General features: G+C 49.2%; 4 protein-coding genes across 4 annotated transcripts; 1 reads left to right on the forward strand and 3 right to left on the reverse strand.

Moving 5' to 3' along the window:
- Positions 1–9,711: 9,711 nt before the first annotated feature.
- On the reverse strand, positions 9,712–28,972 carry SLC16A4 (solute carrier family 16 member 4). Its single transcript, XM_058819462.1, has 9 exons — positions 28,670–28,972; positions 27,987–28,168; positions 26,743–26,875; positions 25,703–25,846; positions 23,855–24,016; positions 21,954–22,484; positions 19,060–19,271; positions 16,157–16,250; positions 9,712–9,943 (listed from the first exon to the last, which is right to left on the reverse strand). Exons 1-9 carry the CDS (start codon positions 28,677–28,679, stop codon positions 9,801–9,803), a joined length of 1,611 nt encoding a protein of 536 aa, XP_058675445.1. The 5' UTR covers positions 28,680–28,972; the 3' UTR covers positions 9,712–9,800.
- A 3,356-nt stretch (positions 28,973–32,328) lies between these two features.
- Positions 32,329–36,790, reverse strand: LAMTOR5 (late endosomal/lysosomal adaptor, MAPK and MTOR activator 5). The gene is made up of 4 exons (XM_058819562.1): positions 36,641–36,790; positions 35,182–35,243; positions 33,882–33,999; positions 32,329–32,608 (listed from the first exon to the last, which is right to left on the reverse strand). The coding sequence occupies exons 1-4, from the start codon at positions 36,673–36,675 to the stop codon at positions 32,548–32,550; spliced, it is 276 nt and encodes a 91-aa protein (XP_058675545.1). The 5' UTR covers positions 36,676–36,790; the 3' UTR covers positions 32,329–32,547.
- A 3,463-nt stretch (positions 36,791–40,253) lies between these two features.
- LOC131567764 (embryonic pepsinogen-like) lies at positions 40,254–47,311 on the forward strand. The gene is made up of 9 exons (XM_058819500.1): positions 40,254–40,309; positions 40,637–40,799; positions 41,445–41,562; positions 41,944–42,062; positions 43,628–43,827; positions 45,271–45,384; positions 46,145–46,289; positions 46,822–46,920; positions 47,137–47,311. Exons 1-9 carry the CDS (start codon positions 40,254–40,256, stop codon positions 47,272–47,274), a joined length of 1,152 nt encoding a protein of 383 aa, XP_058675483.1. The 3' UTR covers positions 47,275–47,311.
- A 4,848-nt stretch (positions 47,312–52,159) lies between these two features.
- KCNA10 (potassium voltage-gated channel subfamily A member 10) lies at positions 52,160–53,710 on the reverse strand. Its single transcript, XM_058819460.1, has one exon. It carries the CDS (start codon positions 53,708–53,710, stop codon positions 52,160–52,162), a length of 1,551 nt encoding a protein of 516 aa, XP_058675443.1.
- Between the last annotated feature and the right edge of the window lie 16,064 nt (positions 53,711–69,774).

Below are 69,774 nucleotides of genomic sequence, written 5' to 3' on the forward strand. Positions count from 1 at the left end.
CTGTGAATGAGGACCAGGAGGGATTCTTCATCAGGAACTGGACTGGCAGGACAAGGGGGAATGGATTCAACTGAAAAAGGGGAAATTTGGGGTTGATATTGGAAGAAATCCTTCCTTGTGAGTGGGGGGCAGGCCCTGGCACAGAGCAGCTGTGCCTGCCCCAACCCTGGAAGTGTCCACAGCCAGGTTGGACAGGGCTTGGAGCACCCTGGAACAGGAACAAGATAAGATTCAAGGTTCTTTCCAACCCAAACTATTCCAGAGCTCTGTGATTCCAAGACCTTGTGTTTCAGCTGTGCCAGCCCAGCTTTCCCCTCTGGCCCTGAGGCACAGCCTGTTCTGAGCTCTCAGCTATCTCAGGGTGCCTTGGGTTCCTCGTGGCTCTCAGAGCTGCACCCAAGAGCAGCTTGAGGCTGGGAGAGCCCAGTCCCAAAAACCTTGTGCTGCCAGGGTGGCTGTGACTCCTTCCCAGCTTGTCCCAAGGCTTGAGGGGCTGGAGCTCAGTTTATTGGTGTTCTATTTGTCCCTGGGGTGTTGTAAAAACACCCTTTGCCTCTTCCTTCCAGAGTACAGTCCTGGCTCTATCTTGTCCACGTGAGGGATATCTATAGGGGAAAGTTTTGCAAAGATTGGTCGTGGCTTCAGAGGCAAAGTCTGCTTTGGAAGAGAGACTTTGACCCATGAATTACTTCTGGAATTGTCCATGGCCATGAGCAAGAGCTCCCATCCCCTTTGTGGTTTCTGCAGGCTGGAAAGTTTTCCCATGAGGATCTCAGCTAAAGCTCAAACTTGTGGGTTTTCAACATCTGCTTTAATTTTTGTTCATTAGAGTCGCTGATAAATTCCCATGAACTTCAGTGAGAGCCATCATGGTATCTTTAAACATTTTTATTTTTATTTTCCAAACAACTCCCACCTCCTATGAAGGCTTCCAGCTCCTCAGAAATGAAACTTTTTAATTCAGGCTCTGGTGAAATGCAGCTTAATAAGGCTCTGCATCATAAACACAGCTGCAGGACATGTTCCAGGCCAGGGGGAAACCAGCACCAAAAAAATAGTAAAAGAGTGTTCCTGTTATCAGTGTGTGTGAGGGCAAGTAAACAGCCCAGACCACGAGGGATCTGCCAAACAGGGGAGGGAGGAACAGCCACATTTCCTGTTGCTGGAAGGCCCTGGTGTCACATCCTTAATCAGCTATTTTAAATTGCTTTTGGCTTTCTTTATGTGGCTTAAGGTGAACACAGGAACCCCAGCAGTGTTGGTGGCTGAAGCACCTTGTCTGGGGTGGTTTTTGTGCTGTGGAAAAGCCTCTTGTTCTCCTTTAAAATGGGAATTTTGGAGATTTCCCCCTGTGGTTAATGAATGTGCTGGGAGCGGTGCAGAGGAGCAGCTTTGCTGTAAATTTGGGTTCAGACAAGCCCTGGAAAGGGTCAGAAGGAGATCCCAGGGATGGGGTTAAACCCATAGCTGTCACCCCTCACCCTGCTGTCAGGAAAATTAACCCACAAACATCAGAGGTTTGTGTCCAAAAAGGAGACAGAGGAGTCCTTTGGCTTTATTCCAGTAAAGGCAGAGGCCATGGGGCATTTCCCTGGGGTCTCTCACATTTTTGGAGGATGCAGCCTCCTTTTTATCCCAATTTCCCTTCTCTCTTTCCCCATTTCTGAGGTACTTGAGAGGTACAAACTTCCCAAAACACCTGATACTGAAGATTTCTCAAAGATTCCCATATAATGTATAACCCTTCCTTTTAATTTTTAATTCTTAAGGAATTTAGGGGTTTCCCCCATTGTTTCTTTCATCTTTCAATGTTTAATTTCATTTATCAGCAAACCTAAAGTTTATTTGTAAAAGCAAATATCTTTTTCCATTCATCAATCAGTGGAATCCTTCCCATTGTTTCTTTTATCTCCCAGTGCTGGTTTTACCTACCAGCAGACCCACAGATTGTTTGTGAAGACAAATCTGCTATTCCTCTCAATGCTCTCAGGCAGCTGCGAGGTGTGGGATTCCCAAGGAGATCCCAGGGATGGGGTTAAACCCAAAGCTGTCAGGAAAATTAACCCACAAACACCAGAGGTTTATGCCCAAAAAGGAGACAGAGGAGTCCTTTAGCTTTATTCCAATAAAGGGAGAGGCCATGGGGCATTCCCCTGGGATCTCTCCCATTTTTGGAGGATGCAGCCTCCTTTTAATCCCAATTTCCCAATCACATTTCCCTTCTCTCTTTCCCCATTTCTGAGGTACTTGGGAGGTACAAGCTTCCCAAAACACCTGATAGCAGAGATTTCCCAAAGATTCCCCTCTAATGCACAACCTTCCCTTTTAATTTTTAATTCTTACAGAAGTTAGGGTTTTTTTATCAAGAGCAGAGCCTGACCACAGAGAGTGTGGGGCAGGGAGAGGTTTTTTTTGTGTATTTGAAATGCCTAAATCCATGTTCTAGCAGCTGTATCCTGCCTTTCAATGAGGCAGAATACAGAACAGGGAAGGGAAACCTGCAGCTGGTAGCCAGGACACTCAGGGGTGTACAATGTATAAATTATAAATATATAAATAATATATTTATTATTTATAAATGTATATATAAATATATAAAATATATTTATAAATAATGTAAAATAATAGAAGTATAATAATATGTATGAATAAATATATATATTATTATATATAAATATATAGACATTTTTATAAAATAATATAATATATAAATAATATGTAGAAATAATTAATTATATATAAAACAGATAAAATTTATATAAAATAATGTAAAATATGAGTAATATGTAGAAATAAAGTAAATAATCATATATTAATATATAAAAGTTTATATGGAATAATATAAAATATAAATAAAATGTATAGATAAATTAAATAATTATATATAGAATGTATTTAAAATCTATAAAATAATATAGAATATAAGTAATATGTATAAATAAATTAAATTATTATATATTAATATACAAACGTTTATATGGAATAATATAAAATATAAATATGTATGAATAAAATAATTATATATAAATATATATGAAAATTTATATAAAATAATATAAAATATTATTAATGTATATAAATAAATATGCATATACAGATATGTAAAATTTATCCTAAAATAATATTACATAGAAATAATGTGTATAAAAAGAAAATATCTATATATAGCTATACAAAGCTTATATAAAACTATATATACTATAAATAATATGTATAAAAATTAAAATAATGTATAAATAATATAAAATAATTCCAATGAGTATGGGGCATGCAGTGTGCTTCCTGCTGTGATCTCTGTTTGCACTGACTTTGCTTTGATAGACCTGAGCTGAGTCTTAGCAGCTTTTTATCCTGGCATGTGGAACATCCCTTGAAGCAGGTTTAAGACCCAGCAGGTGCCCACCCCATAAATCAATCCTTCCAAGGGGCCTGGCAGGCACTGGGAGCAGCTCCTGGAGGCTGCCCAGGCTCCTCCTTCAGGGTTACACCTGGGAGTAAATCCCTGGTAGTAATGGAGAAGCGTTTCCTTCCCAGGGATGGCACCCTGCAGCCCAGCTCTGGATGGCACAACCCAGGGGTGATCCTTGTCTTGTTGGAGAAGCCAATTCCATATTTTCTTCTTCTTTTCTTAATCCTGTGGTGCTAAAATTCATCAGGATTCGGTGTATCAATCCTCTACCTGTCAGTGCTCAAAAAAAAAAAAAAAAATTAAATGAAGTTGTTGAGTTTTTTTCCCCAAAGGGACTCAGGTGTTTGTTGGGGTACAGTGAAAATTGGAGGCTGTTCTGGGGTTCCTTTGGTCACTCAGATTCCTTCCAGCCAGCTCTGGTTCCCTGCAGGTCTCTGGATCTTTGGAGAATTCCTGAGTGTTGGGTTTCTCTGCACCATGATTTTTAGAAATTTTTAAACCAATGAATCCTGGTTAAAGTGCTTCCAAATGCGATTTTCCATCAGGATCCAGCTGGCCATGGCAGATTATCCCATGTGCATGGGCAGGAAAATGTCCCCCAGGTGACTCAGGGCACAGTGCTGAGCCTGGCATTGCTTTTCCAAGGGGTTTGATTTATTGTCAGTGAAATCTTGGAAAAATCCAGGAGGTTTTTGGTGATTTTTTTTTTTCCCAGATGCTGCCTGTGAGGTGCAGGAGGGATCCAGTTCTCCACTGCCTGCCCAGGAGCAGGAGGGATGGTTGGGAGGGCACCACCCTTGCACAAAGCATTTTTCATGCTCAGGATCATTTTTAGACATTGCTGCTGATTTTTTCTGCTGCAGATGGGTAAGGGGAGAATTTCCTTTGGAGGGGAAAAATTAAGGGAATGTAAGGGAGATGAAGGAATTCAAGGGAAATGTAAGGAAATATAGGGAATATAAGGGAAATGTAAGGGAAATTGAGGGGTTGTAAGGGAAATGTGAGGAATCTAAGGGAAATAAAGGGAATGTAAGGGAAATTTAAGGAAATGTAAGGGAAGTGTTAGGAATGTAAGGAAAATAAAGGGAATGTAAGGGAAATGTAATGAATGTAGGGGAAATGTAAGGAAAATTAAGAGAATATGAGGGAAATGTAAGGAGTGTGAGGGAAATGTAAGGGAAATGTAAGGAAAATTAAGGAAGTGTAAGGGAAATGTAAGGAAAATTAAGGGAATGTAAGGGAAATGTAGGGAAAATTAAGGGAATGTAAAGAAAATGGAATGTAAGGAAAATTAAGGGAGTATAAGGGAAATGGAATGTAAGGGAAATGTAAGGAAAATTAAGGGAATGTAAGTAAATGTAAATGAATGTAAGGGAAATGTAAGACTCGTCAGGGAAATGGAATGTAAGGAAAATTAAGGAAATGTAAGGGGAATGTAAGGAAAATTAAGGAAATGTAAGGGAAATTAGGGAAATGTAAGGGAAATGTAAGGAAAATTAAGAAAATGTAAGGGAAATTAAGGAATGTAAGGGAAATGTAAGGAAAATTAAGGGAATGTAAGGAAAATTAAGGGAATGTAAGGGAAATTAAGGAAATGTAAGGGAAATGTAAGGAAAATCAAGGAAATGTAAGGGAAATTAAGGGAATGTAAGGGAAATTAAAGAAATGTAAGGGAAATTAAGGAAATGTAAGGGAAATGTAAGGAAAATCAAGGAAATATAAGGGAAATGTAAGGAAAATTAGGGGAATGTGAGGAAAATTAAGGGAATGTCAGGGAATTTTAAGGAAATGTAAGGGGAAATTTTTCAGGATTTCTAATTTCCCCATGGAAAGCGTGCTCAGGCCTTGGCAGGGGCTGCCCAGGGAGGTTTGGAGTGCCAATCCCTGGAGGTGGCACTCGGTGCTCTGGGCTGGGGACATGGTGGGGACCAGGCACAGCTGGGATTTGACAATCCAGGAGGGTTTTTCTAACCTTAAAAATTCTGGGATTCTGTGAAGGGAGCAGGGCCAAAAGGGATTTTCTAGTCCCCCTCAGATTGCAGATTTTAACCTCATTTGTGTCCTGTCCACCCCTGCTCTTGCATTTCCCCACACATGAACACCCTGTTATGCAAAAACACCTTTAGGAAGTGATTTATTTGCACCATGGCTTCAGTGGGATGGAAAATCCTTCCTGGGGCAGGTGTTGCCATCCTCACTGCTGCTTTCTCCCATGCACATGTTGTATCCTGCATTTAGTAAATAAATGAATTTGGTTTTCAGAGCTGCCAGGGGAACTGAACCATCTGTTCTGTGCTTGCCTTCCCAGCCCCAGGTGTGAGCAGAGGAGTGTTTGACCACCAGCCTGAAAAAACAAAGGTTTGAAGACTCTTCATCCCCTCCCAGCCCACTGGAGGATGGTGCAGGAGTTTCTCATTATGGGAACTGATTTCCTCAACACTTTTGGATAGACAAGAGGTAATTTTGGCTGGAGGAAGGTGCTTTAATAATCAGTAATTAATAATAATCCTGTGCAGGATTATTCTGGGGGTAAATAAAGGCTGGTGGTGCCCATCCATGGGCTGGGATGTGGGAAATGGGAGCTCCTGAGCCCCAGGTGTGAGCAGAGGAGTGTTTGACCACCAGCCTGAAAAAACAAAGGTTTGAAGACTCTTCATCCCCTCCCAGCCCACTGGAGGATGGTGCAGGAGTTTCTCACTGTGGGAACTGATTTCCTCAACACTTTTGGATAGACAAGAGGTAATTTTGGCTGGAGGAAGGTGCTTTAATAATCAGTAATTAATAATAATCCTGTGCAGGATTATTCTGGGGGTAAATAAGGGCTGGTGGTGCCCATCCATGGGCTGGGATGTGGGAAATGGGAGCTCCTGGGCTGTTTGCTCCTCTGCAGAACAAAAGAGGGGGGAATAAGAACTCCAGTTTTGCTAAATGAGAGTAAGGAATTAGTGACATTGGGGGGATAAGAACTCCAATTTTGCTAAATAAGGGTAAGGAATTGGTGACATTGCTCTGATGGAGAGAGGGCAGGACTCTCCTTAAGATCCTGCAGGTTTGGAGGGAACTTTGTTGGAGCAGATGGGAAAGTCACAGCCTTGGTTTTCAGTAAATTATTATTTTTATCAAGGGCAGAGCCTGACCACAGAGTGTGGGGCAGGGAGAGGTTTATTTTGGGTACTTTGAAATGCCTAAATCCATGTTCTAGCAGCTGTATCCTGCCTTTCAGTAAGGCAGAATACAGAACAGGGAAGGGAAACCTGCAGCTGGTAGCCAGGACACTCAGGGGTGTACAATTTATAAATTATAAATAAAAATATATAAATAATATATGATTATTTATAAATCTATAAATAGAGAAAATATATTTATAAATAATATAAAATATACATAATATGTATAAATAAATTAAATAATATATATAAAATATATAAAAAAATCTGTAAAATAATATAAAATATACATAATATGTATAAATAAATAATTATATAGAAAATGTATTTAAAATTCTATAAAATTATATAAAATATAAGTAATATGTATAGATAAATAAAATAATTATATATTAATATATAAACGTTTTTATGGAATTATATAAAATATAAGTAATATGTATAAATAAATAAATATTAAGTATATTAAAACACTATAAAATTATATAAATTAAAAGTAATATGTATAAATAAATAATTATATATCAATATATAAACGTTTGTATGGAATAATATGAAATATAAATAATATTTATTGAAATATTTTAAATTATATAAAATAACACAAAATTTAAATAATATATATAAATTAATTAAAATAACGTATAAATAATATAAAACAATTCCAGTGGGTGTGGATGGGGTGGGAGGTGTGGACACCACATCCTGCTGAGTTGTTTCTTGGTGGTAAAAGAGGTGAAAATACCACAGGGCTTGTGTTGAAAGGAGGAAGGTGTTGAGCAGAGGCTTCATTTACAGGGAGAGAGCAGAGCATAAAAGGTGTTGGAATTGTGTAGAGTGGGAGCAGCTGGGGTGGCTCCTTCCATCCCCACAGAGCTTTGGTCCCACTCTGTTAAAAGCCAGAAAAAACCCTAAAATCCTAAAATGCCTTCCAGAAAGAAATGCTAAAATCCTAAAGCTTCAGGATTGGAAATCCTCCCACATGGTTCCTGTTAGAGCAGCAAAGCTGCTGGTATTTTTGAGTTGGTGAGAGTGAGGAACTTTATTGTTTCACAAGGTGAAAACTCAAATTTTTTATAATGAAAGCTTCATCCCTGCTGCAGAAGGGCTTGGCTGAGGCCTCAGTGCAGGATTGGCTGAGTTTGGTTCATCCCCCTGCAACTCCCAGTGCCTTAAACACCTCAGAAATAATCATTTTATCCAGAAATCCTGGTGCCTTGGAAAATGCCCCACTGGGGATCCTGTCCTGGGTCAGATATTCTCTGCTCCATCCCAACCCCAGGGTGGTGGGTGCTGAGGTTTCAGGTGTAAATTGAGGATGGTTCCAGTGAAAAGGACAATTCCCAAAGCATTTTGTGCCTGCAGATTCCTAGGAAAAGCTGTCAAACAGCATATGAAAAATGATCTGGTTTATAGCACTGATTCCCCATTCCATGAAATTTTTCCCTGTTTTAAGCACAGTTTTCTTGGCACTGTGTAATTGTGTAAGCGCTGGATTTGGTCCATCATCTGTTGAGGAATTTTCTTACCTGTGACAGTGTTGGAGCTCCTTGAAACTGTTACAGCATTCTGTAGCTTTTTATTAAATATAAACCATCTCATTTTGGGCTTGAAATAACCTGTTTCACAGTTTAAAGGAGTGTTTCTATAGGGGAAACCACTCTCTTGCTGCCTTAATATTAAAAAAAAAGGGATGAGGAATAAAAGGGGTGAGAAAAAAATAGGATAATTAAATCTCCTTAATAATTAATAGGAAAATATATAATATAATATAATATAATATAATATAATATAATATAATATAATATAATATAATATAATATATATTATTTGATAATAAAGGAAATGTAATAATATAAATATTATTAATATTTATTATTATTAATAAATAATATCATTATCTCCTTAATAATAAAAAAGGAAAGGTAAAGAGAAGGATACCATTGGCTGGAATGAATATCCCAGTTTGACATGATAATTTCAAATACCGAACTTTTTACCATAATAATTTCAGATACCAATTTTTTACCATCAAAATTTCAAATACCAAATTTTTTACAATAATAATTTTAAATAGCAGATTTTAAAAAATGGGACTTTCACTACTGGAAAGAAATTCCAGGCTGCTGTGTTGTGTCTTATCCATCCAAATTAAATCTGTGGGATGCTGGTTGGATCCAGGCTCAGCACTGGAGCTGCCTCTGGAATGGGATCCCTGGGAGTGTTTGCAGGGTCCCAGGAGGAGGGAAGAGATGAGAGTCTTGACTCCATGTTTCAGAAGGCTGATTTATTATTTTATTATATATATTGTATTAAAAGAAAATGATCTACTAAAACTATACTAAGGAATAGAAGAAAGGATTTCATCAGAAGGCTTGAAAGGAATAGAAAGGAATGAAATGATAATAAAATCTTGTGACTGACCAGAGTCTGAGCCAGCTGACTGTGATTGGCCATTAATTAAAAACAACCACACAAGACCAATCAAGGATTCACCTGTTGCATTCCACAGCAGCAGATAATTATTGTTTTTCTTTTCCTCTGAGGCTTCTCAGGAGAAAAGATCCTAGTAAAAGGATTTTTCATAAAATATGTCCATGACAGGAGTCTCTGGAGGGTTGGGAAGCTGGGGAGGGTGGGTTTGGTCTCTGACTTTGCTGTGTTGTGGTTTATATTATATTATTATATTATTTATATTATCTGGCTTTAATTCAAACTGGTTTTTCCCCCAGGTCTTGTGTGCTGTGGCAGTGGCTGTGCTGGGATGTGGAGTGGCCCCACTGCAGCATCCTTGCCCCAGAGAGAGGAGCCCCTGCAGGATCCTCATGGAAGGAAGGATCTCCCTGCCCTCCCTGTCCCTGCCCTCGTCCCTCCCCAGGGCCAGTGAGCAGAAATGAGCTGCAATCTCTGGCACTGGGAGCTGCTCATGCCACCAGGTGAGTGAGTCAGGACAGAGCTGAGGATTCAATCTGAGAGGCACAAAAACCCAGCTCAGGAGCAGAGGCACCACCATGGGCTGCATTCCCCCCATACACTTCACACTGTGCATTTCTCAGCTGGCTTTAATCAGCACAAATATCCAGCTATCCAAACTGAATCTGACATCCAAAAATTACAATTCTTTTGGAATATTCTGGTATTTTCAGTGTTGCTGCTGTTGATCCTTCCCAGTTCAGGCAATGGCTTTCCCACGTAGATATGATCAAAGCCCAGCCTTTAAAACTTCAGTTTTTGTTCAAATTGGCTTTTTTTAGCTTCCATTTTTGGGCTGCAGGCTCGAAGAAGAAGGAAAGGGGTGAGATGAGAGCACAGGCTCCAGCAAAGAGGAAGGAGCAGGCGTAGGTCTGGGTGTAGTCATAGAGCCACCCTGCAGGAGAGAAGGTTGTTATTAAAGCTGGAGGATTTTTCTCAGGGAAAAAAATAATTCAGGGAGGTGGGTGGGAGGCAAAGGATGTGTGTTCTCATCTAAGAATTGCTCAGATATTTTCCTTAAATTATTTTAACTCTTCCTGGGCAGCATTTCCTGTAAGGAAATGACATGCAGGTCATTTTTCCCAGAGCCAACTTTGATCCTTGTAGTTGGACATGGTGTTTAATTTAATGTGAATTTAATCCCTGATTTTTATTTTTTTTCCTGTTTAAGTAAGTGGGCCAAAAGTGGCTGATGGAAGATTCTCTTGGATTGAAGGGATGACTTGCACATGTTGGTATTTGCAACATCTGGGCTGCAAACCAGATGTTCTCCAGCCTTGTCTTCTGTGAGCAGACCCACTTTCATGTCCTTTGTCTAACAGGAGACACCCCAGGCCAGGAGCTGGAAGTGAACTTGATAAAAGTAGCTCTGGGAGGACTTAAAAGGAAAAGCTGAATTCCACTGAGCCTCAGGAATGTCTGGAGGGTTCAGGTCACCTTTTAAAGTGACCTCCAAGTGTTGGGTTTGGTCCTGGCAAATCATCTGGGCTCTGGGCAGAACTTTGAAAGGTGGAGAGTTCCTCTCTTTGAGTCTAAAATCTGCAAAGTTTTAGATTCTGCTAAATTAGATTCTTCTGGGAGATGCTGCTGCTGCACATAAAACCCCTAATCCAGTCCCAAATGTGGGGTGGGGTGGGTGGCTGTGGGGCAGCAGCTGAGCCAGATCTGCTGCTAGTGTGAAATGCAATTCCTCTGGAGACATCCATGGAATCCAGACATCCATGGAATCCAGACATCCATGGGCTTCCCTGAGTTTACAAACAGCAGATCTGGCTCAGAATTTGGCTTCTTAACCCAGGAAGGGACAGGATGCAGTCCCTGAGGTCCAGAAACAGCAGATCTGGCCCAAACCTGGCTTCTTAACCCCAGGAAGGGACAGGATACAGTCCTGAGTTCCACAAACAGCAGGTCTGACCCAGAACTGGGCTTCTCAAACCCAGGAGGGGACAGGATACAGACCCTGAGTTCCACAAACAGCAGATCTGGCCCAGAATTTGGCTTCTCAAACCCAGGAAGGGACAGGATGCAGTCCCTGAGGTCCTGGGCTCAGGGAGGGTGCCAGTGAGGTTTGGGATCTGTGCTGGAGCAGAGGCACTGACATTCCCTGCCGTGGATTTCCACAGAAGGGTTTATAAAGCACAGCTCAGCTGCTTTTGCCCAGTTTCAGTTTGTCCTGGCTCACTGCTGTCTCAGGGGGAGTCCCTGTGTGTGTTTGCTCCTCAGGGATGGCCTGGGAGCCACGTGCTGGAGGAGCTGCAGCTGGAGAAGAGGATCCATCCCATGGTGGGATCTGTCCTGTGGTGGTACGCAGCCCCTGCTGGGATCCATCCCCTGGAGAGATCCATCTCATGTTGGGATCTCTGTCATCCATCTCTGCCCTTTGGCAGTGGTGGGATCCATGCCCTGCTGGGATCCACCTGGTAGGATCTATCCCATGGTGGGTTCCATCTCCTGCTGGGATCCACCTCATGGTGGGATCCATCCCTGCTGGGATCAGTCCTGTGGTGGGATCCATCTCCTGGTAGGATCCATCCTCTCCTTGAATCCATCCCTTGATGGGATCCATCCTGTAGTCGGATCCATCCCCTGGTGGGATCCACCCTTTGGTGGGACCCATCCCATGGTGGTACCCATCCCCTGGTGGGATCTATCCCGTGGTGGGATCCATCCCTTGCTGGGATCTGTCCTGTGGTGGGATCCATCTCATGGTGGGGTCCATCACCTGGAGAGATCTATCTCATGATGGGATCTCTCCCATCCATCCCTGCCCTTTGGCAGTGGTGAGATCCATTCCCTCCTGGGATCCACCCCTTGGTGGGATCTATGCCCTGGTGGGATCCATCCCCTGCTGAGATCCATCCCATGTTGGGATCCATCAATCCATCCCACAGTGGGATCTCTCCTGTGGTGGGATCCACCTCTTGGTGGGATCCATGCCTTGCTGGGATCCATGCCCTGTTGGGATCCACCTCTTCATGGAATCCATGCCCTGCTGGGATCCATCCCCTCATGAGATCCATCCCATGTTGGGATCCATCCTGTGGTGGGATCCATCTCCTCCTTGGATCCACCCTTTGGTGGAATCCATCCCCTGTTTCCCATCCCCTGTGGGATCCATCCCCTCCTGGGATCCATGCCCTGCTGCTGCACTGGGGGCCTCTCCCCTGACCCTGGGGTTCATTCCCAGGAGTTTCTGTTCCTGCTGCCTGGAAGTCTCTGGGATTTGGAAAGAAATGCTGACGTAGTTATTTGTGAGAGGAACAGAGTGCTCCAGTAGAGCTCTGATTCATTGCAATTCTTAAAATATCCTTCAGGATATTTCTTTCTTTTTTTTTTTTTTTTTTTTTTTTTTATTTTTTATTATTTTCCTGGGTTTTTTTGGTGCTGGATGGGATTTAGGTGCAGTGGGATTTACCAGCATTGCCTCACTGGCAGCACAGCCACCAACTCCATCACACCCCAACCTTCTGAAGCAACTCCAGTCTCTGTGCCCCAAATTAATTTCCAAAACAAAACAATAATCACTCCTGCTGCAGAAAGCTGAATTAGGAGCTTGTGGTGTTCAAACCCCAGCAAAGCAGCAGTTTTTTGAGGAATGCTGGTAAATCCCAGCAATGTAATCCAAACTAAACATTCCCAGCACTGCTGCTGCTACCAGCTGGCTCAGGCTGTTCAAATGGCACTGCTGATCTTTAATCAGAATTTTTATTTATTCTTGATGCCCTGAGGAGTAAAATTCAGTGGAAGGAGAAGGTAAAATTTAGCAAACATCTAAATACGTGTGGCAGCAGAGCTTTTGATGACTCCATCCTCTCCCTTTTCACCACCCAAATTTCTTGGGACTGTAGTTTGTCCTCTGGTGGCTGGAATATTTTCTAGAATTTTCATTACATGCTTTGGTTCAGCTCTTTTGCATTTTGAGTCAGTGATTTGTACTGCTTGTGAAAATAAACTGTGCCCTTCTCTCCTCAGCTTGCTCCAGGCTGCCAAAATTATGTTTATTCTGCTTTGGGCTGGGTTATTTCAGCATCCAGAGGTGCCAGTGCATGGGGAGCTCTGAGGGAGACTCCAGACTTTCCCTTTGGGTCCTGCCCTGGATTTCAGGGCTTTCAGCTGAACAGATTTGCAGGTAAGTCACCTTTTCCTTGTGTTGGGCTTTGGTCTAATATGTAAATTAGGCAGTTTTAACCTTTGCAGTTCTCATTGTCCATCATCATTATTTCCACTGTATAAAAGCATTTGAGTTTGATGAAATTGTAATACTGAACTCAAATTTTTCGGGAGGTGAGAGCACCAAATCCCAGGGTCTCACAGAATATTTAAATCCTGCATTCTGCAAGGAGCAGATGGTTTTGGACACTTCATCAGGAGTTTTTGGTCTCACTCATTTTTCACACTTAAAACTGCATTGCAAGAGAAAATTGCAGAATTTATCCTGGATCCTGAGCTCTGGATTGTTTCAGGTAAGTCACCTTTTCCTTGCATTAGGCTTTGGTCTAATATGTAAATTAGGCAGTTTTAACCTTTGCAGTTCTCATTATCCATCATCATTATTTCTACTGTGCAAAAACACTTGAGTTTGATGAAATTGTAATTCTAAACTCAAGGTTTCTAGGAGGTGAGAGCACCAAATCCAGAGCATTTAAATCCTGCTTTCTGCAAGGAGCAGATGGCTTTGGACATTTCATTAGGAGTTTTTGATCTCACTCAGTTTTCACACTTAAAACTGCATTGCAAGAGAAAATTGTAGAATTTATCTTGGATCCTTGAGCTCTGGATTGTTTCCATCTTGCTCTGCCTGTAATGAGATGGATCAGGAATTGTTTTGCTCCTTGGCTTTATTTGGCCTTTATTTATCCCACCTGCCTTAAGCCTGATTTCTGTGCAAAGCTTTTTGCAGGAAACCTGCTTTACAAACCCACTGCAGAGAGCAAAAAGCTTCCCATTAGTGCAGAAATATTGCAGCTGGATGGAAATTTAACTTTTTTAACTGCAATGTGAGTGTGGATAAGTGACAGCCAGGGTGTTTAGCCCCTGCTGTGTCTGTGCCAGGGGATTCGGGGAACTGAGGGATTGTTTTGTGCTCAGTGCACACCTTGTGCAGCAGCAGGGATCTGCAATCCAGGCTGTGCATCACCCTGACACCGGGGAGCTCCTGGTCAATGAAATGTTTTGGCTCCTTGAAATTGCATCCAGAGGCAGGGCAGAACCAGCCCAGGGATGTTGATTGGGAATATTAATTTTTTTCCTGTGCTTGGAGCTGGAATTTACAGAACCCTTGGCAGCCTTGAGCTGGGTGCCTCTGCAGGCTGGGGGCGGCTGATTTGGAGGGCAAGGAATGAAAACTGATGGTTTGGGTTGGAAAGAACCCTAAAGTTCTTCTCATTCCACCCCCTGCCATGGCAGGGACACCTTCCATTGTCCCAGGCTGCTCCAAACCCATCCAGCCTGGCCTTGGACACTTCCAGGGATCCAGGGGCACCCACAGGGAACTGAGGGATTGTTTTGTGCTCAGTGCACACCTTGTGCAGCAGCAGGGATCTGCAATCCAGGCTGTGCATCACCCTGACACCGGGGAGCTTCTGGTCAATGAAATGTTTTGGCTCCTTGAAATTGCATCCAGAGGCAGGGCAGAACCCAGGGATGTTGATTGGGAATATTAATTTTTATAGAAAGAATAGAATTTTTATAGAAAGAAAGTTGCTGAAACTTTGCATGGAGCTGGAATTTACAGAACCCTTGGCAGCTTCCAGCCAGGCACCTCTGTGGGCTGGGGGCAGCTGATTTGGAGGGCAAGGAATGAAAAATGATGGTTTGGGTTGGAAAGAACCCTAAAGTTCTTCCCATTCCACCCCTGCCATGGGCAGGGACACCTTCACTGTCCCAGGCTGCTCCAAGCCCCATCCAGCCTGGCCTTGGACACTGCCAGGGATCCACAGCTGCTCTGGGCACCCTGTGCCAGGGCCTCCTCACCCTCACAGGCAACAATTCCTTCCCAATATCCCATCTAACCCTGCCCTCTGCCAGCAGAAGCCATTCTCTGTGTCCTGTCACTGTCATATTTTATGAAAAATCCCTTCACCAGGATGTTTCATAAAATATGACAGTGACACTGTCCCTCCTTCCCTTGTCCCAAATCCCTGTCCAGCTCTCCCCGATCCTCTTTAGGCTCTGAGCTCTCCCTGGAGCCTTCTCCTCTCCAGGTGAGCGCTCCAGCTCTCCCAGCCTGGCTCCAGCCCTTGGAGATCTCCATGGGCTCCTCTTATCTCCAGCAGCTCCAAGTCCTCCTGATGTTCCCCAGGGTTGGAGCAGCTCTGAATGGGGCAGAGGGGCAGAATCCCCCCTCAAATGCTGCCCAGGGCTGCAGGGAAGGGAAAGCTTTGTCCTGGCCAAGCTGTTTGGATGAGAACAATTCCTCTGCTCCTTAGAGATGCTGGACACTCATTTCTAAGCACTTGAAATCTCCCAAATCCTCCCAGCTGCCTTGGTTTCCTGGCAGAGGGAGAAGAGCAAAGGCTTTTCATGCTCCTTATCTCAGGGCCCAGAGCTGTGGCGGCTGAGCTGTGTAATCTCTGTCAAAACAAGAGATTACTGAGCCTTCTCCTGGTGTGTCAGTGCCTCTGCCTGGTGGGAACCTTGCTCAGTCTGTCCTTTCTTCCCCTCCAGTCCCTCCAGTCCAAGTTCAGTGTTATTTTAGCACCACTGGGAGTAAAATCCATGGAAATGTGCTTGTTACCCTGCTGTGCTCAGGGCTGAACTCTGCACATGGAGCTTCACTGCATTTTCCAAATATTTCGGGCATCATTTTTCAGATATTCCAGGCAGCATCTTGTAAATATTCCAGGCATCATTTTCCAAATACTCCAGGCATCATTTTCCAAATACTTCAGGCAGCATTTTCCAAGCTGCTGGTTGGATTTTGCAAATTCCCAACCAAAATGTTGCCTGTCTATACAAATACATTTCTGAAATAGGATTTTTTGTTTTCTCTCTCTCTGTTTGAACAGAAAACCCATCCTGGGATGAATCCCTGTAGGAGAGTGAAGCAGCAGCATGGTTTATCCCTGGATTTCTGGGGTGGGTGAGGGTTTTATAAATCATCACTCACCTGCCAGAGGGGGTCCTCCCATGGCTGCTATCCCTGCAAAGAAAGCAGCAAAGCCCAGGTTGCTGTGGAGCTTCTCCACACCCACCAGATCCACCTGTTTGGAAACCAAAATGGATAATTAGTGACTGGCTTCATAGGAATGCATTGCACAAGAGATTAATTGATTTTTTTTTTTTTTTAAGCACAAGAGATTATTTAATTCTTTTTTCCTGAGGAATTTCCTCTCCAGCTGCAGCTTTGGAAGGACTTTGCCCCTGTAGGGCTGATCCAGACTGGAACCTGTTTGCCTCCCTAAGGCAGCTGTGGGAATGGCTGGGATGGGAGAGGCTTCTCTGCCTTCAGAGGAAGGAGTTTGAAACTCTGGATGCCTTGCAGAGAGAAATTCCAAATTATAATGGTGCCTCCCTGCCTGGATCAGGGAATCCTGGGTATCCAGAGATATCCTGGGAGAATGGTTTGGGTTGGAAGGGACCTCAAAGCCCATCCATTCCACCCTTGCCATGGACACCTTCCACTGTCCCAGGTGGGTCCCAGCCCCCTCCAGCCTGGCCTTGGGCACTGCCAGGGATTCAGGGACAGCCACAGCTGCTCTGGGCACCTGTGCCAGGGCCTCAGCACCCTCAAGAGAAGGATTTTTTCCTAAAATCTAATCTAAACCAGCTATATTTCATTATTTGGGAGAGTTATTTCATATCTCTTTTATTATTTGAGGTTTCAGAGGATTTTCTTTGGCTGGGCCCACACGGGAGGGAGCAGGAGCAGTGGCCAGGCCCCAAATTCTGCTCCCCTCACTCAGGTGTGAATCCTTCAGCTGCCCCTTCAGTGTGAGGGTGCTCAGTGCTGGTGCTGAGCCCAGGGACACTCGGGGAGCCCAGAGCCAGCCCTGGGCTCAGGGGACACCACAGCCCTGGGCACAGCAGTTCCCCTGCCAGGGGAGCCCAGGAGCAGCCCTGGCCTGATGGGCTGAGCTGGGGGCAGCCAGCTCTGAGATGTTGCAGATTTTTGCATTTATTATAGAATGGTTTGGCTTGGAAGGGACCTTCAAGCCCTTCTCATTCCACCCCACCATGGTGGGTACACTTCCACTGCCCCAGGCTGCTCCACGCCCTGTCCAGCCTGGCCTTGGGCACTGCCAGGGTATCCAGAGATATCCTGGGAGAATGGTTTGGGTTGGAAGGGACCTCAAAGCCCATCCATTCCACCCTTGCCATGGACACCTTCCACTGTCCCAGGTTGGTCCCAGCCCCATCCAGCCTGGCCTTGGGCACTGCCAGGGATCCAGGGGCAGCCACAGCTGCTCTGGGCACCTGTGCCAGGGCCTGCCACCCTCACAGGGAACAATTCCTGCCCAATATCCCATCCATCCCTGCCCTCTGGCAGTGGGAAGCCATTCCCTCTCATCCTGTCCCTCCATCCCTTGTCCCCAGGCCCTCTGCAGCTCTCCTGGAGCCCCTTTAGCTCTGGAAGGGGTTCCAATGGGATCTGGATCCCATTTAGGCTCTGGAAGGGCCTCTAAGGGAATCTCCTGGATCCCTTCTGGGCATTGAAAGGGGCTCCAAGGGGATCTCCTGAAACCCCTTTAACTCTGGAAGGGCTCTGAGCTCTCCCTGGAGCCCCTTAAGGCTCTGGAAGGGGCACCAAGGGAATCTCCTGGATCCCCTTTAGGTCCTGGCAGGGGCTCTGAGCTCTCCCTGGAGCCTTCTCCTCTCCAGGCTGAGCACTCCCAGCTCTCCAGGCTGGCTCCAGCCCTGGGAGCATCCGCGTGGTGTCCAGGGGAGCCCTGCTGCAGGTCTGGGTGTCCCTGATGATTTTGGGGTGTTCTGGGACACCCAGGATGATTTTGGGATGGTTCTGGTGTCCCAGGTGATTTTGGGATGGTTCTGGGTGTTCCAGGTGATTTTGGGATGGTTCTGGTTCTGGGTGTCCCTCTCAGGTGATTCTGGAATGGTTTTGGGTGTCCCAGGTAATTTTGGGATGGTTCTTGGTGTCCCAGGTGATTCTGGGATGGTTCTGGTTGTGGTTCTGGAATGGTTCTGGGTGTCCCAGGTGATTCTGGAATGGTTCTGGGTGTCCCAGGTGATTTTGGGATCGTTCTGGGTGTTCCAGGTGATTTTGGGATGGTTCTGGTTCTGGGTGTCCCTCTCAGTTGGTTCTGGAATGGTTCTTGGTGTCCCAGGTGGTTCTGGGTGTCCCAGGTGATTCTGGGATGGTTCTGGGTGTCCCAAGTGATTTTGGGATGGTTCTGGGTTTACCAGGTGATTCTGGGATGGTTCTGGGTGTCCCAGGTGATTTTGGGATGGTTCTGGGTTTACCAGGTGATTCTGGAATGGTTCTGGTTCTGGGTGTCCCTCTCAGGTGATTCTGGAATGGTTCTGGTTCTGGGATGGTTTGGGTGTCCCAGGTGATTCTGGGATGGCTCTGGATGTCCCAGGATGGTTTTGGGATGGTTCTGGTGTCGCAGGTGATTCTGGAATGGTTCTGGGTGTCCCTCCCTGGTGATTTTGGGATGGTTCTGGGTGCCCCAGGTGATTCTGGGACAGTTCTGGTTCTCGTTCTGGGTGTTCTAGGTCAATCTAGGCTGGTTCTGGGTGTCTTAGGATGACTTTGGGATGGTTCTGGTTTATGGGTGTTCTAGGTGATTCTGGGATAGTTCTGGGTGTCCCTCCCAGGTGATTTTGGGATGGTTCTGGTTCTGGGTGTCCCTCCCAGGTGATTTTGGGATGGTTCTGGTTCTGGGTGTCCCTCCCTGGTGATTTTGGGATGGTTCTGGTTCTGGTTCTGGGTGTCCCTCCCAGGTGATTTGGGATGGTTCTGGTTCTGGTTGTCCCAGGATGGTTTTGGGATGGTTCTGATTTTGGGACAGGATCAGCACCCCCAGCCCTGTTGGGCCCATCAGCACTCACCAGCACGGGCAGCACCAGGGCCATGAAGCCCCCGCAGAAGGTGGCCAGGGCCACGGTGTAGGCCAGCAGCAGGTGGAAGGAGGTGGCCAGCGGCCCCAGCAGGTTGGTGGCCCCGCTCAGGAGCAGGTAGGTGACATGGAAATGGTACTTCTTGGTCCAGTTGTGGTCGGCCACCCAGCCCGAGAGCAGCTGGCTCAGCATCTCCGTGATGCCTGAGGGAACAGGAGCGCTCAGAGACTTCGTGTCATCTTTAAATTCTGTTATTTCTAGGTATTTTTATAAATTATTTATAAATTATTATTTCTAGGTATTTCTATCAATTATATTTATTTTTATAAATTATTATTGTTTTATAAACTATTTTATAAATTATTATAAACTTGTTTATAAAATTATTATTTAATAAATTATTTATAATTGATTATTATAAATTCTTTTTATACATTATTAGATATTTTTACAAATTATTTTTATGAATTATTATTTTTACAAATTATTTTAAACTTCATATAGATTTATTACATATCATAAATTTAGCTGGATTTTACAGTATTTTATATGATTATATTTATTATTGGTAGTATATGTAATAACTTAAGACTTGACTTTGTGCAATATTGAAATTCTGTTGTTTCTAGGTATTTTTATATGTTATTGCTTCATATAAATTCATTAGATATTATAAATCTAGCTGTATTTTATAGTATTTTATATAATTATTTTTATTATTTATAGTATATGTAATATATTGAGACTTGACTTTGCGTAATATGGAAATTCTATTATTTCTAGATTTTTAATAAATTATTGCTTCATATACATTTATTAGATATTATAATTTTAGCTCTATTTTATAGTATTTTATAGTATTTTATTTATTATTTGTAATATATGTAATATATTGATACTTTGTGTAATATAGAAATTCTATTATTTATAGATATTTTGTATATTATTATTTCATATACATTTATTAGATATAAATTTAGCTATATTTTATAGTATTTTATTTATTATTTGTAGTATATGTAATATATTGACTTTGTGTAAGGTTGAAATAGTATCATTTCTAGATATTTTTAGATATTATTGCTTCATATAAATTTATTAGATATTATAAATTTATCTATTTTATATTTTATATTATTCATAATGTTCTGTATTATTCCAATTATAGTTTATTATCAGTAATATAATTAATATAATATACATGTATGATATTATATTATATTTTTTCTACTATATTACTATATTAACTTCTATAAGTGTATTTCATATAGGTAAATAATACTTTCACATTACTGTATTTATTATTTAGTATTTGCATATTTTTAATATTTTTCTATTTTTACTATACATTATAATACAATATTACATATTATATTTTCTAATATAGTTCTATTTTACAGTATTTTATAATATATTATTTATATTATTTTTATACATTATTTGTGTTACACTTGAATATTTATACTAACCCTAATATTTTATTTTCTATTTATTTTATAATCATTTAAATTCTTAAATTTAATTTTTCTAAAACCCCAGGCGTTTTATAGAAACCCAGACATTTTAGAGGCTCAGCAGCCTTTTAGTTGTTGGGGTTTTGAGAGTCTGGGTTTTCAGAGTTGGACTTTTGAGAGTTGTTTTTTACATTTCTTGTTACATTTTTATGAAGCAAAGATCAAGAGCTCTTGAATGAGCTCATGTCCCACTGAGCCCTGTGTCCCTCCCACTCCTAATCCCAAATATCCCAGTAATTCTTGGGGATCCTAACACCTCCACAACCCCACACTGCTGAATATTCCCCAACACTGCAGAAATAAAAGTTTTGTATTTTTGTACAATAAAATATTTGCTGCTGACTCAGGCTGGAGCCACTTTCTTACCCCACGATGGCTTTAGTGTTAATCCTGGCTTAAAACCAGGCAGGGGTTTGGGTTTTGGGGAGTGTGCCTTAAAACCAGGCATGGGTTTAGGTTTTTGAGGAATGTGCCTTAAAACCATGCATGGGTTTGGTTTTTGGGAGTGTCCCTTGTTTTAACCCCACTTTGAGGTAGATATTCCAAATCCAAATACCTGGATCTGGGCATGGGTTTGGGTTTTGGGGAGTGTGCCTTAAAACCAAGCATGGGTTTGGGTTTGGGAACTGTTCTTTATAACCAGGCATGGGTTTGGGTTTTGGGGAATCTGCCTTAAAACCAGGCTTGGGTTTGATTTTTGGGGAGTGTGCCTTAAACCAAGCATGAATTTGATTTTTGGGGTTTGTGTTTTGGGAAGTGTGCCTTAAAACCATGCATGGATTTGATTTTTGAGGACTGTGCCTTGTTTTCCCCCAATTTGAGGAGGATATTCCAAATCCAAATGCCTGGATCTGGGCATGGGTTTGGGTTTTGGGGAGTGTGCCTTAAAACCAAGCATGGGTTTGGGTTTTGGGGTTTGGTTTTTAGGGAGTGTGCCTTAAACCCAAGCATGAATTTAATTTTTGGGGTTTGGGTTTTGGGGGATGTGCCTTAAAGCCAGGCATGGGTTTGGGTTTTGGAGATTGTGCCTTCTCTTTTCCCCACTTGGAGTTTGGGATGTGCCAGTCCAAATGCCTGGATCCTCATTAATGTGGGAGGTTTTCCCCCACTATTGAATTTCTCCCTTTTGGGTCAAACTGGAGGGTTTTGGATGCTTCTCTGGCCTGTGGGTTTAAGCCCAGCAGGGACTGTGGTGGGCCCAGAGCACCTTTTAAGGGAAGATTTGGGATTTTTGGGAGCAGGGAGGATGTGGGATCATGGCCCTGGGAGAAGCACCCAGGAGGATCCATCTCAGGACATATCTGGGGCCACTTTGGGGCAGAATTGGGGTGTTTTCCTGTGAGCTGGGGGTGTGGAGGTCCCTGTGCCTACCAGCCACGGCGATGAGGTAGGAGCCATCCCTGCTGCTCAAGCCCAGGGTCCTGGCTCTGGCCACCAGGTGGAAGAAGGGCACGAAATAGGCCAGGTGGCTGAAGAGGAAGGACCAGGTGAAGATGTAGAAAACGGGATCCTTCAGCGGGGAGAAGTCCAGCAGAGGCTGAGGAGGTTCCTTTGTGGTGGCTGCAGGGGTTTGGTGGCTTCTCCTGGCCTTGGTGAGGGTTTCTGAGCAGGAGCTCTCCAGGCTGGGTTTCTGCAGATCTCCCAAGGCAGATGGATCTGCTGGCTCTGAGACATCTCTGCCATGGGGCACCACCAGTCTCTCCTGTGCATGGAGAAGCTGAAATTCCCTCTGGGTGCTTCCATCTGAACACCCACCAGGAGTTTCTGGATCCTTCTCTGCCCCTGGAGACCCCTGGTGATGATTTTTGGCAGATTTCTGAGGCAGATGGGGGCTGGCAGGCCACAGCAGCATGCTGGAGGGCACCAGGTTCAGCATGATACCTCCAAAAATCAGCAGAGTACCTGAGGGGAGGAAAAAGGGGGGTTGTTCTTGGGTTGGAAGTGGGGAGCAGCAGGAAATGGCATTTTAGAACAGGGTGTGATTTTCACTGGCCATGGAGAAAACTCTGTTTGCCTTCTTCTGCAGGAATTAACAAAACAGGGATTTTATTCCTGCTTTTCTAACTGGAAGTTCATTTTGCTGTGATGCACAGAACAAATCCACAGCTACCTCTGGGCTCTGTTTTGCTTCTCCTCATTCCTCATGATGGACCTTCAAGATGGTCTTGAAACACTACAGTAAAATTAGGGATTTCTGGTTTTGATTTCTGAGATCTGTGCTTTGACTCTGATTTTAATGAGGGATTTCTGGTTTTGATTTCTGGGATCTGTGCTTTGACTCTGATTTTAATGAGGGATTTCTGGGTTTGATTTCTGAGATCTGTGTTTTGACTCTGATTTTAATGACTGATTAAGTGTTTAATTATTACCAAGATGTCCCCAGACTATCCTAGAAGAGGGAGAATCATTCCTTGGTGTGTTGAATTTTAAGAAGAGCCTCTTAGAGCCTGCAGATCTCCCCAAATTCCCTGTCAGAGCTGATGAATTGGAAGGAACAGGATCCAGCTGCAGCTTTGGAAGGACTTTGCCCCTGTAGGGCTGATCCAGACTGGAACCTGTTTGCCTCCCTAAGGCAGCTGTGGGAATGGTTGGGATGGGAGAGGCTTCTCTGCCTTCAGAGGAAGGAGTTTGAAACTCTGGATGCCTTCCAGAGAGAAATTCCAGATTATAATGGTGCCAAATTACAATCAGAGAATCCTGGGTATTCAGAGATATCCTGGGAGAATGGTTTGGGTTGGGAGGACCTCAAAGCCCATCCATTCCACCCTTGCCATGTGCAGGGACACCTTCACTACCCCAAATTGCTCCAACCTGGCCTTGGACACTTCCAGGGATCCAGGGGCAGCCACAGGGGACTCAGGGATTGTTTTGTGCTCAGTGAGAAGCAAGGTTCTGTACAGCAGCAGGGATCTGCAATCCAGGCTGTGCATCACCCTGACGCTGGCAAGCTCCTTGTCAATGAAATGTTTTGGCTCCTTGAAATTAATTTATATATTATATATTAATTTTTTCCTGTGCATAGAGCTGGAATTTACAGAACCCTTGGCAGCTTTGAGCTGGGTGCCTCTGCAGGCTGGGGGCAGCTGATTTGGAAGGCAGGGAACAAAAAAAATTATGGTTTGGGTTGGAAAGGGCCCTCAAGCTGCTTCCATCCCACCCCCTGTCATGGCAGGGACATCTTCCACTGTGCCAGGCTGCTCCAAACCCATCCAGCCTGGCCTTGGGCACTGCCAGGGACCCACAGCTGCTGTGGGCAGCCTGTGCCCTCTCACCTTGCCATCCATAGGCCTCGATGAGCAGCTGGGTGAAGGGGGCCATGAGGAAGGTCAGCCCCATGCCCGAGCGGGCCAGGGCATTGCTGAGCCCCAGGCGAGCCTGGCAGCGCTTGGCTGTGACCACTGCAGCTGCCTGGTACAGACAGGCAAAGCCCAGCCCTGGGAAAGGGGGAAAATGAGAATTAGGGGCTTCCACCACACAGAAACTCCCACCAGGCAAAGCCCAACCCTGGGGAAAGGGGGAAATGAGAGTGAGAGACTCCCACCCCAGAGAAACTGCATCCCTGAGGGAAGGGGGAAAATCAGAATTGGGTTCCCACCGCAGAGAAACTCCCATCAGGCAAACCGTGTCCCTGAGGGAAGGGGGAAAATGAGAGTAAGAAACTCCCACCCCAGAGCAACTCTATCCCTGAGGGAAGGGGGAAAATGGGAATAAGAGGCTCCCACCACAGAGAGTCTCCATCAGGCAAAGCCCAACCCTGAGAAGGGAAAAATGAGAGTAAAGGCTCCCACCTCAGAGAGACTCTATCCCTGTGGGAAGGGGGAAAACAATACGAGACTCCCACCACAGACTCCATCAGGCAAAGCCTATCTCTAAGGAAAATTAAAATAAAAGTTCCCACCACAGAGAAACTCCCACCAGGCAAAGCCCATCCCTGAGGGAAGGGGGAAAATGAGAATAAAAGTTCCACCCCAGAGCAACTCCATCCCTGTGGAAGGGGGAAAACAAGAATATGAGACTCCCACCACAGAGAGTCTCCATCAGGCAAAGTCTATCCCTGAGAGAAGGGAAAAAATGAGAATCAGGGGCTCCCACCACAGAGAAACTCCACCCCTGGGGAAGGGGGAAAATGAGAATAAAGGTTCCCACCCCAGAGAGACTCATGGTGCCCCATGGCAGAGATGTCCCTGACCCAGCCTTGGGAAAGCTCCAGAAACCCAGCCCAGAGAGCTCCTCCTCGGACACCCCCACTGAGGCCAAGGGAAGGCACAAACCCCTTCCAGGCCCAAAAGGGGCTCCTGTGTGGGGATTCCATGTGCTGCTGTCCCAAGCTGGCAGTTCCTGGGTGAAAGGAGAGGATTTCTGCTCTCACACTCAGGGGAGAGCGAGATTTGGTGGGTGGGTTTGGTGTCTGGGAGGCTCTGCCCTTTTATAAGGGATTTTAAAAGGCCAGGATCTGTGTAGGTCCAGGAAATTATCAAGGTTGGTTGGGACTGGGATATTGAAACTGATGTTTTATTCTGAGCATGAAGCTTTGGGAGTTCACAGGGTTTTTCTCACAGAAAGGAGCTGGGGATGATTTGGCACTGAAGTTTCATGGAATTACAGAATATCCTGAGGTGGAAGGGACCCACAAAGATCACATCCAACCAGGATCACATCCAACCATGTACAGACACCCTCAAATCCCACCCTGGGCATCCTTGGGAACATTGTCCAAACCCTCCTGGAGCTCTGGCAGCCTCGGGGCTGTCATTCTCTGGGGAGCCTGGGTAGTGCCAGCACCTTCTGGGGAAGAACCTTTCCTGAGATCCAGCCTAAATCTCCCCTGACACAGCTTTTGCATGAGTCTCTGATCCTCACCCACCCAGGAGGGCCCTGGGCTGTTTTTGGGAGCACAGGGTGCCCCTGGCAGGGCAGGCAGTGCCAGTACTCCCCGGGGGAAGAACCTTTCCCTGAGATCCATCCCAACCCCCTGGCACAGCTCCTTCCTTGGGTCCTGTCCCTGATCACCTCAGCTCCTCCAGCTGAACAAACCCCTGCAGAACAAAACCCCTTTTCCCCAGGTTTAAGGCTAAAGGAGCTGATTCACTGTCACTGCAGTAAAACAATGCCCATCTCACCCAGCAGGAAGCCCATGGAGAAGCAGAGGAAGGGGACACTGGTGGCCTGGGTGCTGAGCAGGCAGCCCCCAGCCACCAGCCCAGCGCCGAGGATGGAGATCGGCCGCTCTCCCAGGCAGCAGCACAGCACGGACACCAGCGGGGCTGCGAGGGAAACAGGGACACAGATCAGCATTGGGGACATGGATCAGCCATGGGGACACAGCCATGGGGACACAGATCAGCCATGGGGACACAGCTCAGCCATGGGGACACAGCCATGGGGACACAGCTCAGCCCTGGGGACACAGTGTTTAGCGGAGATAATCAAAACTCCACAACTTTTGTGAAAGTTGTAAAGCTGGGATGTGTGACCGTGTTCACAGGGGTCCCAGGATGAGGGAAGAGATGAGGATCTGACTCCGTGTTTCAGAAGGCCTGATTTATTATTTTATGATATATATTACATTAAAATTATACTAAAAGAATAGAAGCAAGGTTTCATCTCAGAAGGCTAGCTAAGCTAAGAATAGAATAGAATGTCAAAGAATCATAACAAGGGCAGCTGTCTTGGACTCTCTCCGAGCCAGCTGGGCTGTGATTGGCCATTAATTACAAACATCCAACATGGACCAATCCCAGATGCACCTGTTGCATTCCACAGCAGCAGATAATCATTGTTTACATTTTTCCTCCTGAGGCCTCTCAGCTTCTCAGGAGGAAAAATCCTAAAGAAAGGATTTTCCAATATCAAACCCCAATTTCCCTTTTTCCAGTAGAACCCATTCCCCTTTGTCCTGTCAATCCAGTTCCTAATGAAGAATCCCTCCTGATCCTCATACACAATCTTGTACAAGGGAAGGATTCCCTCACAGGAAAGGATTTCTTCCCAATTTCCAATTTTTTCCCACTATCCCATCTGAACATCCCAGCGTTTAGAGCACATTCCTGCTCAGACCCGTGTGGGTGCCAGCTGTGTCCAGCTGGGAGCAGTTTGGAGTGGGAATGGGATGGGAATGGGGTGCACAGAGCCCCCTCAGGGCCCTGGGACAGGAGCTCACCTCCCAGGAAGCGCAGCGAGGACATGATGGAGCCGATCCAGCTGAGCTGCTCTGAGGATCCCCCCATCTCCTCTCGGAAAGCCACGAAGAAAATCCCAAAGGTCTTGAGCATCCCCATCACGAGCACATTGACCTGGCATGAGAGGGGGTGCAGGGGAGGTGCCACAGGGCATCAGGAGGGAGGAAAAGCTTTTCCTTCTGCTCATTTTGTGGGGGTGTGGGAGAAACAAACGGGGACACTTTGACTGGTGCTGGGGAATGCCAGCAGGGTGGGTTGGGGGTGGCCATGGTGAGTTTGGCCTCAGCAGATCCTCAGAAAACCCTTTGAAAACTGATTTTCCAAAGGGGAGGAATAAAGTTGCCCTTTCCTTTTCCCTTTTCCCTTTCCTTTTCCCTTTCCCTTTCCCTTTCCCTTTCCCTTTCCCTTTCCCTTTCCCTTTCCCTTTCCCTTTCCCTTTCCCTTTCCCCTTTCCCTTTCCCCTTTCCCTTTCCCTCCAATCCTAGAGCTCAGTTTTCATAGGTTCCTTTTCCCTTTGAAGTTATTTTTTAGTACTGCAGCAATGGTCAGATGGATCAGTGTGGAGCTCACTGGGAGGGGATGAGGGCAGCAGGGATGGACATTAACTGGGGCAATTTCCCGGGATTTCTCTGCCACAGGGGCAAAGGACAGCCAGTTTGTGTCCTGAATTTTAACTCCTGCTGTCTCCCTGCTGGCAGGGGGTTAATGATTGCCAGTGAGTCACTCGGGGTGGATTTGAAGGGAGGAAAGCTCTCCTAGCTTGGGGGCATGGTGCTTTTTTACAGCTGGACTCAGTGACCTTAAAGGGCTTCTCCAAGCTTCACAACTCCTTGATTCATCACTGGTGGGAAGATAAAGCCTGGGGCACAGAGAATTGGTGGCTTTAAGGGGTGTTGAGGTGCCAGGTCCTCCCAGAGAGCCCCCAAGAGTGTGTGCTGCTCCCAGTCAGTGCCTGGCTCTCAGCTCACTGCCCTTGCTGAGGGGACAGGACACCCCTTTGGGGTTTGTCACTCTTTTGGGGTTTGACATACCTTGAGGGTGATGTGTTTGACCAGGGAAAAGCCATCCTGGCAAGGGGACCCTCCTGTCCATCACTGAGACGTTTTCAGGGGGCATTCCACAGGGAATGGCATGGCTGGGGTGTGCCCTGGGATGGATGGGGTCAGTCTGTCCTGGAGATCCCCCTGCCCCAGCCCCGGGAGGGTTTGGATCATTCCCCACTCACCAGGAAGAAGTGGAACACCACTCCCCAGGCCCACCCTGCTCCTGCTGCTCCTGAGCCTCGGCTCTTCCCAGCTGACGGAGCCTCCGGAGCCTCCAGCTCCTCATCCTCCAGCTCCTCATCCTCCAGCTCTTCATCCTCCAGCTCCTCACCCTCCAGCTCCTCATCCTCCTTCCCCTCTCCTGCTGGTGAGAGCGTCAGGACACATGAACACCTTCCACTGCTCTGTTCCCATTCCCAACCATTCCAAACCACTCCCAACCACTCCCAGCCATTCCCAGCCATTCCAACCATTCCCAACCCTTCCCAACCATTCCCAACCATTCCCTGGAACCCCAGGGCTGTGCTGGGGCAGACACCACGCTCTGCACTCACTCAGGTGATGCTTCCACCAGACTCTCTGACAATTCCACATTATTCCTGTCTGGAAACAGTTCCATTTTCTTTCTCATTCCCACCAAATCACTGTAACCACTTCAGCTTTAAGTGCCTTAGTGCTGCTTTAGCAGTTTGGGCTGTGCCAGAAGCCCGGGGATCCCTCACAGCTCTCTGCCAGCTCTCCCACTCCAGATTTCTCAGCTCCCATCCTCTCACCCATCCCATACCCCTGGCAGGGGCAGAATACTGCCCTAGGGAGCAGCTGGACCCTGCAGCACCTGGGGCGATGAACTGGAACTTTTCCTTACCCCCTGGCATGCTGGAAAATCCTCCCCGGGACTGTCGACAGCAAAGAGGAATCTCTTCAGAGCTTCCTCAATATCTTCAGAGCTCCCTCAATATCCTTAGAGCTTCCTCAATATCTTCAGAGCCTCTTCAATATCTTCAGAGCTTCCTCAATATCTTCAGAGCATCTTCAATATCTTCAGAGCTTCCTCAATATCTTCAGAGCTTCTTCAATATCTTCAGAGCTTCCTCAATATCTTCAGAGCCTCTTCAATACCTTCAGAGCTTCTTCAATATCTTTAGAGCTTCTTCAATGTTTTCAGAGCTTCTTCAATATCTTCAGAGATTCTTCAGTCTCTTCAGAGCTTCTTCAGTCTCTTCAGAGCTTCCTCAATATCTTCAGAGCTTCTTCAATCTTTTCAGAGCTTTTTCATCTGCCCCAAAGTTTAAATCCCCAGATTCTGCTCCTTCATTCCCGTGCGGTGAGGATGAGGATGGTGTCGGTGCTGAGCGGGACATGGAGCCGGGCAAGGGCTGGGGGGACGGACCCATCCTCCTCCTCCTCTTCCTCCTCCTCCTCTTCTCTGGAGGCAGAGCTCGGCTTGCGAGGCCCCAGGGCCGGCAGTCCCTCCCCTTGCCCAGCTGGGAACAGGAAACCCGGAGCGTTCGGAGCAGAAATCCCGCAGGGAAGGAAAAGGAGGGGGAGCCTGCAAAGTTGTGATCGCGGGGAAAGCTCCGGATCTCGGCCGAGCCGAGCCGAGCCGGGCTGGGGCTGAGCCCGGTCCCTGCCTGGGAACAGCATCACTGAGCGGGGACAGGATGGAAAACTGAGCGTGCGGCAGCCCCGGGGGTTGGCTCTGTGAAAAATACCTATTTTACGATTGGCTTTTTCCAAATATTAAAATGGATATTGTGAAATACCAAGCTGTGTTTGGTGTCAGGTACAAACAGGCAACGTGTGTGTTTGTGATTGTGAGATGTGTGGAGACCGACCACGGGACAGTTATAAAGATGAATTCTAACAATAACTGAGGAAAGTAAAGCATGGAAGAAGGCCTTTGAACCTATCTTTTGTTTGCAATTAACCTTGGTTGATTTAGGAACATTGGAATTAAAGCGTTAAGGATGTTGCTTTTTGCTTGTAGCTAAGCCTGAAAGAGTTTTGCAATAATAACCTCTTGAAGTATAATTTTAGAATATTGCTTGTATCCTTGAAACTGTAGCTTTGGAATATATATAAAGGAAACATGCTTATCTCACACCTTAATAAAGCAGTGAAAAGCAGCTTGAGAAAGGAAGATGAACATCAACTCAAGGATTTATAGTTTTGACCAAGGGAAGCTGGACATCACTGTTATGAGATTTATAGTCTTTGCAATTAAAAGGTGGATCCACATCTGGAGAGCTGGACCTCACCAGATGGGATTCTGCTTCCTTCTTTCAGAAACCAGACCAGCACCATCTGGGGATGCTCCTTTTGGAATACATCCTGAGAAAAACTAAATCACAATGTGTATAGAATTGTGACGTAAAAATTGGGAATAGAAATTGCTGATGAGTAAAAATTGGAATAGAAACTGCTGAGAAAGCTGATGAGTACCCCTATAAACACCTGTAAGCCCCAACTATGGGTGTGCAGTTGGAGGGAAAACTTCCCCCACTGCACCCAGCACTGTATTGCTCATACTTTACCATATTAAATAATAAATTGATTGCTGCTTGAATATTGGCCTAATCAAGCTTCTTATTCATAACACTATTATACGTGTTGTGTTAAAAAGTGGTGCTGTATTAATTCTCTGAAGTAGCATGTTAAATATAGTTTTAGGTTGTAAGAAATGTTGAAATAGAAACTATGCTATGTAGGATACTTTTCTTTAAAGTATCTTGACTTTTTTTTTTTTTCTCAAATAACCATATATCCCTACATTATCCAAATCATTTGTCATCAATACACTTTCAATTAACCTTCCTCTATATTTCCTAGCATCAAAAACAACCGTCATCATCACTCCACAACCACCCCTAAACAAGAATAGAATTAACCCCAGAACTAACCCCCCCAAAAAACCAAACAAAAATACAAACCATGATGATAAATCATCAACCAATCACCCACCAAATTTTAGGTTCTTGTAGCTTATAAAAAGCATGGCACTGAAGATGTCAAGATAAAGGACTCAGATGTAAAGAAAGGACTCACAGAGGAATAGCAGCCACAGGACACCTCAATCTTAGAGAGAAAAATAATTTATTGCCCTCTTATCAGAAGATACGAACTCCTTCCTGCCTCAAAGGTGCTGTTAGGATTCAGAGGAAGAAGTTGAGGATGACCAGACAGAATCCTGTGCTTGAATGGAATTTATGCATCATGTATGAGGTGTATGAATATGCAACAGGCTGTTGCTTTTAAGGGTTAATCCTCTGTTAACGTGGGTCCTTTTTCAGGTTTATTTTGCCCAGAAAGAGGCACCCAGACTGTCTGTAGCTCTTTGTTTCTATTGTCTCATATTGTCCTAATCCAAATTGTCCAATTTATTATTACTGTAATTGTATTACTAATTCTATAACCATTATATTACTATTAAACGTTTTAAAATTTAAATAAACCACAAGTGATTAGCATTTTTCACAGCTTCCTGCCTTGCTGTGAATCTGCCTGAGCTCCTGGGTGAGCACAGCCCTGCTGCCCCTGTTGAGGTGCCACCCCAGGTGGGGTTCACTCCTGAGGTCACAGAAAACTGGCATCAGTGTGGACAGGGATGGTCTCTGCAATATAATTATAATTTTATTGCTATATAACATTTTCTATGCAATATTTATATTCCGTATGTTTCTATAGTTGTAAGTAAGGATATGCCTTAAGAAAGTGAGAAACTGTATGGGTAAGATGGTGAAAGGTTTATAGTGTAGTAATAAAATAGTATGGAGTAGGCTGGGAGTTTAGAAGTTATAATAGAAATATTAAGTTAAAACTTGTGAGTTAAACACCCATTAGATAAAAGTATCTGCAGAAATAAGTAAAGAAGATAGGTCAGAAAAGCAAAATAAATCCTGTAGCCTTTTCTGTTGGGTTAGAAAGTTCCATATTGCCTTATAACAAAAAATCTTGTGCTACTCTTGAGCTATGGCTGACTGCTGGCTCCTCTAAAATCTCACAGCCTCTGAGACTGATGTTCATCTGAGCAATAAATCATTTTAGCTTGAAAATAATCCCATCCCTTCATTTCTAGCAGTGACAATCTCCTGTTTTTCCCTCATGCTCTGCTGTGAAACTCCCCTTCCCCTCCCCTTGCTGCAGCCCAGCTCCTTTTCCCTCCCCAGCACACACGAACCATTGGGGTGCAGCAGCTCTCCCATTTTTTGCAGGATTGTTTCCTGTAGCATTTAAAATCTGTGAGAGCAAGAGGGGCCTGGATTTGTGGGGACATTGCCAAGATCCCTTCACATCTCCCAGGGCCAGGTTTGAACTTCAACCCAAGGCACAGTGAGCAAGAACTCCCACAGAATGTTTAACTTGGGGAGGTGAAATGTTTCCTGGGAGAAATTCCTCAGAAAGCTTTTCTGGTGAGGAGCCTCCATGAGTTCCAATGTTTCTCCAGAGAAATGCTAATGAAGGCAGTGGGAAAAGTTACCTTGCCAGCTAGAGCAAAGAGAAGGAAGGAAAGTTTTTACAGTTAATTTATTAATTTTTTTCGACAAATGAGCCCCCCCCAAATAGAGCAGGGAGGATCTGCTTGTTACAGGGCCTGGGGGGTGCCCATGCTTCATCCTCAGCAGCACAAGGGCTGAAATGTGAGCTGGAGAGGCAGGCAGGGAGGGAGAGCCTTCATCCCAGGTGAGGAGCTCCAGAGGGAGGGTGGCAGTGCAGGGAGGAGCTGGGGCAGAGCTGTGCCAGGGCTCAGGACAGCAGCTTGTGCACTGCCACGGTGATGCTGTCGTGCTTCTGGATCATGATGTTCCTGCAGCAAGGACAAAGGGCTGGGGGGGCAGCTGGGCCAGCAGTGGCTGCTGGGGGTGGGGAGGGGGCAGGGGAATCCCTGAGCAGCCCCCACTGAGGGCCCATCCCCACCCCAGAGCTTGGCTGCTCCATCTCCCGCTCCATGGGCAGCGATGGAGACATCTCGGCTGCCCCAGGGACTGATGGGCTGTGCCACCCACAGGGACCCAGGATTTGTCACCCACAGGCTGTGCCACCCACAGGGACCCAGGATTTGTCACCCACAGGCTGTGCCACCCACAGGGACCCCAGATTTATCACCCACAGGGACCCCAGGATTTGTTATCACAGGGACCCCAGGCTGTCACCCACAGGGACCCCAGGATTTGTCATCCCCAGGCTGTGTCACCCACAGGGATCCCAAGCTCTGTCACCAACAGGGACATCAGGCTGTGTCACCCACAGGGACCCCAGGATTTGTCATCCACAGGGATCCCAAGCCTGGTTATGCACAGGAATCCCAGGATTTGTTACCCACAGGGACCCAGGCTCTGTCACGCACAGGGACCCCAGGATTTTTTATCCAGAGATCCCAGGATTTGTTACCCACAGGAATCCCAGGATTTGTCGTGCCCAGGTTGTGTCACCCACAGGGACCCAGGATTTGTCACCCACAGGGACCCCTGGCTCTGCTATCCACAGCAACCCCAGGCTGTGTCACCCACAGGGACTCCAGGATATTTTACCCACAGGAATCCCAGGATTTGTCATCCCCAGGGACCCCAAAATTTGTCACCCACAGGGATCCCAGGCTCTGCCACCCACAGGGACCTCAGGCTGTGTCATCCACAGGGACCCCAGGATTTTACCCACAGGAATGCCAGGCTCTATCACCCACAGGGACCCCAGATTTGTCACCCACAGAGATCCCCAGGATTTGTCATTCAGAGGGACCCCAGGATTTGTCACCTACAGGGATTTGTCATTCCCAGGGACACCAGGATATTTTACCCACAGGAATCTCAAGCTCTGTCACCCATAGGGACTCCAGGCTGTGTCACCCACAGGAACCCCAGGATTTGTCATCCCCAGGCTGTGTCACTCACAGGGACCCCAAGGGGGTGAGAGCTCCTGAGCTGCAGTAACCAGCAGCCCCTGGAAGGTTTCCCCTGCCTTTCCACCCCCATTATCGCAGTCCCTGTGGCAGTGCCTCCCCCAGGGCTGCTCCAGACTCTCCCTCAGGCACTCCCAGGGCAGGGGAGGGCCCAGGGGGGGCTCAGAGGGCTGGGGCTCACCCGCTGTCTGACTCCAGGCACACCACGGGCGTGTCCGTGGGGTCCGAGGTGAGCTTGGCCGCCTGCTGGGCCAGCACGGAGATGATGCCAGCGTGCTCATCTGACAGGGTGCCCCTGCCTGCAGGGGGGAGGCCACGGGTAACCCCTCCCTGTGCCAGGGCACTGCTCTGGGACAGCCCTGATCACCCCCCAGGCCCAGGGGGTGCTCCTGCCCCAGGCATTTCCCTCCCTGGTCCTTCCTGGGCCCATTTCCCTCCCTGGTCCTGCCCAATTCTCTCCCTGGTCCTTCCTGGGCCCATTTCCCTCCCTGGTCTTGGCCCATTTCCCTCCTTGGCTCTGCCCAATTCCTTCCCTGGTCATGCCTGGGCCCATTTCCCTCCCTGAGCCTATTTCCCTCCCTGGTCCTGCCCATTTCCCTCCCTGGTCCTGCTCATTTCCCTCCCCAATCCTGCCCTGCCCCATTTCCCTCCCTGGTCCTACCCTGGGCCCACTTCCCTCCCTCAGGGCTGTCCCAGCACCTCCCCAAATGGTTCCTCTCCCTCCACCCAAAATCCCAAATTAAGGTGTCAGGAGGAGCTGGCCCTGGTAGGGACAGGCAGGTGGTGGCCCTTGGGGACACCCAAAGGAGGGGACAGGGCACTGGGGCAGGGCAGGTGTCCCCAGGGTGATGCAGGACAGGGAGGGTCTGTAGGGCTGGGCCTGGTGCCCCCAACCCCAGAGCCCCTCAGAGGGGATGGGCAGGACCTGGGGCACCCCAATCCCTATGGGGCAGGACTTGGGGTACCCCAATCCCTATGGGGCAGGACCTGGGGCACCCCAATCCCTATGGGGAAGGACTTGGGGTACCCCAATCCCTATGGGGCAGGACTTGGGGTACCCCAATCCCTATGGGGCAGGACTTGGGGTACCCCAATCCCTATGGGGCAGGACCTGGGGTACCCCAATCCCTATGGGGCAGGACCTGGGGCACCCCAATCCCTATGGGGCAGGACTTGGGGCACCCCAATCCCTATGGGGCAGGACTTGGGGTACCCCAATCTCTGTGGGGCAGGACCTGGGGCACCCCAATCCCTATGGGGCAGGACTTGGGGCACCCCAATCTCTGTGGGGCAGGACCTGGGGCACCCCAATCCCTATGGGGCAGGACTTGGGGCACCCCACTCTCTGTGGGGCAGGACCTGGAGCACCCCAACCCCTATGGGGCAGTGCCAGGTGCCCCCAGCCCCAGGAGCCCTGGAAGTGCCCGGGCAGTGCCAGGAGCGCCCCCCAGTGCCCCCCATGCCCGGAGCTCCTCACTCACAGCCCAGGTTGAGCCCCTGTGAGTCGGTGCACAGCACACCCACCACGGCCGGGCTCTTCATGCTGGGGGAGAGAGAGAGCAGAGCTCAGAGCAGGGACAGCTGGGACAGAACAGCCCCCTCAGGGGGACAGCCCGTCCCCATGTCCCCATCGTTCCCCTGTGTGGGGGACACCCCCAGTGTTCCCCGTGTCCCCCCCATCCTCCCACATCACCCCACGTCTCCCTGTGTCCCCCCGTGTCCCCCATATCCCTCCATGTTGCCCCTATCCCCCGTGTCCCTATGTCCCCCCTGTCCCCCCTGTCCCCTACATTCCCCGTGTCCCCCTCTGTCCCCCATATCTCCCCGTGCATCCATGTTCCCCCCGTGTCCCCATATCCCCCCATGTCCCTCCATGTCCCCCCATATCTCCCCATACTCCCCTGTATCTCCCCATGTCCCACATATCCCCCCTCCCCGTGTCCCCCCATGTCCCCATGTCTCCCAATGTCCTTGTGTCCTTTCCATATCCCCCTGTGTTTCCCCGTATCCCCCCATGTCCCCCCTTGTTTCCCCGTCCCCCTGTGCCCCCCATATCCCCCCACGTCCCTCCATGTCCCCCCATATCTCCCCATGTCCCACATATCCCCCCTCCCCATGTCCCCCCATGTTTCCCTTTATCCCCGTGTCCCTGATGCCTCCCAATGTCCTTGTGTCCTTTCCATATCCCCCTGTGCCCCCCATATCCCCCCACGTCCCTCCATGTCCCCCACATCTCCCCATGCCTTCATGTTCCCCCGTTCCCACATGTCCCCCCCACATCCCCATTGTCTCTCCATGTCCCCCGTGTGGGGGACACCCCCAGTGTTCCCCGTGCCCCCCCAATCCCCCCGTCCCCCATGTCCCTATGTTCCCCCACGTTCCTGTGTCACCATGTCCCTCCCGTGCCCCCCCCACGTCGTTTCCGTATCCCCCCGTGCCCCCCCATATTCCCCCCAGGTCCCCCCGCCTCCATATCCTCCCATGTCCCCCTTTATCTCCACATATCCCCCGTGTCCCCCGTGTTACCGACATCCCCCGTGTCCCCCCATGTCCCCCATATCTCCCAGTGCCTCCATGCTCCCCCCGTCCCCCCGTGTCCCCCCACATCCCCCGTGTCCCCCTTATACCCCCATATCCCCCTCTGTTCCCTCATGTTTCCCTATCCCCCAATGTCCTCCCGTCCCCGTGCCCCCCACATCTCCCCTTGTCCCCCCTGTCCCCTCACACCCCCCCAAATCCCCGTTTCCCCCGCGTCCCCCATATTCCCCAATGTCCCCATGTCCCCCAATATCCCTCCGTACCCCCTCATGTCCCCCATATTCCCCTATACCTCCCCATGCCTTCATGTCCCCCCACATCCCCCCGTGCCGCCCACATCCCCCCGTGCCCCACACATCCCCGGTGTCCCCCCGTGTCCCCCTGTCCCCGCTGTCCCCTCACGTCTCCTCCAGGTGCTGTTCCAGCGTTCCCTCCATCGCCGCTCGCCTCCACTTCCGCACCGCTCACGTGACCCCCGCCACGGCGGCTCCGCAGGGCCAAAAGCGCTCGGGGCGCGCTCGGCTCCGCTTTGGGGACGCCCCAAAATCCGCCGGCACCGAGATCCCCCGAGCCCGCGGTGCCGCTGCCGCCTCTCCCGGCACCGAGATCCCCCGAGCCCGCGGTGCCGCTGCCGCCTCTCCCGGCACCGAGATCCCCCGAGCCCGCGGTGCCGCTGCCGCCTCTCCCGGCACCGTGCCCGGCTCTGGGCGTTCGCAGCAAACCCGCCCGCCCGAAACAGCCCTCCCCGCTGGCTGTTTCCCCCCAGAGCACGCGGCACAGTTGCGATATTTTGGATTTTTTCCTTCTTTTTCTCGACTTTCTCGTCCAGTTGCGTCCCTCCTTCGCCGCAGCGCCGCCCGGGTTTGCAGAGCCGAAGGAAATTCAAGTGGGGTTTTAAGGATCCTCCTGGATTCTGCGCGGCATCACAAATCCCTTCCCCAGGTGTTGGCTCCTGGATGCTGCCCGTCAGTTTCCACAGCCCCTCTTTATTTCCTCCAAATTATTTTCTCCCAGCAGAAATATATTTCTCCCCCCACAACAAAAAGCAACAAAACATCTTAGCAAGAAACTTCTAGGAAATATCCTTGGGAATATCCTTTTGACTTATAGGAAATATCCTTTCAATTTTTAGGAAATGGGAAATATCCTAGGGAATGTCCTTTTACTCCTAGGAAATATAATATAATATAATATAATATAATATAATATAATATAATATAATATAATATAATATAATATAATATAATATAATATAATATAATATAATATAATATAATATAATATAATATAATATAATATATTACTAAAGAAAGAGAAAGGAGACATCAGAAGGCCAAACAGGAATGAATAATAAAAACCTGTGACTGACCAGAGTCCCAACACAGCTGGACTGAAATTGGTCATTAAATTAAAACAATTCACATGCTGAGTGTGAATTCTCCAAATCACATTCCAAAGCAGCAAAACAAGAAGAAGCAGAAGCTTCCCAAGAGAAGAAATCCTAGCAAAGGGATTTTTCATGAAATATCCCATTGGCACGGGGCTCCCTGCTCCGGGCACAGCCTGGCACCAGCCCAGCACCCACAGGGTCACCTTGTCCTGTTTGCATCCCGGGGTCAGAGATAAGGGGGGTCACCCACGTCAGCAGCCACAGGGGCCCCCTCGTGCCAGCCTGGGGGGCTCCTGCAAACAGAGGAGTCCTGCACACAGGAGAGTCCTGCACACAGGAGAGTCCTGCACACAGGAGAGTCCTGCACACAGGAGTCCTGCACACAGGAGAGTCCTGCACACAGGAGAGTCCTGCAAACAGGAGAGTCCTGCAAACAGGAGAGTCCTGCACACAGGAGAGTCCTGCACACAGGAGTCCTGCACACAGAGGAGTCCTGCACACAGGAGAGTCCTGCACACAGAGGAGTCCTGCACACAGGAGAGTCCTGCACACAGGAGAGTCCTGCAAACAGGAGAGTCCTGCAAACAGGAGAGTCCTGCACACAGGAGAGTCCTGCACACAGGAGTCCTGCACACAGAGGAGTCCTGCACACAGGAGTCCTGCACACAGAGGAGTCCTGCACACAGGAGAGTCCTGCAAACAGAGGAGTCCTGCAAACAGAGGAGTCCTGCACACAGGAGTTTGAATAAAGCATGGCCACTCCACTGAAATCTGATGGGACCAACAACAGACCCCCACCATTCACCGTCCCCTCGTCCCCCAGTAACCCCAACTCACACCCTACAGCAAGCCCCACCACCACAACCAACCCCATTCCAAGGCCATAACCAACAACACCACAGCTGGCCCAGGTTCTGGGTAAGGATCCGCCACCAACAATACTGAATAAACAAACACTACCAACATCCCCCCTAAATTAACCATAACAAGCACCAAAGACACAAAGGAAACCCCCAAATTTACCAGCCAACCACACCCTGCAACTGCTACTGCAACCAGCCCCAGCACCCCGTAATAAGGGGAGGGGTTAGATGAACTGCCAACCCCACTAAAACAAAGCACAACGCTAAAAACAAAACAAATTCTATCATAAATCTATCATAAATTCTTACTCGGCATCTCTCTGAGATATATGGCCTGCAAACAGGAGAGTCCTGCACACAGGAGTGAGTTTCTTGCACACAGAGTCCCTCTGCTCTTTGAAATGGCCAAGGGTGCCAGGCTGAAAAGCCCAGACGGTGTCTCCAGCTCTGGGGTTTGCAGCATCAGGGCATGGAGATGCTGGAGCAATTCCAGAAGACGCCACAGGGATGATCCCAAGGTTGGAGCTCTCTGCTCTGCAGCCAGGCTGGGAGAGCTGGGGGTGCTCACCTGGGGAGGAGAACTCACAGAACTCACAGAATGACCAGGTTGGAAGAGACCTTAAAGATCATCTAATCCAACGCAGCCCCAGTGTGGTGGTGTTCAGTGGGGTCCCAGGAGGAGGGAAGAGACGAGGGTCTGACTCCATGTTTCAGAAGGCTTGATTTATTATTTTATGACATATATATTGTATTAAAACTATACTAAAAGAATAGAAGAAAGGATTTCATCAGAAGGCTTGCAAGCAAGAAGAAGAATGATAACAAAAGCTTGTGTCTGACCAAGAGTCTGAGCCAGCTGACTGTGATTGGCCATTAATTAAAAACAGCCACATGAGACCAATCACAGATGCACCTGTTGCATTCCACAGCAGCAGATAATCATTGTTTACATTTTGTTCCTGAGGCCTCTCAGCTCCTCAGGAGAAAAAACCCTAAAGAAAGGATTTTTCATAAAACATGTCTGTGACACTCCAACACCTCAACTAAACCCTGGCACACAGTGCCACATCCAGAGAAGGCTCCAGGTAGAGCTCAGAGCCCCTTCCAGAGCTAAAGGGGATCCAGGAGAGCTGGAGAGGGACTGGGGACAAGGGATAGAGGGACAGGACACAGGGAATGGCTCCCTCTGGCAGAGAGCAGGGATGGATGGGATTTTTGGGAAGGAATCCTTCCCTGGGAGGGTGGGGAGGGGCTGGGATGGAATTCCCAGAGCAGCTGGGGCTGCCCCTGGATCCCTGGCAGTGTCCAAGGCCAGGCTGGATGGGGCTTGGAGCAGCCTGGGACAGTGAAGGTGTCCCTGCCATGGCAGGGTTTGGGACTGGATGAGCTTTAAAGTCCCTTCCAACAGGCATTATCCTGGATTTCTGGATCCATGCCCACAGCCAGGCAGTGCCTGGTTGGGATGAAGGATTTGGGGCCTCAAGGATGGAGAGTTTGGATTTGGGATCTAGAAGGGAGCATGGGGTCCCAGGAGAGGACCATGGTTGGCATTAGGGGACAATTCCACCCTGCCAGGTGATGTGTGGCTCGTGTGTGCTGTGTCCTTCAGGCCCTGGCTGTCACCTGCCTTGGCTGGGTGCCCAAAGGAGGGGAGGGGGCAGCTCCTGCTGGTCCTGGCTGCTCTTGGCACGGCACGGGGGGTGGGCAGGGGCTTTATGGGCTTTATAAACCTGAGGGAACTCGCCCTGGCTGTCCTGGCAGGATGTGGTTCCTCGTGCTCCTCTGTGCTGCCTCTGCCCTGTGCCAGGGAGTCACCAGGTGAGCCAGAGCAGCATCACTGCCAGGGACACTGGGAAAAGTGAGGGGGAAATGGGAATTTGGAGGCTTTTTGTGGCTTTGGGGAGCACAGGTGAGGTCTGAGGCTGCAGAAAGCTGCTCCTGGGGTGCAGAGAATGAGGGTGTGCCTGGGGAGGGGGCAGATTTCTTAGGCTGTTTAGGGATTTTTGAGGAAATCCCAGATTCAGAGTTTTGGGGGAGTTTCCTGTGCTCCTGCTGTTGGATCAGGGCATTGGAAGTGTCAAACACTGGAGCTGCAGGCAGCAAAATCCCATCTCCCTCTTTTATTTCCCTTGTTGCTTGTGCCAGGCTGCCCTTGGAGAGGGGGAAGAAGCTGAGAGATGTCCTCAGGGAGAAGGATTTGCTGCACCAGTTCTTCCAGCATCACCACTACGACATCGGCACCAAATTCCCGCACGCTTTCCCCAACGGAACCGGGTTGGCCACCGAGCGCCTGCTGAACGCCCTGGACGTGAGTATGGGCTCCAGTCCCCCAGAACACAGCCCTGGCAGGGCCTGTGGGATGTCCATCCCTATGTCCAAACCAAATCCTTCATCCCAAAACCTTTAACTCACATCCTTCACCCCTCCTTGCCCACACTGAACGGAGAAATATCCCCCAGGAGCTCTGCTGGAAGCACGGGTGTCACAGACATCTTTTATGGAAAATCCTTTCCTTAGGATTTTTCCTCCTGAGGAGTTGAGAGGCCTCAGGAACAAAATATAAACAATGGTTATCTGCTGCTGTGGAATGCAACAGGTGCATCTGGGATTGGCCCATGTTGTTTTTTCTAATTAATGGCCAATCACAGTCCAGCTGGCTCGGACAGAGAGCCCAAGCCACAAACCTTTGTTATCATTTCTTTCCTATTCTATTCTTAGCTAGCCTTCTGATGAAACCTTTTCTTCTATTCTTTTAGTATAGTTTTTTTATAATATATGTCATAAAATAATAAATCAAACCTTCTGAAACATGGAGTCAGATCCTCATCTCTTCCCTCATCCTCGGACCCGTGTGAACACAGTCACACAGGGAGTCTCCATGAAGCAGGGGACCAAGCCCCTGGAGAAGGTCCAGGTTTGGTTTCATGCCTCTAAATCCATCTCTGGCCTGCAGGTGGAATATTATGGGACCATCTCCATTGGCACCCCCCCGCAGGACTTCAGCGTGGTCTTCGACACCGGCTCCTCCGACCTCTGGGTGCCCTCTGTGTCCTGCCCCAGCCTGGCCTGCCGTGAGTAGGGCCCAGCTGCATGTTCTGGGTTTGGAATGGCTCCACCAAGCCCAGAAATTGGGGTGACATTGCCAGGGGAGGGGGATTCACCCAGCTGGGCCATGGCAGCTGTGAGTGATGAGTATTTGGGCTGTAGGGGCTGCTCAGGGCTGCATTCCTCAGGTGATGTGATTTCTGCTTGGTGCCTCAGTTTCCCCATGTGCCCAAGGGGGGTGGGAATGCCTGTAGTTGCTGGAGGAGGGGAAGGATGAGCAGCAAATGCTCACAGCTGAATTATTCTTGAAGGCAAGATAATGTACAGCAATTCAGGGGTCCTTCTCCCACATGTCCCTTAGGCTTGGCCTTGCTTGAAGGTTTAATTCTGTGTTTTGCCACTTATAGAAACCCACCAGATGTTTGACCCCTCTCAGTCCTCCACCTACAAGAGCACAGGGCTGAGTCTGTCCATCCACTACGGCACAGGAGAGATGGAGGGGACCGTGGGTTCAGACACTGTCACTGTGAGTGTCCCCATGGCACGGCTGGGGAACATCTGTGGGGAACATCTGTGGGGAACATCCAAGGGGAACATCCATGGGGAACATCCATGGGGAACATCCATGGGGAATATCCCACATCCCACCTGTAGGGCCAATGGGGGTAGGACAGTCTGTTGGGGAAAATGAAGCAGAAAAGCCTTATAAATATGATTGCCTGGCAAAAGATTTTGAGAATATAGAAACTATAAGTGAGATTGAAATGAAAGCAAGCTTTGAGATCCCTCAGTTACTGAACAACTGGAAAACAATGGTGTGGCCAGCTGAAGGTGATCCCCTTTTGATGGAACAACACCCTCTGCTTGCAGACAGGCCCAAGGGTCAGAGCAGACCCTACAGCTTGGCAGAAGGGCCCAAAGAGGAGTTTTTAGGGTTTAAAATGTAACACAGTGTGGTAATGTAGTGATTCTTATAGGCTGTATGGAAATGCTATAGGATTTGTATCTTGTACTGGATTGGTTAGTGAGAATGAGAATATTCAACACAGAAGAAAATTTATGGTATTGTAACGGGAACTCCACTCTTTTTACTCTTCCTTGTTCTCTCTCATCCTCTTAACCACACTCTTGCCTTCTCTTTCTTTATGGCTCTCTCCCTCTTTGGGGCTACTCCAAGCTGTGGCTGGCAGCTCCCAGCAGGGCCCGCCGTCTGTCCCCACTGTTGTAGGAGCGTCAGGGGTGGGATGGTGGGGATGGATGGAGAGGAGAGATCTCTGCAGCCAGGGCTGGGAACTTGTGGGTTATTGCAAAGGGCCTGGGTTCAGGGCCCTGCTGGGAGCTGCCAGCCACAGCTGGAGCAGGGCTGAGAGAAGAGAGGGGCAGAGAGGATGAGAGGGTAAGAGAGTAAAAGGCAAGAGAGCGAAGTTCCCGTTACAATACAATAAATCTCCTGTGCTGAGCATTCTGATTCTCACTAACCAATCTAGTACAAGATACAAATCCTATAGCATTTCCATACAGCCTATAAGAACCAATACATTACCATACTGTGTCAAAATCAAATCCCCAGATGCTCTGGGCTCTGTGCCAGGGTCTCTGAGCCCCCTGGCGGGGTCCTGGCAACTCTGGACACCCGGAGGGATGCACTGAGCTCTGACAGCTGAAGAGACCCAGAGTCTGTGTGTTACTCATTCATCTGCAGTGGTGTCTGCAGGAGCCTTTTCAGATGCAGGAGGTGCTGGGGCTTCTCCTGCTGGGGCTGGGGGTGCTGCGAGGGAGGGAGGCTGAGAGAGGAATCCCTGAGCTGCCTCCTCGCTGTCATCCCTGTGACAAGGAGGGAATTCCCAGCTGGGCACCTTGTACATCTCTCCTCTGTCAAACCTCAGTGAGAATTTCAGCCTTAGAAGGGTTTTATTTTGTATATTTAACAAAAGAGATTATTTCTGTTCCACTGGAGTGAATGGGGCTAGTGTTTGGCAACTCTGGACACCCGGAGGGATGCACTGAGTTCCGACAGCAGGGGATCCCCAAATTAACCAGATTAACACCAGAATCCCAGTGCCTGCTCAGGCCTCACCTCCCTGTCCCCAGGTGGCCTCTCTGGTGGACACCAACCAGCTCTTTGGCTTGAGCACCGCTGAGCCCGGCCAGTTCTTTGTCCACGTCCAATTTGATGGGATCCTGGGCTTGGGATACCCAAACCTGGCTGCTGATGGCATCACCCCTGTCTTTGATAACCTGGTGAACCAGAGCTTGCTACAGGAGAACCTCTTCTCTATCTACCTGTCCCGGTGAGCCACGTGGACTTGGGGGGCTGAGGAAGGGGGGATTGTCTTGGTTTGGAAAGACAGGAGTCTGCTAAGGAAGGCAGGAGCCTCCCCTGAAAAGGAAAATGTAAACCCTACGCACCCCTCTTAATTGCTATAAATTTTATATAAATTTTAAATTAAGGGGCTCTCAGGTAAAAATATGGGAGCAGGAAATAACAGTTCTTTAATAGGGAAGAAAATAAAAGGATAAAATAAACAATGCAGTACGCTAGAACAACACTGCCAAAGTCAGAACCCAACCTGACACCCTGTGGGTCAGGGTGTTGGCAGCAGTCCCATTGGAATTGTGGCTCAGCCCTCCTGCAGTGTCAGGGCTGGTTCTGCTGGAGCAGGGATCCTGGAGAAAGGTGCAGTCTCTGCCTCTGAAGATGCAGTGGAAGAAGAGGCAGCTGCTGTTCCTCTGGGCAATCCAGTGGAGAAGCTGTGCTGGTGTTCCAGAATCTCCAGATTCTATCCGGGTAGGAATGCTTGGCTCCTCCCTCTGGGCTCACATCTGCCAATGGGATGCTGTAGTTCTTATCAGCCATGCAGGGACATTCAATAGCTGTTATCTGCAGAGGACTCCTCAGAGGGAGGTGTGAATGTGGTCACTGAAAGAGAGAGATAAGCCAAACTGCCCACTTGACAATAAATGGTAATTGAAAACATTTTGCATTGCAATCTTCAACAGGGATGCACCTCATGCACGGTGTGCTGGCGGCTCTGGCTCCTCCCTTGTCACTGCTGCCATCAGATATTGTGTCTGTGCCACCATGTGCAAGGGTTGGGGGCTGTAGGAATGTGCTTCTTGTTGATAGAGTGACAAAGCTATTTTTTGTCTCTTTAAAAAGGAAATAAGCTCAGAAGTTTCTCTTTTCCCTTAGGTGGAAAAGGCATCACATAGGTTTGGGGGACTTCACCTCAAACTTAAGGATGGTTAATTGGACAGGAGCCAAAAAGATCCTGTTTAGGCAATTTACCAGAAAAAGAAGAGAACAAAGAAAATAATCGCTTTTGTGAGGTTTTTTACTAGGAGCAAGAACCTCTTGCACTTGGCTCAGTTTTTCTCTGTAGACAGTTTTGTTATTTTGCCTTTTATTAAAACCTTTTTGTTTCCAACACTGCAACAGAAGGCATCCTGCTGATTTTATGCCTTCTAAAGTAGCTGAGCTATCTTGGGTGTCAAATAGACCTCCAAGAGCTCATGAGACCTGGCTCAAGGAGGCTCCTATTTCCAGCCTCCCCAGAGGGCTCAGGGCTCACTGGGAAACAGTTCCCAGCACTGCTCCTGGTGCCAAAGTCTCTGGCCCTGCTGCTTTGCTGTGTGAGGAGGTGGGGACAATCAGTGTCCTACCCTTGGGACACACAGCCCTGCATTGAACCACAAGGCAAATCTCCCTTGTTTTTGTTTCCTGCACCATCCAGGGAGGCAGCAGGGAGCGTGGTCATCTTCGGGGGCATCGATGAATCCTATTTCACTGGCCCCATCAAGTGGATCCCTGTCACTTACCAGGGCTACTGGCAGATCTCCATGGACAGGTGACAAACCAGCTCTGTTGCTCTGTGATCGCCTCAAAGCATTGCTTCTAAAGAGACATTGGGCCCATCAGCACCAGAGGCTTCCAGTGACATCCCCACCCCAGGGCTGAGGGATGCAGGGGGGTAAGGGGACAAACTCCGTAGTGCTTTGGTAACTGACACCCAAAATGAGGATGCTTTGTGCCTGGGGCACAGCCTAGTTCCTGTCTTGTGATTTAGGGAATGTTTTAGGAGAGCAAAATCATGGGTCAAAACCTCATTTTGTTGGGCTGGAGTGGGTCCCAGCTGCTGGGATGTGTTCAGTGCCCACATCTGCAATGGTGGCTCTGCAACTCCAGACAAGAGCAGGCTCACAGGCAGCACTCGGGGTTACCCAGCTTCAACTCTTATGAAAGAAGTTAAAAACCAACCCTGAGGCCCGTTGGTTATTTCACGGCCCCGTTGGTTATTTCACAGCCCTGTGGGTTATTTCACAGCCCCGTTGGTTATCTCACAGCCCCGTTGGTTATCTCACAGCCCCATTGGTTATCTCACAGCCCCGTTGGTTATTTCACAGCACTGTTGGTTATCTCACAGCCCTGTTGGTTATTTCACAGCCCTGCTGGTTATTTCACAGCCCCGTTGGTTATCTCACATCCCCATTGGTTATTTCACATCCCCATTGGTTATCTCACAGCCCCTTTGGTTATTTCACAGCCCCTTTGGTTATTTCACAGCCCTGTTGGTTCTCTCACAGCGTCTGCTTGGTCTCTCTCCACAGCATCATTGTGGGTGGCCAGGAGGTTGCGTGCGCTGGTGGCTGCCAGGCCATCATTGACACCGGCACTTCCCTCGTGGCCGGGCCCCCCTCGGGCATCAGGAGCATCCAGAGCACCGTTGGGGCCACGAATGGCGAGTATGGAGAGGTGAGAGCTCACCCTGCTGGCCCTGGAGGCAGCTGGCACAGCAGAGCCCAGCCAAGGGCTGGGGAAACCGTGTGGGGAAACCACCCCGTGCTCATGGCAACCCTGACAGGGACACCCTGGGGCTCTCTGGTTTGTGTCAGTGGGACAGAGAATCACAGAATGTCCTGGGCTGAAGGGACCCATCCCTGACCAGGATACCCCAACAATCCCACCCTGGGCATCCCTGGCAGCGCAGGGATGTGTGTGTGTCCAAACTCTCCTGGAGCTCTGGCAGCCTTGGGGCTGTGCCCATTCCCTGGGGAGCCTGGGCAGTGCCAGCACCCTCTGGGGGAAGAACCTTTCCCTGATCTCCAGCCTGACCTGCCCTGGCCCAGCCCCAGCCCTTCCTTGGGTCCTGTCCCTGCCACAGACATTGGAGCTGTCCCTCTGCTGCCCCTCAGGAGGAGGTTGGAGGCCCCAGTGAGGTCTCCCCTCACTCCTCACCCTCTGAACACGTTTCCCTGCTGAGAGCCCTCTCCTCTGCTCCCTGCAGCACAGTGTGAACTGCAGCTCCATCCCTGCCATGCCTGATGTCATCTTTGTCATTGATGGGGTCCAGTACCCCGTGTCAGCCTTGGCCTACACCGAGCAGGTAAGTGGGAACCAGCTGCTCCTGGCTGCAGGAGCCTCTCTCAAGGTACTTCTGTTCTCTCCAGTGAGAGATCAGAAGGACCTTGGTCTGGTGCTTCTGATCTGGTCACCTTGGCTTCTCCCATTCCCCTGGGAGATAAATGGCCAAAGGCCTCCAGGGCAATGCAAGAAGAGATTTCCCACATCTCCCCAATTTCCTTCTCGTGCTCAAATGCAGCATAGTGAAGATTCTTGCATGAGCAGCTTCCAGGACACCTCTGGGGACCTCTGGATCTTGGGAGATGTCTTCATCAGGGTGTACTACAGCATCTTTGACCGGGCCAACAACCGCGTTGGGCTAGCCAAGGCTGTTTAGATCCACCACGATGGGAGAGCTGCTGGGGTTTGAACACACCCAGCCCCAAGCAAGGCTTTTGGCACAAATAAAGAGCTGGTGGTTCTGAGCTGGTGGCTGTGTGTGTATTTCTGATGGAATGGCAGGAGGCAGGAGGAGCTGCTTTGTGGTGGCCAAGGATGGTTTGTCCATCACAGCTCTGCTGAGGGCCCCTGGGAGCTGTGATCGCTGCAGGGCTGAGGGGTGGAAGACAAGGTTGGCTCTTTTAGTGGGGCTACAACAAGTAGGGGATTCTGAAATGCTGGGGAAGATGAAATGGGAAAGCCTTATAAATATGATTGTCTGGCAAAAGATTTTGAGAATATGGAAACCATAAGCGAGATTGAAATGAAAGCAAGCTTTGAGATACCTCAGTTACTGAACAACTGGGAAACAATGGTGTGGCCAGATGAAAGTAATCCCCCTTTTATGAAACAACACCCTCTACTTGCAGACAGGCCCAAGTGGAATTGCTCAGCAAGAAGCCAGGAGAGAGATCCAGGTCCCTGCTGTGTCTTCATTTCTGCAGCGCTGAGGGACAAGGGGCTGCTGGCTTTATTTGTTGGTAAATTAAGGCTCCACCACTGGTGGGGCCTGGAGATTCCATCCCCAGCAGGAGCAGGGATGTGGAGGGGGAGATCCAGGTGATTCGGGTCAGAAATTAATTATAGTCTTCTTGCACTGTGTAAGAACTGAGCTGGCTGTAGAGGAGGATGTGATGTAGGATGGTGGGAGTGGGGTTTACCCCCCACATCCCTGGGATTCCAAATCCCTGGGATTCCCAGCCCAGCTGGTGGGAATCCCTTGTGTCCAAGCACAAGAGTGATCCAGCCCTGGATTTTGGGCACATGGGACTTGCCCTCAGGTCTGTCACAGGAATTTTCTCATTACTATTGATGCCTCAGGTTTGGCTTTTATATTTTTCAGGTTCTGTGCTGCTTTAGTGTGTAGGTCTGGGTTCACATTAGGGGATGGAGAGCTCTGTGCACAGAACAGGGAGACAAAACAATTCCTGCTCCAGCTGGGGACCAAGGACAAATGATCCAAATCTCAGCACCAAGAGCAGAAAAAACGTGGGCTGAAGAGAGAAAAACAAGGATGGGACTGCATGGGCTAAAGCTGTAGTTGGACAATTAACTCCACTATGCAAACGGAGCAGAACTGATAAAAGTGAGAGACCCCATGATCTGTCATGCATTTTGTGACCATTTTGGGTTCACCTGGGCTGGGCTCTTGTGCTGCCCAAGGTGGATCCATTGAGGCCTCCAAATTTATTCCCTTTTTAAAATCCCTATTTTATCCCCCTTATTTTTCATTTCTATTTTTATATAATTTATTTACTCCCTGCTTCATTCTTTAGCTCTGTCTGGTCTCTATTCCAGCTCAGCCTGCACAAGGCACCACCATGACCAAGAATAAATGAGGCAGGTGCAGGGGGAACTGTGACTCTGAAGACCAGCCCTGCCAGGATGGACAAGATCTGGAGGAGCAGCCAGGGCTGGACCTGCCTTTTCAGAGCGGGGTGGGATGTTGGTCCTTATTCCAGGCAGGACCGACCTGGCCTCAAAATCCAGCAGTTCCTAAATCCTCCTCCTGCACTGGTGCTGAGAATTCCCGATAAAGGGATTCCTTCCCCTGGCCGGGACAGCCCTTCCCAGCCGTGTTTGCATTCCAATAAAGGGATAAACCAAGGGAAATCTTCCAAGCTCGGATTGCAGAGCGGGGAGCGAGCTAAGACTGCCGATCCTGGAGTGCCATCTCGTGGCTCTGGTGCCAACCCTGAAATCCTGCGTGCTCCAGCCTTGGAAATGCCCAAGGCCAGGTTGGACAGGGCTTGGAGAAACCTGGGATAGTGGAAGGTGTCCCTGCTCATGGCAGGGTGAGCTTTGAGGTCCCTTCCAACCCAAACCATTCTGGGATTCTCGGGAATTTCAGCTCAAAGGAGGGAGTCACTCCTACCTGCAAATATTTCACACCTGGCCACAGGTTTTGTATTGCTCCAAAGACAAAAAAACCATGGCCAGGACACCTTTCTGATAGAGTAAAGGGGGTTCTTGTCTACTTTTAGCTTTTCCTGAGGCAGTAAAAACCTTGAGGAGGGAATTCAACCTCTGTGCAGAAGGACATGCTAGATTGGCTCATTAGGGCTTGGCTCTGGAACAGGACAGGTACTGAAGGCTTTGTATGGATTTTGTTGGGCTCTGAGCTCTGGGGCTGTGTTTGGGAAGGGACAAAGCTGCAGATTGTGCAGGAAAATGGGGTTTCTTGCAGGTTTTCATCAGGGTTGACACTGGGAGTTCATAGCCTGTTTTTCCTCCTCTTTGGGGCAAACTGGAAATAGGTTGGTGTGTCTGGGGAGGTTTAATGCCTCTGATCCCCTTTTCATGGCATCAATCAGGGATTCCCCCTTGGACCTGATCTCCCAGAATGGTGTGAACCAATCTGCAGAGTTTGTCCTCATCTCACAGAGCTGGAAATCTGCAATTTTCTGTTTTCTAGAGCAGCTGTGCCTGCCCCTTCCCTGGATTGCCCAAGGCCAGGCTAGACAGGGCTCAGAGCAACCCAGGATAGGGGAAGGTGTCCCTGCCTTGTGGAATGAGGTGAGCTCTAAGGTCCCTTCCAACCCAAACCAGTCTGGGATTCTATATTGCCCCATGTCTCAACCCTCCCACACACAATTCCCAGCTGGAATTGCTTTGCTATGGAGCAGCACAAAGCCAGGAACAAAAAAAGTTGAGTCCAAACAAAACAATATTTTCTGCATACCAGATTTTGAAGCATTTATTCTTTTATTTGAGGATAGTTTACAAGTTTATAAGAATCAGGTTGTCCATCCATCCATCCATCCATCCATCCATCCATCCATCCATCCATCCATCCATCCCAGCACCATTACAGTCCATGTTTGCAGGAGGAATGGAAATGTGCTCGTGGCTGATCAGGCTGAATATTTCCCAGCCCAAACCTTCTCATCAGAGTTTTTCATGGTGATTTCCCAAGAAAAAACCACCAAAAGTGCTTCAGATTAGAGAGGCTGGGAGAGAATTTGGGGAGGGGAGCAATAAAAATACAAAAGAATGGAAAAAATCAAGTTTATAGAAGGAAAGGAGAAAGAACCTGCTATGAAATAAAAGTAGTGATGTGAAAGAGCTGCTGGAGAGAATTGAGGGGTGAAAAGAGAGGAGCTGGGGATGTTTGAGTGCTGTTCCCAGCTGTTCCCAGCTGTGGCTCCTCCAGCTGTGCCCAGCTGTGTGTTCTCCAAGCGTCCCCACAGAACTTGGACACAGTGGGAAGGAGATAAAATAGCTCTGACAGTTCTTCCTGTCTGAAATGATGGTGTGAGGGCTGCAAGGGAGGGGAAAGGGATGGTGGAGGGATGGGCATAAAAAACAACAGGGAGAGCAGGTGGTAAGTGGGATTTGTCCCAGAGGGAAAAGGGATTGTACTGGTCATGTCTCAGATCCATCTCTTGGGGTGAAAACCACCTCATTGCAGGGCACAGGATCCCCTAAAACCAAAATAACAACCCCCTCCTATCAGGGCTGTGGGATTTCTGCTACAGGGAAAATCCCAGCGAGCCCAAAGCGACATTTTCCAACAGAGCAGGAGCAATAAATCCAACCTCTGTTTCACCTCTGCTTTCTGAATGAAATTGCAAACCAGAAATGCTGGCAGGCTGTGTGATGATCAGGGGGATCTGCCAGGAGATGAGACATCTGTGCAGCAGGTGTGGGACTTCAGAGTGGATGAGACACTGCACGAGAAGCTGGGATTTCAATGGAGGCAGAAACATTAAAAAAAAAAAAAAGAAAATCGAGTGAAACAGTGAAGTGGGAACAAGATGTTTTTGTCAGAAAAACTGCTGGCATTGGAGAGAATGGCAAAATGAGCTGCTGCTGGCTGCTCCCATCCAAAGTGCCACTGGAAATTTGCATTTTTGGAAAAGCAGAAGTGCCTTGTTACAACAGGGAGCGGAGCTGTCAGGAAATGTTGGCTCTTGTTGCTCTCTGCCCCCTTTGCAGCACCAGAAGTGACAATAAAAGCTACAAGGTCACAGTGGCTCATCCCCCGGATTGTTTGTAAACCAGATAATGAGCATTTGTCGCAGGAGAAATCCCATTCCCTCTCTCAGAGCTCAGTTTTCCAGCAGAAACCCCAGTGGGCTTTGAGCTGCAGTGCCCTGGACCTTTGGGGTGGCTGTGCCCCCGTGTCTGGTCAGCAACCCCAAATCCCCTCCTGCTGCCTTGGGCCCATCCGTGACTGCCCACCCTGCTGTGCCATCAGAATTAATGAGTCAGGCAAGCCAGGAAACTCATCCAGCTGAAAATATCCCTTCTCATTTCTTTTTGCCTTCTCATTTATTTTTGCTGTCGCAGGCCTTGGGGAATTTGTCAGACCCCCAGATGTGAAGTGGTGGGCAGGGAGGAACTATTTAAAATATTTAAAACTATTTTTATAAGAAAAGCAGGGAACTCGACCCACCTTCATCCTTGGACAGCTGGGTGTCACCAAGCCAAGCATTTAATGTCATTTTGCCCTTTTTCCTCTCCAGTAAATGGGGAAATCTCTGTATGTGGGGGAATTCCACTCTGATGCCGGGGAGTGTGGAAGAAGAGAGAAGACAAATGTCAAGCAGATGAGCATCAAATAAAAAACACCAGACCGATGGGCAGGGCAGAGAAATAAGAAAGATGGTATTTATTTGAACAGCCACAGGAAATCAGAGATTGAAAAATGTCTAAAAAAAAAAAAAGAAAAAGCAGCAGCACATTATTTAAAAAAAAAATAAAATCAGAGCATGCAGATGTTGGATGCATTTTCCAGCCAATCCCACCTGACCGTGCCCAGTCCCTCAGGGCCTCCAGCATCATTTTTTGGCCTTGTCTCGAGGGTAACCCCCATTGGTCTTATTGAGTGACTCCATGCTGCCGTTGCCCGTGGCCACGCTGGCCAGCAGCCGCTCCACCTCCCCGGGCAACATCTGCTTCTCCTCGTTCTCCGTCTCCCGGTGGTAGAAATAATTGAAGTTGGAGACGATGACGGGCACGGGCAGGGCGATGGTCAGCACGCCCGCGATGGCGCACAGCGTCCCCACGATCTTGCCGCCCAGCGTGGTGGGACACATGTCCCCGTAGCCCACGGTGGTCATGGTGACCACGGCCCACCAGAAGCCATCGGGGATGCTGGAGAAGTGGGACTGCGGCTCGTCGACTTCCGCGAAGTAAACGGCGCTGGAGAAGAGGATGACGCCGATGAAGAGGAAGAAGATGAGCAAGCCCAGCTCCCTCATGCTGGCCTTGAGGGTCTGCCCCAGGATCTGCAGCCCCTTGGAGTGCCGGGAGAGCTTGAAGATGCGGAAGACCCTGACGAGGCGGATGATGCGCAGGATGGCCAGGGACATGTTCTGCTGCCCGTTGAGTTCGCTCTGCTGGATCAGCTCGGTGGTGAGTGTCACAAAGTAGGGGATGATGGACACGATGTCGATGATGTTCATGATGTTCCTGAAGAACTCGGTCTTGCTGGGGCACACGATGAACCGGACAAAGAGCTCAAAGGAGAACCAGACGATGCAGGCGGTCTCTATGACGAAGAAAGGGTCTGTGAAGGTGCTGTGGGACACCAAAGTGTCTGTCATATTCCTAGAAAGCTCCTGGGTGGACCTGAACTCCCTCTCCTCCCGGAACTCCGGCAGGGTCTCCATGCAGAAGATGATGATGGAGATGACAATGACCAGGACGGAGACTAAAGCTACGCCTCTGGCTGCACTGGAGCTCTCAGGGTACTCAAAGAGCAGCCAGAACTGCCTGTGAAAGTCATTGGTTGGTAAGAGGGTCTCAGGATCCTTGATGAACCCTTCATCCTCCCGGAACTGGTCCATGGCTTCATCACCCAGCTCATAGAAGGTGATTTCATCAGCAAAGACGTCAATGGGGACATTGGCTGGGCGCCGTATTTTCCCCCCAGACTGGTAATAGTACAGGATCCCATCAAAACTGGGCCTGTTCCTGTCAAAGAAATATTCATTCCTCATGGAGTCGAAGTAACGCATCCTCTTTTCCGGGTCCCCGAGCAAGGTCTCGGGGAACTGGTCCAGGGTCTTGAGCCGCGTCTCAAACCTCAGCCCAGCGATGTTGATGATGACTCGTTGGTCCCCCTCATCCATGCCCACCCTCTCTCCCACCAGGTGGTCGCTGAACTCGGCGGAGAACCTGGAGAAGATGGTCTCATTGTTGGCATTCTCACTGTTGATGAGGATGCGCAGGTTGGACAGCAGGTTGGCGCAGCTGGGGTGGCCCTTGCGCGACTGCCCGGCGGGGCTGAGGTCGTTGGAGTAGCAGGGGTCCTCCACGATCTGATCAGCGTTGTCAAAACTGACTAGTGCCACCTCCATCTCCTTCCAACTGGCCACGTCCATCATACACTAGTCAGCTCAGCAGCAGAAACCCCCGTGGCCGACACCGGCTGCCCGCACCTGTCCCACGCTAGGAGGATCTGCAAGGGACAGGGACACAGAGCTGAACTGTGCACGAGCAGGGTGAAACAAACCCTGAGAGGCCATGCCACCCGGTTAGGGCTTTTAATGGAAGCATTATTGCCGTTGAGTAGTATGACTTCCAGCAAATCGCTCATTTTTGGATCCTGCACGCCCTTTTGGCACGGCTTTGCCATTGTAAACCTCCCCAAACCACCTACAGAACCCAAGGATGGAAGGTCAGGCAGCAGCAGAGGATGGGGGTGAATCCAGGTGTCCCACCCAGCCTCTCCCCAGTGATCCCACAGCAAGGGGTCATTTCATCCATTTCCAGGTGTGGATCCAAAGCTCAGAGCATGATTTGGAGGTTTTAAACCATGGCTGTCCCAAGCTAAGGGCAGCCCTTGTTCCAGGTAGGAGAAGCACTGGGTCAAACCCCAGGAGGTCCTGGGCATGTTGTAGATGGGTCAAGCATTGTTTGGAAACAATTCCCAAAGCAGGAACCACACTGGAATTTGGGGAATGCAGCCTGGGGAGAAGCAGGCCAGGAGGAGAAATGTCCACCAGCCTTGGAGAACCCCTTTGGTGTGGGAAGAGGGGTGGGAACAGGACCCCTGGCCTCAGGGCAGGCACAGGATGGGGTGACATCCCCCAGAGCTCTCCTAGCCCTCCTCCACAACAGCTCTGAAATTCCCAGCCCCAGGAAAAAGCTCAGGACTAAGCTCAGGACTAAGCCTTTGGATCCCTTGGAGAGCACCTTTCAGGCCATGGGGTGGATTATTTCCCAACCCAACTCTGAGAGGCACTCAGAGACAGTCCCCACATCCCCAAATGTCCCTTGGCACACATCTCCCCACACACCAACATCATTCTGAGCTCAGCAAAGTCAAAGAGGAGCCCAGGGACCAGGCCAAGTTATGGAGCTGGGAAATTACCTGTCCTGCCTCAGGGAGAAGCACAGAGAGAAATTAGGTGTTAACAGGGAGCAGTTCTGTGGAGATTTTCCCCAGAATGAACTTTCTAAGTAAATTCAGTGCCCTGATTTATTTCCCCTCCAAATGTATTTCCCAGACATGAGGCACCACAGGAGGACACGTGGGGCTGCTCTGCGTGACCGCTGCTCACCAAGGGCACTCTGGCTTTCTTACCCAGCCAGTGAGAGGGACACAAAAAACCCAAATGCCCTCAACTGCCAGGAATAGCAACACAATTTAGGCCACGGAGCAGCAGCAGTGGTGCCGGGGCTGGTCCTGGGATGAGGATGGTCCCCAGTGCTGGGTTTGCTTCCAGGGCTGGGCAGGATCTCATCCCCCTGTGGAACCTGAGCTGCTCCCTGTGCCTCGAGCTCCCTGTTTCACTGATTTGGGGTGCTGGAGGTTTTGCCTGCCCAGAAGCTGAGGATCCATCCTTGCTGACGCACATCTGGGGTGGGGTTTGCTTCCCAGAGCTGGGCAGGAACTCATTCCCCCATGGGACCTGAGCTGCTCCCCAAGCTGATTTGGGGTGCTGAAGGTTTTTCCTCCCCAGAAACTGAGGGTCCATCCTTGCTGACACACAGCTGGGGTAGGACAGGCCAACGCCCCCCCAATCTGTTGCAGAAATGGGCATGAAGAGCCTGATTTGCCATAAATCCTCCCTCTCCTCCTTTCAGCTCTACAGCCCCGACAGCAGAAGCTCATGCAGGACCCGGCATCCATGGGTCAGCCTCACTCTCTCCTCAGTAGGAGATTCTGGATTTTGGGGAGAAATCCTACAATTTATCATAAGCTGACACACAGCTGGGGTAGGACAAGCCAAAATCCCCCCAATCTATTGCAGAAATGGGCATGAAGAGCCTGATTTGCCCAAATCTTCCCTCTCCTCCTCTCAGTTTTACAGCCCCGAGAGCAGAAGCTCATACAGGACCCGGCATCCATGGGTCAACCTCATTCTCTACTCAGTAGGAGAGATTCTGGATTTGGGGACAAATCCTACAATTTATCATAAGCTATTTACAGACCAGGTCTCTTTGCTTGAGCCAAACCCACAAAGCTTGGCTGTTCTTAGAAATCCAGCCCCGAGGAGCTGCTGCAGGCTGGCTCTGTGCCCAATTTCCCTCTTGGGGATGTGTAGGGAGGAATGGCTGGGGCAAGGGACAGAAATGACGTCTGGAGCAGCAGCAGCAGCGTGGTTGTGTCCTCAAAGTAACCTCAGGCAAAGCTGGGGAGCCTCAAGGACTCCAAACCTGAGTCTTCCTCCAGCCCCAGCTGGACATGCCCAAGGTGCAGCTGCTCTCCATGGGGCTGGAATCATCCCAGGCTGGAATATTTGGTGGCTTTGTGGGAAGCTGGTGCTGGCAGGATGATTTGTGGCATCAGAGCTGAGGATAACCCTGGTTTCAGGAGCATCAGGAGGCCTACAAAGGGATACTGCAAACCTGGCCCAGATAAAGCGCTTTCAAGGGAAAAATAAGTGTTAAAGGAAAGTAGAAAAGCAGCACATATGGTTCCCTTCTTGCCTACTTGTTTTTTCTTGATATAAATCCCAAGCTGATTTTTAAATCAGAATAAAATAAAGTTTGAATCAGAGTTCAGTGTTCAGTGGCAGGGTGAGCTGACCTGGCCCACCACACCTTTAGCCAGGGGGAAGACCCAGAGGGGACCACAGGGACAGGGACTTCTTTTGGCAGTGGAACAAAGCTGACCATGAAAATCCCAGAGCACTGAACTCCATTTCAAGTCCTTGGAACAGTTTCCCATGGGATGCAGGGCTCTGAGGTTCCTTTCCTTACCTTAAATCCCCAGGCCATGCTGATGTCTGGAGGGAGGTGCCCCACCTAACCCCAAACCACCTTGTCTGTCTCGTTTTTAATTAAGACCAAAATTAACAGTGCATCCCAAAGCCACAAAACATCCTCCCTAAGCTTTGCACCGGGCTCCAGCCGAGGCTTGAACTAGAAAGTTGCCTCGTTTTTTCCTCCTAAATCACCCAACATCTGCTTCTCAGAATCTGATTAACTAATATCCTTCAGCGGAAATCCCTGCCCGTGGAAAATCATAATAATAACAAAAAACCACGCAAGGCAGAGCGGCGGTGAAACAGAAAGGTCATTTGGAGGGAGAGTTGGTGTTTTACCCATCACATCCCAGCAAGTCGGGGCTGTGGCTTCCACCAGGCTCTCTGCACCCAGTCAAACCTTCCTCCCTGCAATCCTCCTCCTCCTGTGACCACCCTGTGTGAACAATCTCCATCCCTGTGATGGTGTTCACAGGGGGCTGAGGAAGAGGGAAGAGATGAGGATCTGACTCCATGTTTCAGAAGGCTTGATTTATTATTTTATGATATATATTCCATTAAAACTATACTAAAAGAATAGAAGAAAGGATTTCATCAGAAGGCTGACTAAGCATAGAAAAAGGAAGGGAAGGGAAGGGAAGGGAAGGGAAGGGAAGGGAAGGGAAGGGAAGGGAAGGGAAGGGAAGGGAAGGGAAGGGAAGGGAAGGGAAGGGAAGGGAAGGGAAGGGAAGGGAAGGGAAGGGAAGGGAAGGGAAGGGAAGGGAAGGGAAGGGAAGGGAAGGGAAGGGAAGGGAAGGGAAGGGAAGGGAAGGAAGTGTTGGAAGGAAGGAAGGAAGTGTCGGAAGGAAGGAAGGAAGGAAGTGTCGGAAGGAAGGAAGTGTCGGAAGGAAGTGTTGGAAGGAAGGAAGTGTCGGAAGGAAGGAAGGAAGTGTCGGAAGGAAGGAAGTGTCGGAAGGAAGGAAGGAAGGAAGGAAGGAAGGAAGGAAGGAAGGAAGGAAGGAAGGAAGGAAGGACAAGGACAGAGAGTCCAAGCCAGCTGACTGTGATTGGCCATTAATTAGAAACAGCCACATGAGACCAATACCAGATGCACCTGTTGCATTCCACAGCAGCAGATAACCATTGTTTACATTTTGTTCCTGAGGCCTTTCAGCTTCTCAGGAGGAAAAATCCCCATAAAAGATGTCTGTGACATATCCCCAAGGTTTTTCCAGGTTATTGGAAGTGTGGAGCCTCTTCTCCCCCTCTCCTGTCCCCTCCCCTCCCCATCATCATCCCTGGGTGGGATGAGAAAGGAGATTGTCCCCTCTGCCCGCCCCCACCAGCACCTGCAAGGACTTACCTGGCCAGGACATGGAAGCACCAAAGCTCTCAGCATCTGGGGAGAGAGTGATCAAACACAGGCAGGGACGTGCAGGGTGAGGAAAAAGCCCGGCCATACCCTCGCACGGCGCCTTTGGGCGGACAATGTCATTGGAAAGGCTCCTGTCTCCCTTTGCTCCAGCGGGGAATTGGCAGCCCCGCGCCTAAGCCGGGCTTTGGCAGGGGGACCTCGGCCCCCAAATCCCCCCGGGAGCCCTGCAACCAGCCGGGGCTCCATGGAAAGGCTCTGGGCACACCCTGTCCCCACTCCCCATCACCCAGGGAGGGGGTTCGGGCTCCCACCTCCTGTGCCCACCCGCCGGCGGCGAGACGGGAGCAGAGGACGTGCCCTTCTGGCGGATGGATGCCACCTTTAATCCCCAATAATGCTGCGGATGCTCCAAGTCTTGTCCGTGACGTGGCGAGGTCTGAGCTGGTCCCCGCCAGAGGGGGGACAGGGACCCGCACACCGGCAGAGGGATTTACAGCTCTTTTTGAGGTATTATTATAAAATATTAAAAAGAGGAGGAGGGGAGGGGAAAGCCCAAGGGTTGGAGCATCCCCCGCTGCCCACCTACCTCTGGCCCGCGGTCGTGGGGACGGGAGGGGACAGTGCCACCACCGCCACGTGGGACGTGTCCGTCCCCGCCCCGGGGGGACTGGGACCAGCTGCGGTACAGCTGGCACTGCCCAGCAAAGGGCATCGGTGCCAGGGAGAGGGAGAGGAGGGACCTGGCCCTTCCTCACGCCAGGGTGCAGCTGGGTGCTGGCTCCGGGCTTGTTCGCCTCCAGGAATTAATTAATAAATAAATATTTATTTATTAATGGGCAGGAGCGGGCAGGTTGTTGGCAGGAGTGGTTAAAATAAACCGGGATTTTTGTTTTCTTTCCCTATTTTGATTTTCTTTCCATTCCGGAGCCTGCTGCTGCTCACGGCCATCTCGCCTTGGGTGCTCCAGAGCGATTTCATCCCCGCTGGCCTCACCCAGGGCTGGATCCTGCCTCCACCTTCACCCAGGTTATCTCCCCACCCTCCTCTTCCTCCTCCTCACCCTCCAGGCAGGGGAGGAAGGCAGAGGAGGGGATGGCACATTTCCACCCGCAGGCTTCAGCCTGAATTCCTCAATTCCTCCTCGGTGACGTTCCTTTGCTCTTGAGGGACCCGCTCACCTCGATTTCCCCCCCTCCAGCATCCTTTTCTGTCCTCTGAGCTATTTCTCCTCTCGTGACGTTAATGAGCACATTAAACCTTGCTGTCCCCGAGGAGAGCCCGGCTTGGAGCATCCTACAGACATCTCCAGCCTCCTGTGATGGAAAGGGGACAGGAGATTATCCAGGCCTTTGATCAGGTCCTTCAGGGAGGCTTTATCCTTTTATACACCGTTTCTCCACCCCTACAAACCACAGTCCTTAAATTTACCCTCATCCCGGCAAGGGTATAAATTAACAAAAAATAATTCAATTTATATTCCTGGCACCTTGTGTCCATCTCACTTCCAACCCCAGCTTTGGAAGGGTTTTCACCACAGGGTGATGGGGGCTGTAGGCAAAATCTGACCTTTTTTGGTGTTTTGTTTTGGGGTTTTTTGTTTGTTTTTGGGGTTTCTTTTGTTTGTTTGTTTGTTTTTTTGGGTTTTTGTTTTTATTTTGGTTTTGGTTTCTTTGTGGTTTTTTTGTTGTTTTGTTTTGGTTTTGTTTTTTTTTGGGGGGTTGTTTTGTTTTTTGGGGTTTTTTTGAAAATTTTTTGTTGGGGTTTTTTGGGGTTTTTTTTTGTTTTTTTTTTTTTGTTTTTTTTTTTTTTTGTGTGTTTTTTTTTGTCTTTTGTTGGTTTTTTTTTCCCCCAAAATCTACTTGGAACTAGCCAGGATCACTTCCTGCACCCGGGCAAAGAGCAGCTGTGGCTGGGGGAAGTGCAGAGCATAAAAAGCACCCAAAAGAGCAGCAGATCCAGGTTGTGCTGGGGCTGAGGAGTTTTAGCAAGATCTCTCTGATAACAGGGATATCCCTGGAGTGAAATCAGTGCTGTGGTCCAGGGGAGACGGGCATGGAGGGAGATGCCTGGTATAACATCAATGCTTGCCATAAACGGGGCAGTTACACAACTCCCTCCTCTCCAGGGAGCTCGGCTGCACCCCGGACACCCCCGGGACATTTCTGCCTTTGTGTCCCACCAAGGTGACTCCAAACACCCCCTTGGCTCCAAGGATTTCAATCCCCCTCCAGCCAGGCTGCCCCAGGCACTTCTCTCCCTCTAATCCCCGCTCCTGGAATCACCAGCTCTGCTGGGATTGATCCCACAGAAAAATTTGGCCCCTGAGGGTGTCCAGCACCCAGGATGGAGCAGAATCCGCCCTGGATGCTGGACACCATCCAGGTGTGCATCCATCACAAGTCCTGGGTGGGATCACTCTGGCACCAGAGGGGAGACAAAACACCCCCAAGCCTGTCCAAAAGCAGAGAGGGATTAGCTGGCAGAGGAGGAATTTTTGGCAGCAGGTCCCTGAATTATTGTTTGGACAGGGAGCTTAACTTCCCCTGTGGGAAATAGTGTAAGATGAGCAGCTCATCCCTCCCCTTCCCTTTGATGTGACATGGGATGGGCAGGAGGAGGCTGGAGGGGTCCTGCAGGTCCTGTCCTGTGTTGGAATCAGGCAGCTGAGGCAAAGTGGACATTTTCCAGGGCAGAAATCCATTTTGATTTAGGTGAAATGTACATTTTTGAGTTGAGTCTGCGGTTAGAAAACATCACTATTTAGCCTGACTGCAAAACCTAGGCTCAGAGAAACTGCTTCAGTGAAAGACAGAGATAAGAGAAGAGAGAGAGTGATAGAGACAGAGAGACTGCTGTGAGAGCAGTTCAACCTGACCTAGGAATTTTTCTGATAAAGAAAATGAATATGTATGAACCTATTGTGAAATTGTATGCATATGTATCTGAGAGGGGGATAAAAAGGGACCTAAGTTCCCAGAAGTACACATGTCATTTTGAGGGGAACGATTCCTGTAATAATAAACACCCCGGCTTTACAACTTTCACAAAAGTTGTGGAGTTTTGATTATCTCCTCAAAACACAGGGACATTTTATTTGCTTTTCCCGAATTCCCGAGCAGAACTGTGCAATCCGTGTGAGCCTGCACCGGCTCCGGGCCACGGAGCAGCTCAGGGCACTAATGAGCCTCTGCTAATTGTCCTCTCTTTGCAGCACTAATTACCTGGGGTTCGCTAATTCCAGCCCTGCGGCTCCGGGATGGAGCTCAGGAGGCTCCACCAAGGGAATTTTTCTTATTTCTCATTCCAGCTAATTGAAGGGCCCCTCAATTAGCAACATCATGAGGGCTGGATTTTTCAGGGGGGTTGGATTTTGGGGGGTCAGGGTATACCCCAGACCCTTGAATGCCCTTGATTAAGGCTGGGGTAATTAATATTGGAGCTCTAATTGCAGCAGGGAGTGTCCTTGGAGGCTCAGGGAGGTGCCCTGGGCATCTGGCACTGATGGAGCAGGGCAGGAATCATCTCTGGAAGGGAAACAAGGAGCTGCTGGGCTTGCTGTGAAAACCTGTGGCTCGTCCTCCTCCTCCTCCTCAGGAGAGGAGTTTGTAAATGGAACTCTCTAAATTCCAAGCAAATGTGTGCAGCTTATTCCAGCTGAGGGAATAAGCAGGGGAAGAGATGGTGGTAGTTTACGAGTGATGAAAATACAGGAAAGAATAATTCAGATCTTCCAGGGGATGATGGGGTCTGGCAAAAGCTGCATCTGCTTTTGAGTCCTGACTGTGGGAACAGTGGAGAAATGGAAAAAGGGCCAAAATCCACTGAAATAATGGTGTGGCTCAGAGCAATCCCAGGGTTTCTGCAGCCCCAGGGCTTAGGAGCAGCCAGACCTGAAACCTCTTTGCTGCTGAAAGCAGAGGTTAAAGTTTGTCTGTGGCACGGGGAGGCAGGATGAACCTCAACATTTAAACACACAAATTGTCTTTAAACTGAAAGAGACTAGGTTCAGATGAGGTATTTGGGACAAATTCTTCCCTGGAAGGGTGGGGAGGCCCTGGCACAGAGCGCCCAGAGCAGCTTTGGCTGATCTCTGGATCCCTGGAAGCGTACAATGCCAGGCTGGGAGCAATTTGGGACAGTGAAGGTGTCCCTGCCATGGCAGGGGTGGGACAGGATGGGCTTTGAGGTCCTTTCCAACCCAAACCATTGTGGAATTCCATGAAATTGCACCAGAAAACAAATTACGAGCCTGAGCAAACAGCCACCAACTCCTGAGAGCTGCTTCCATCTCCGTGCCTCAGTTTCCCCAGGGCTGCAGATGCCCATAAAGCCAGGCAGGAGCTCTCCAGGACAAGATGCACACGAGGAAGACCCCCAGCAGCATTCCCAGGGCTGGGATGGAGTGTCCATCACTGCTGTGTCCATCCAGACCCCTGCAGCCCTCCTCCTTCTGATTTGTCCACCCATATTTTATTTATATATATATATATTAAATAAATCTATACATTATATAGATATAATATATATTTATATATATATATATTAAATAAATATATATATTTAAAAAATCTGATTATCAGAGAGCTCAGTACACACAGTACACACCAGGAGACAGATGAACCCTTTCTTATACCCAGCCATGGAGTCCAAAATTAATCAGCTATGGATTAACCGGGTCAGGGTGTAATTTAATAAGCAGCGAGGGCGAGTTCCTGCTCGGAGGGAGCCGGTGGGGTCCCTCTCGCTCGGGCTGTGCCCTGAGAGCCGCCCCAGCGCAGCGCAGGTAGCAGGAAAAGCCAGATGGGATAAAATCAGCCCTGCGGCAGTGCCGGCTGCTCTAAGGGACAGGGACAGGACAGGGACAGGCTGGGACCCGGCCAGGCTTGGCTGCAGCTGAGCCCTGCTCATCTTCCCTGCACTCCAAGCCGGGGTTTAGCCTGATTCAGGGAAAGGTTGAAATGGATTTTGGGCTGTGAGGTGCTGCGGTGGCTCTTTGGGGATGCTGAGTGGGCACTTCGGGGCTGGGGCTCTGCCCCATTGGGATGGGATGCTGCAGTGGCTCTTTGGGGGCTCTTTGGGGCTGGGGCTCTGCCCCATTGGGACTGGATGCTGAGTGGGCTCTTTGGGGGCTCTTTGGGGGCTCTTTGGGGCTGGGGCTCTGCCCCATTGGGACGGGATGCTGAGTGGGCTCTCTGGGCCGAGGTTCTGTCCCACTGGGACAGGATGCTGAGTGGGCTCTTTGGGGGCTGGGGTTCTGTCCCCGTGGGATTCACGGAGCTGTTGCTGCTGCCAAGTGTTGGACACACTCTGGAAGCGGCTGATGGATAGACACACGGACACAAAGCGCTTGGGAAGCGCTTTGATCAGCCTGAACCAGCAGAGATGTGGAGAAGGAGGTGCATGGAGTGACCTTTTCCCCCTGGAGCATCCCGGCTCCGCCCGGCCGGGGCAGGATCCCCTCCTGCTTACTGCCCTGTAACATGAGAAAGAACCCGAGCCCAAATCGATGGGAAACTTTCCCAGCGTGTCCCAAAGTGCTGGGACAGAGGCAGAGCCTCCACCTGCTCCCCCACCCCAAGGCTCGGTGCTGTCACCTCACTCTGCTCCCAGGACTTTATTCCCCCCTCGAAATCTGCACCGGCAGCAAACTCTGAAGGAGGTCGGCGGCCGGAGCCAAAAATGGAGAGAAGGTATAAATGGAAAGCAATAGGAAGCCGCTAATGGGGTCAGACAGATCCTGCATTGATCCCGGTTTCTGCAAGAGCAGCACTGAGAGCAGCCTGAGAGGTGACAGCTTTGGGGTCCTGCTGTCACTCCAGGCTGGTGGCTTCATGTGCAGAGGGCAGGGCAGCCCCCAGCCCAGCCCAGCAGCCCCCACGGGAGAGGACACGGGAATTCGGACCCACAATAAGTAATTAGGACTTAAAGTGATTGAAATTACACCAGTGAGAGCTTCAGACTGCTGGTAAATCCAGGGTTCCTCGCAGCACTCACCCCGTACTCAGCAACACTTCGCCCTCTCTGCTTCTCCAAGGACAAACTAAACTTCCCCCCTGTCACCATCATCCAAAAATAACCCACAAAAAACCCCCAAAACCACCATCTGACTGCCCTGAACCCATCCACCAAACTCTCCTCTCCTCTACCCCCAAACTTCCCTCACAGCCACAACAGCAGCCGAGCCCAAGAGGGGAGAAACAAACCTGGTTTTGGCATCATCCTCATCTCCAGGGACAAACTAAACACCCCCCCTGTCACCACCATCCAAAAAATACCCACCAAAAAAAAAGAAAACCAACATCTGACTGTCCCAAACCCACCTACCAAACTCTCCTCTTCTCTCCCTCTAAATTTCCCCACAGCCATGACGGTGGCTGAGCCCAAGAGGGAAGAAACAAACCCGGTTTTGGCATCACTCCTCTCCAGGGTTCCTCGCAGCACTCACCCCATGCTCAGCAACACTTCACCCTCCCTGCCTCTCCAAGGACAAACTAAACTTCCCTCCTGTCACCACCATCCAAAAAATATCCACCAAAAAATAAATTAAAAAAAAAAAAAAAACAAAAAACATCTACTGCCCCAAATCCACCCACCCACCGAACTCTCCTTTTCTCTACCCCCAAACTTCCTGACGGCAGCTGAGCCCAAGAGCTGAGCAACAAACCTGATTTTGGCATCATCCTCATCTCCAACTAAAGTTCCCCCCTGTCACCACCATCCAAAAAATACCCACCAAAAAGAGAAAAACACCATCTGACTGTCCCAAACCCACCCACCAAAGTCTCTCTCTAAACTTCCCCTGGCCACGACAGCAGCTGAGCCCAAGAGGGGAGCAACAAACCCGGTTTTAGCATTGTCCTCATCTCCAAAGACTAACAAAACTTCACCACCATCCAAAAAAAAAAAAAAAAAAAAAGAAAAAAAACCCACCATCTGACTGCCCCAAACCCACCCACCAAACTCTCCCTCTAAACTTCCCCCGGCCACGATGGCAGCTGAGCCCAAAAGGGGAGCAACAAACCCGGTTTTGGCATCATCCTCATCTCCAAGGACTAACAAAACTTCCCCCCGGTCACCACCATCCAAAAAATACCACCCCCCCCCAAAAAAAAAAAAAAACCCAAAAAACCCCCCAAAAAATCTGACTGTCCCAAACCCACCCACCAAACTCTCCTCTTCCTCTAAACTTCCCCCAGCCAAGACAGCAGCTGAGCCCAAGAGGGAACCAAAAAACCCGGTTTTGGCATCATCCTCATCTCCAACTAAACTTCCCCCTGTCACCACCATCCAAAAATACCCATTTAAAAAAAAAAAGAAAAAAGAAAAACACCATCTGACTGCCCCAAACCCACCCACCAAAGTCTCCTCTCTTCTAACCCCAAACTTTCCCCGGCCACGATGGCAGCTGAGCCCAAGAGAGGAGCAACAAACCCGGTTTTGGCATCATCCTCATCTCCAAGGACAAACTAAACATCCCCCCTGTCACCACCATCCAAAAATACCCACCAAAAAAGAGAAAAACACCATCTGACTGTCCCAAACCCACCTACCAAACTCTCCTCTCCTCTACCCCCAAACTTTCCCGGCCACGGCAGCGGCTGAGCCCGAGAGGGGAGCAACAAACCCGGTTTTGGCATCATCCTCATCCTCCTCGGGCGTGCGGGGTGCCCGTGCTCCCATGGCCGCCTCCCCCCGGCCGGGGCTGCCCCTGTGCCCGTGCCGGAGCTCGGGGATGCTCCAGCCTCGCCTCTCCTGCGGGGCAGCGCGGGGCTGCTCCAGCCTCTCCTGCGGAAAGGCGATGCCGGTGCCCACGTGAGCCCGGTGGGACTCCTTGCCCTCGTTCTCCTTGTGCCTTAAATGGGTTTTTGTGCTCCCTCGCTGGTCCTGCCCGGCAGCAGCAGCGGCAGTCAGGGCTCCAGAGCTCCTCTTTCATGTCTGCAAAGGGGTTTGAGGCCTCTGCTTTCCCTGTGAGGAGCAGGGTGGAGCAGAGGAAGAGGAGGTGATGCCCAGATGTGACCCTGTCTGTCCCCTCCGAGCAGGGCTGCTCACTGGGATGCTCTGGACAGAGCTCACAGGGACCTGGTTCTTTGCATCTACAGAGAGAAAATCTGGAAAAGCAGGAGCCTGCAGTGCTCTACGGAGAGAAAAGCAGGAAAAGCAGGAGCCTGCAGTGCTCCATAGAGAGAAAATCTGGAAAAGCAGGAGCCTGCAGTGCTCCCTTGTTCTCCTTGTGCCTGAAATGGGTTTTTTGCTCCCTCACTGGTCCTGCCCAGCAGCAGCAGCGGCATCCAGGGCTCCAGCGCTCCTCTTTCATCTCTACAAAGGGGTTTGAGGCCTCTGCTTTCCCTGTGAGGAGCAGGGTGGAGCAGAGGAAGAAGAGGTGATGCCCAGATGTGACTCTGTCTGTCCCCTCCAAGCAGGGCTGCTCTGCACAGGCAGCAGGACAGGGCTCACAGGGACCTGGTTTTTGCATCCACGGAGAGAAAATCTGGAAAAGCAGGAGCCTGCAGTGCTCCACAGAGAGAAAATCTGGAAAAGCAGGAGCCTGCAGTGGTCCAGTGCCAGCACAGACTCACACCAAGCACCAGGCAGGTGGAGGCACCCCCAGAGACCCTCCAGGCTTTTGTCCAGGCACTTCCTTCCCCAGGCCTGGCTTTTCCCTGGGACACAGGAAAATCCTCTGTTCCCAGAGCTGTGATTGCCAGCACTGAGCTCCCAAACTGCTGAAGCTCCAGGAGCTGGAGCTGCCTCCGCAGGGCTTTTCCCATCCTGTTTTTCGGTGGCCAGGGGGAGTTGCTCACCTATGAGACCCTGTGGGGATGTCATATCTCCATGGACAGCTCCAGGTCCTGGCTGTGCCTTGCTCTGAGCCCACAGCAGCTCTCAGCAGGTGCTGGGCAGAGCTCTGGATGTGGCCACAACCCCTCTGTTATTCCAACGGGACTGTGAGCATCACCCACCATCCCAATGTGAGGCAGCCCAGCTGCTCAAACCCCTGCCTGTTTTTCCAGCAGGATTTAATGAAACCACAACAATTTCCCTTTCCATGTGTTCCCCCAGCTCTGCCTTCCTTCCCTGCCCCCAAACTCCCCAAGCAAAGCAAAAACATCACCCTGGAAAGGGATTGGACATGCAGGGATGGGGGAGCACAGCCAGGGCATTTCCTGACTGACCTCCAAAAGTCATCTGCATCCTGAATCCTCCTGCCAGCATCTTGGGATGCAGAGTTTTCCCTCAAGCTTTATTCCAGCCTGTGTAATTGGGGCAGGTTCCCATGCTGTGCTGCTGAACTGGGATAGGAAAATATTGAGATCAGCCTGCACTGAGCCCTTGCAGAGGCACTGGGGTGTGCAAAGCTGGGGTCCCAAGGAAATAAACCCAAGGAAATAAAAGGAATCCTGGAAAAACAGGTCTGGAAAATGCCCCCAAATGTGGGAAAATGATCTAAAAAAAAAAAAAAAAAGCAAAAAAAAAGCAAAAACCCTCCCCATGGGTCCCTCTTCCCCAGGCTCCTCTCAGGAGGCTGGAGCTGATTTTGCCTCGGAGCAGTTTCCCAATCCCCTTCCCGTGACCTTCACAAACAGAGGCACTGGGATGGGCTGGGCTGGTCTCCACTGCTCAGCCAGGCCAAAGGCACAGCTGCATCCCAGGAGCTGAACCCCACCTCGGGATGCAATGGGAGATCAGTCACAGGGCACAGACACAGAGCCTGGCCTATCAAAGCTGCAGCTTTAACCCATTTTGGGGTTGGAACAGCTCAGCCCAGGAACCCAAATCCTGTCTCTCTGGGAATCAGCAAGACAACAATTTATCTCCCATTAAAAATGTGGCTTTATTTGGTTGAGGCTTTGTTTGGCTTGAATTTCTGCAGCCTCTAGAGCCTGTGAAACTCATCACACATCAGACCCAAATCAGTTCTTACTGAGTAATCCCAGGGTGGTGCTCGGCTGGACCTGAACCCAGCACCACCTAAGCAAAGCCTCTGATCCCTCTGACATCTGCCACCCATCCCTGACCCCAGGGACTGGTTTTCCATGGACTTTTGCAGTTATTTGAAGGATGGAAATGTTGGTAGAGCAAGCAGGGAGCACTGAGACAGCACCAGGACTGGCTCCTGCACTGACCCACAGCACCAGGGAGGACATCCTAAATCAGACCCTCAGAAAATCAAGTTATTCCTCACCACTAAGTACCAACTGTACCAAATCCATAGAGCCAGCAGCAGTTTTGAGCCAATATTCCCTCCTGACACCCAGCTCAGTGTCACTGGGGATTCCCACATTCCCTCACCTAAAACGTCCCTCTTATTCCCAAGCCAACCTAAAAAGAGACATCCCATTAACTATTATTATTACTAATATAACTATTACTATTATTATTACTATCATTATTACTATTATTATTGCAGCCTGAACCTGACATTATCTTTCCTGCAGCCCATCCCCTCCCAGTTTAATTCATCCACACGCAATGGATGCTCCCAACACTGTTTTGGGATTTAAGTGACTCCTTGGCAGCCATGGATTTCAGCCTGTCAGAAATCCTGGTGAATTATTTCACTCCAAGTCCTCACAGTTTAATTGGAGCAGGCTGAAGGCAACCAATATTTCCTCTGAATGTTCGATGCCCTCGCTGTTCTTGCACACATTCCCATAAAGCAGGTTGCAGCAGCTGAGGATTTTCTAATGGAAGCCTTGAAAAACATTCAAAGCCATTAAAAAAGATCACAGCCAAAGGTAACCACTTTATTTAAGTCTTGGAAGAGAAAGAGAGGCTGTAAATGCTCAAAGCACAGAGTGTCTCTGTCTGGGGTCGGGCACAGACCCAAGAGCAGCCAAAATTCCTGTATCAGCACAAATTGGTCTAAAACCACGAACCCAGCACCAATTTAGCTGGAGATAAAATGGAAACCTTTTCAACCAGGTGATTCTTCCACATCCTACTGTCAATAAACTAAAATAAATGGCTTAATATAGGTGGGAGCTTTCCCAGGTGGGTGTTGGGCTCAGGTTCATTTCCATGATATCATCAGTGGTGTCTACAAGCACAGAAAACACAATAAAAACCATCACTCACCTGCAGCCCAGCTTACAGCCCTTCTTCGGGGAAGAGGAGGATCCCAGGGGTTCTGGACATGGCAGGTCCCTGCACATCTCTGTCACACAGGTAAGGATTAGGGTTTGTCTCAGGAAAGACTCAGATTCGGAAATCCTACACCCCAGTGAAACCCTACCTTGCCTGGCTGCCCTTGGATTTAAAGGAAACACGGGGAGAAATGCGGAGCTGCAAACAGGGCTGGGGAGCAGCTTCACACAGGGGGAACTCAGCCCCAAAATGCCCCAAAACACCCCAAACCTCCAGCTGCCACCCCAAAGGGAGGACTTTGACCATGGAGGAACTAATGAGCTAAAAATGGGAATGAAAAACTTTTACATTAAATACATTACCTTGAGGAATGCATATTACTGTGGAAGACAGTCCAAGTCTGAGTAACCAGACTGGTGTTTAACGTGTTTAACATGTTAAAAGTTAAGAATAACCAGACTGGTGTTTAACATGTTTGCAACACTTTCTTACCCCTTTGGGTTCCACAGAGATGCAGCCATCCAAGGTCCAGTTTCAGAAGAATCACATGCTGGATTGCTGCCTCAGGGTCTGACTTTCCTCCTTTATATTGCAAGCTGGAGATAGAACTGATAGGGACTGTAATTCTTACTGATTAATCAACATAATTAATAAACCAGTTTAATATAATAATAATAATAATAATAATAATAATAATAATAATAATAATTTAATTTTATAATATATATTAATAATATACATTAATAATATACATTTATATTATATATGAATATAATATATTATAGCATATATTAAA

Source organism: Ammospiza caudacuta, chromosome 24 (assembly GCF_027887145.1).
Source record: "Ammospiza caudacuta isolate bAmmCau1 chromosome 24, bAmmCau1.pri, whole genome shotgun sequence".
NCBI classification, from domain to species: Eukaryota; Metazoa; Chordata; class Aves; order Passeriformes; family Passerellidae; genus Ammospiza; species Ammospiza caudacuta.

Bases quoted from the DNA above. Each gene is read 5' to 3' on its own strand.
- SLC16A4 (XM_058819462.1), bottom strand. The intron at 24,017-25,702 runs GTGAGATGGGCA...CCCCTTTCCCAG, and splicing joins CTCCATGGGCTTCCTGCTGG to GGCTGGGCTTTGCCTGTCTG. The intron at 22,485-23,854 runs GTGAGAGGGCAC...TCCTCCCCTCAG, and splicing joins CGAGGCCTATGGATGGCAAG to GTACTCTGCTGATTTTTGGA.
- LAMTOR5 (XM_058819562.1), bottom strand. From the start codon at position 36,675: ATGGAGGGAACGCTGGAACAGCACCTGGAGGAGAC. The intron at 35,244-36,640 runs GTGAGGGGACAG...TCTCTCCCCCAG, and splicing joins GAACAGCACCTGGAGGAGAC to CATGAAGAGCCCGGCCGTGG. The intron at 32,609-33,881 runs GTGAGCCCCAGC...TCCTTGCTGCAG, and splicing joins TGCCTGGAGTCAGACAGCGG to GAACATCATGATCCAGAAGC.
- LOC131567764 (XM_058819500.1), top strand. From the start codon at position 40,254: ATGTGGTTCCTCGTGCTCCTCTGTGCTGCCTCTGCCCTGTGCCAGGGA. The intron at 40,310-40,636 runs GTGAGCCAGAGC...TGCTTGTGCCAG, and splicing joins CTGTGCCAGGGAGTCACCAG to GCTGCCCTTGGAGAGGGGGA. The intron at 43,828-45,270 runs GTGAGCCACGTG...TGCACCATCCAG, and splicing joins TTCTCTATCTACCTGTCCCG to GGAGGCAGCAGGGAGCGTGG.
- KCNA10 (XM_058819460.1), bottom strand. From the start codon at position 53,710: ATGATGGACGTGGCCAGTTGGAAGGAGATGGAGGTGGCACTAGTCAGT.